The sequence below is a fragment of the Nyctibius grandis genome, chromosome 2 (assembly GCF_013368605.1).
Source record: "Nyctibius grandis isolate bNycGra1 chromosome 2, bNycGra1.pri, whole genome shotgun sequence".
NCBI lineage: Eukaryota > Metazoa > Chordata > Aves > Nyctibiiformes > Nyctibiidae > Nyctibius > Nyctibius grandis.
The window spans coordinates 121,710,985-121,783,073 of record NC_090659.1 but is presented as its reverse complement, the minus strand read 5'-3'; positions in this window follow the sequence as shown (position 1 = coordinate 121,783,073).

The window sequence follows — 72,089 nt, the reverse complement described above, 5'->3', positions numbered from 1 at the left end:
ATTAGTGACCTGCTACGCCATGTAGACACACACAAGTCTATGGGGCTGGATGGGATCCGCCCAACGGTACTGAGAGAGCTAACGGAAGTGATCACCAAGCCAGTTTCCATCATTTATCACCAGTCCTGGATAACAAGGAAGGTCCCAGGTGACTGGAAGTTAGCAAATGTGACACCCATCTACAAGAAGGGCTGGAAAAAGGATCCGGGGAACTATAGGCCTGTCTTTTTGATCACAGTGCTAGGGAAGGTTATGGAGCAGATCACCTTGAGTGCCATCACACGTCATGTACAGGACAACCAGGCGATTCGGCCCAGTCAGAAAGGGTTTAGGAAAGACAGGTCCTGCCTGACTAATCTGATCTCCTTCAATGACAAGATGACCCGCTTACTGGATGAGGGAAAGGCTGTGGACGTTGCCTACTTAGACTTTGGTAAAGCCTTTAACACTGTTTTCCACAGCATTCTCCTGGAGAAACTGACTGCTCATGACTTGGACAGATGTATGCTTCACTGAATGAAAAATGGGTCCAAAGAGCTGTGGTGAATAGAGTTAAATCTAGTTGGTGGCTGGTCACAAGTGGTGTTCCCCAGGGCTCTGTATATTGGGGACAGTTCTGTTCAATATATTTATCAATGATCTGGATGAGGGGATCAAGTGCACCCTCAGCAAGTTCGCAGATGATACCAACTTGTGCAGGAGTGTTGATCTGCTGGCGGGTAGGAAGGCTTTGCAGAGGGATCTGGACAGGCTGGATTAATGGGCCTAGGTCAATTGTATGATGTTGAACAAGGCCAAGTGCTGGGTCCTCCACTTGGGGCACAACAACCCCATGTAACGCTACAGGCTGGGGGAAGAGTAGCTGGAAAGTTGCTTGGTGGAAAAGGAGCTGTGGGTGTTGATCAATGGCCGGCTGAATATGAGCCAGCAGTGTGCCCAGGTGGCCAAGAAGGCCAACAGCATCCTGGCTTGTATCAGAAATAGTACGGCCAGTAGGACTAAGGAATTGATTGTCCCCCTGTACTTGGCCCTGGTGAGGCTGTACCTCGAATCCTGTATTCAGTTTTGGGCCCCTCACTACAAGAAAGACACTGAGGTGCTGGAGTGAGTCCAAAGAAAGGCAACGAAGATGGTGAAGGCTCTGGAGCACAAATCTGATGAGGAGCAGCTGAGGGAACTGAGGGTGTTTAGTCTGAAGAAAAGGAGGCTCAGGGAAGACCTTATATCTCTTTACAGCTACCTGAAAGGATGTTGTAGTGACATGGACATCGGTCTCTTCTCCCAAGTAATAAATAATGGCCTCAAGTTGTGCCAGGGGAGGTTTAGATTGGATATCAGGAAAACTTTCTTCACTTAAAGTGTTATCAAGCATTGGAACAGGCTGCCCAGGGAAGTGGTGGGGTCACCATCCCTGGAGGTATTTAAAAGACGAGTAGATCTGGTGCTGAGCGACATGGGTTAGTGGTGGCCTTGTCAGTGCTGGGTTAATAGTTGGACTTGATGATCCTAAAGGTCCTTTCCAACCAAAATGATTCTACGATTTAAGAGTGCTTTTGCTTTACATTGTCTAGCCTTCTAATATTCAGCCATGTGCACACCAAACCATCCCATCTACCATATTCTCATCTGAAAATGTATTAGAAGACTCCTTGGAATAAGATACTTAATCGAAAATAAGAGAATGTCAGCATTAGTTTTAATGGCTTAAGTTGGTATAACCTGTTAAAAGGATTAAACCAAAAGACCCTGCTACATCCAAATAAGGCAGAGGAACTCTTGCTGGAAATGTGTTAAAAAAAAAAAAAAATCTCAGTTTTGTACAAGTTTCCCCTCCCCCCACAGGAGTCTTCTGGCCAGACCACGGCGCTGCTTCTGCTACCTGGTATCATTTAGCAAAAAGCATTGAGGACAGAAGTACTGACTTGAAGAACTGTGTCTCTCTTTGAAGGAAGATTGCTTAGATTCACCCTATTAATTCCTTGTTACATTTGAGCTTCATTTAGAAGTAAGGATTATGAATACCCAGTTAGTACAAAGAATAATTCAAAACCATTACCATTCTGCAGTGAAATAATAATAAAAAAAAAATCCATGTTTGTTTCACAAAGTATGATTTTATTTTTTAAATGCAAAAAAATATCACTTTTGCTGGAGTTTATAGCACTTACTATGTATATGCTGTGGAAAAGCACCATTATCGGTTACAGCTCATGAAACACCCATGTGTAAAGGGTGTGAAGATAAGGACACCTAGGCTACATTTAGAGAGCATGGCAGGTGAATTCAGTGGTCTGCCTCCGTGTCCTACATGCCATTCACTCCCACTGGAGGAGCTGTTGGAGCATTTCAGGGCTCCTTTTTTCCCCCCCACACGTTGACCCTAGAAGACCTAGACTCAGCAGCTGGGAAGCACTTCATTTCAAAAACTTGGTCTTCCTTCCTTGTCATGAAGTTCAACATTTGATTCTGCTGCTGCAAGACTGGGTAAGACAGTTTATTACTCAAACTTAAAGCCTTGATTAAAACCAGGCTCTCTTACTTTAGAAAAGAGGAAAACCAGCATCAAACTGTGGTTAGACTTGGGGAAATTTTCCCTCCTGGATCTCTTGAGTTGTCACACAGCATCTTATTAACCAGTATGTCAAAATACCAATTTCTTGCTTGGAAGTAAAAAAGCAAATCAATATCTGGAAATGTCGCTCTTTCAATTAAATAGTTATAGTTGCTTACAGAGTATGGGAAAGAATTAATTACAACAATGAAATTAAGGGTTTCTTCATTGTGTTCAGAAAACAGATAATTTACTCCTTAAAATGTTCTACAATTGAGAAATAAAAAAAAAATAGAGGCTTCCTTTCTTTTCTAATTTCTTTTTTTAAACAAAAGTATCAGAGATGCTAATTTGTGTGTGGGGGGGGTTAAGTACTTTACTCAGCTCCAGTCAAAACAGTTAATGATAAAATAAAGTGTTCATTTATACCAGATTCCTGCCTTCACATGGAGAGCATTTTATGAGATACAATTTAAGAGGGTCGTCCCTCTGTGCAAGTGTCACAGAATTGATCTATATGCTGTTAAAAATCTCCTGGACAAGAGTATAAGAGATTTAAGGACAAATTAAAAAAAGCCAAGAAACTACCATGAAACTTCACCAGCATTCAGGAACATCCAGAAGGACACGAAATTTACCACACAGCAAAATGGGAAAAAAAAAACCAAAAAACACAACAGCAAATATTTGAAAATCATAAAATAGTATATCATGGAGGAATAACAGCTTGATTTTTGACGTGCCTAAGCACTCTCAAAACCACAAAGAAACTGCGCATGCGAAGTTAATAAATACAGAAAATATGTTTATACTTCATTATACCTTCCTGAAAATCATATATACTTATATATTTTCAGGCACATTTAAGTGTTTAATGTCAACTCTATTTGTTTCTTTGTGCTCACTGCTACATATCTTAGCACTTTAGGGCTCTGAGAAACAAGCCCTACATATTGATTCTGTGATTATTTCCTAATAACTAATTATGCATCATAAAACCATTGCTCACACAGAAGCAATATGATATAAATACAAGTTTCCAAGTCTGTTAGAGCTCATCAAGATTCTGAAAGATAATAAAGTTATATCCAGGAAAGTTTACCTGTATTTCAAAAAGCACTGACACAGATTTTTTCTTAAGTAAAAATGTCAGAAGCCTATCAAACTTTTAAGACTTATTGTGTATAAAGTCAGAGATGTCAATCACAAACTCCAGAAGACAATCCTTTTTTGTTCCAGTAAGACTTCCTACCCAGGAGCCAGGCTTCTTGTTACATCTTTCCCTTCATCTGTTACTTCTAAGCATGCAGTGTATTCCTAATTTCAGTGGCAAAGTTGTCAACACAGTCCCAAAGCTTCAACAGTGGTGTTTCTCCACAAGGAAGGGCAAAGCATGAGTGGTCAGTGACCACAACCCAGGCAGCAGTGAGAAACTGACCACTAAGGATGCAATCCCAGCATACCTGAGCAAAATGATCCAAGCCTGGCTCTGCAGAGATGCCAAGAGTTAGGTTCCACCAACAGCCTAACCATCATCACACAAATGGGAGGTAGCAAGTAAAGTCAACAAGTCAGAACTGGCAAAGGCCAGGGCTGAAGACAGGTACATCTGTAATATAGCTCAGGTCCCAGGGCTCAGCTTAAACGAGACTCCCAAACAATGGGCAGGTGGTGCCTGGGTGGGATTCCCAGGTGAGCCTGGTCAGGTCAATGAAGGTTCAGCAGTGCACTCAGGCCCCTTGAACACAGCACTTAGCTCAGATGCAAAAGGCTCAAATTAATATATGCAGAAGGCAGCTTGCTCTGTGGTATATCAGATGGATAACCTTAACTGAAGATCTATCTAGCTCTACATAAATGTATTTCCTATTATTATTTATTACCATTCCACAAAATCATGTATGTTGATTTCATAGATTCCAACTACCCACATGCTTATGGGCAGGAAAAGTTAGCACAACTTCACTCTCAAAATCTGTAAATAAATATACATAATGCAGCATTTTGGCATAATGATTCTAATAAACAAGGACAATGACATTTCCTTCCATTTTCTCAATCTAATTGCACAAAACCTCAGACACTTATTCTAAAATGCAAAACCACAGTAACTTACAGAATATTTAATAAAAATAAAACATATTTGGTTATTTATCACCCTACTGAAAACATCAGTACTTCATTTGCATAACTTTTTTAAATTTATCATGCCTTTGCCTCTTCTTAGGTTTTGAACCGTTTTTAAGAAGAGAGAAAATATATACTATTTTCATTTAAGCTACTCCAATCTCCTACTCTTTCATTACAGATATGTTTCCTGTTTTGTTCATATCCAGGAAAGCTGTGATTGATTGGAGGGTGCTATCTTTATTCTCAGCCCTTAGGATAATTAACCCTGCAACACACAATCAAGGCTTTCCCATTAGTATGTTATATCGTAACTCTATATTTCTGAAAATGCTGTACACATTACCCTACAGTCATCCTTGACATTTCATTAACGGTGGGCACAAATGAATACAGAGTGAGAAAGACTTTGCTATGGATTTTTTTTTACCAAAAGATCCCATTCTTTACATTTCACTCCAGCCCATTTTGAGAACTATTATTTGGTGTGTTTTGACTTGTCTACCTGAACAGCAGCAGACAGCCATGGGCTTGATACCTGCCTCTGAAGGGCACGGTTGTGAGCCAGCCTAGTTTGGAAGTCACACATCACTGAAGCAGAGTTTTGTGCATCTGATGCCCTTAAAAGAAAAAGGCACATAGGTTCACTAACGTGCATATGCAGCTCCCAGCTCACACCTGTCTTACATCTGGCCATAAGCCGTATCTCTGTGGTATGTATTACGCAGTAATCAGGCTCTGTTCTGGGATCCAGGGGTCTAACAGACTGGCCAATGGTGAACACCATAACTCCTTAGACTCAGGAGACTGAGATTTGGTTATTACCTTGCACTGTGTACCAAAGCACCGAGGACATCAGGCAAGCAAGAAAAGAGTTCATAACCTCTAGTAGAAATATTGATGCTTTACAGAAAGCAGCTGGTGATATTATGCTCTACAGGATAGCTTAACCATTGCGAAAAGGAGGAAGTTTGGGGTTTGGGGCTTGCTTTTTTTTTTTTATTTCAACCTACACTGTGATAACAGCAGGACTAATCACTGGATTAGTATGTTATTGCTTTGGAAATCTCAGTGTATACATTTGCAATTCTGAACAGCTTGCAATGGTCTAACTACGAAAGTCACAGAGATTCTGTCAGGTTTGATGAAGGTTAAAATGAAAAAAAAGTATAATAATGAGAAGCCTGTTTTTTCTGTCACTTCTGTGTGTTTCAGGCTTGTTCCATGCACACTAAAAGTGGACAGTCTACTTTATTCTTAAAACTGAAGCTATTTATTAATATGAATAGTTATTAAAAGACTATCTCTGGAATGAGGAACCCTGTTGTTAATGTTCTGAATCTCTTATTTTTATCAAACTTGCCAGAGAAAGATAGCATTAGAAACCAGTCATACACCATTAGCTTCTTGGTGTAGTGATTTCTCATAGGAAAATACTCTTATTAATGGGAATTAACATACTAGAATACAACATAAGTGAAAAACTTGTTTATACTGCAGAAGAATTCTGGTAGGTGTGAGAGTTCATCTTTTGTACATTTAAAGTTTGCATAATGAGTTGGCATGATGGGAGCCTGAAATGAAGAAGAGGAGATGAAGCAGAGTAGCTGGACAGGGAGCATGAAGGGAGATCAGACAGATACAGACAACCTGTAACCAACCAGAGCTCCATCCCTCTTTTTACTTTCGAAATGCATTTTAGAGAGCTTGGTAGGCTAAAATACCTTATCTATAACCACTCTACAACACCAATCTGCTCTTCTACTTCTTTCCAAATTTTTTTTTCAGATAGATCTGTATTTTTAGATATGCATGGACCATGAAATGACACTCTTCTCCATTAAATTTTTCTGTTTAACAAGCCATTTATTATATTTTTATGAAGATAATTCATATTTCCATTTATTTCGTGCTTCTCTAAAAGCTGAAGGTAACACATTCTTCACGGCTGTGAGGAATGAAGGCTCCCCTTGAAGTTCATGTTCTAAAGGACAGAAAGAGAAGACAAAAAAGAAGAAAAAAAAAAAAGAGGAGGGAGTGTGGAAAAACCATAAAATATAATTCTTATACCAACCATATTGACAGAGCTGAGGATCAAAAGGGGCTTTCATGAAACATAAGTGTGAATAGGGCAAGGAGCTGTGCAATGCTTAAGGGAGGTTAATAGGGGCCTTAGGAGTTGCTGCACATTGGGATGAAATGCTGGGAAAGAAGGAAGTTTCAAGAAGTAAGATAGTAAGCCAGTCAATGCTTTAATGGAATGACAAAAGACAGCATGGTAGTAGTAACTTCTGTTGTCAGACCAAAGCAAACTGGACTGACAAAACAGCAGGACAATTTTCAGGTGTCTTTACAGACCCAAAGTTATTTTGTTCATCAGTTCTCTAGACAAATAATTTTTTAATAGTAGAAGAAACTTACTTACTTACGTACTTACGCCTTTTAGAAGGCAGCCAACACAATAAATAAACTCTAGCTCTAATTTGTCATTTTCTGTTCATTTTCACGAGAAAGCCAGTATAATGGAAACTGGTAAGAAAGTCAAGTTACTAAAATATGAAAATCACAGAATTAGTATTTGTCCTGATTCCTTGGCTGAGATTGTCAAGACAAGAGCTTGTGCTGATCACAGAATGTTAGTTAGTTTAAGAGCTGCTGCAGTTTGTTAATTTTCATTAACTATCAAGGGTTAACTCTAAAAAAAAAGTTAAATGACACCAATTTTAGATTACCTGCTTTAATATTGTAGAAATTAGGCTGATATGCTTATCTTCAAAGATTCTTATAACAGAATTTTGCCCTGCTTTATACATTGCATGGTTATTTAACACTTAAGTCTCTTTGAATTTAAGGGTTAAAGGAATTTCATTCACACTTCCTCCTGAGGGAACAGTCACTATCATGGTGTTTAATACTTCTAATGTGTATTACACAACATCATGGCTTCTCTAGTACATTTGGTATTAACACATCCCAATTCATTTTTCGCCTTTCAAATTGTTTGTGTTTATATTGATTTTGCAAGTGATTTGCCAATAATTTCTCATCTGAAGACCTCAGGAGGTACTAAAAAATATTTCTGAGAGAACACCACAACTAGCTCATATTAAGTGATTTATTCATGTTTTTTCTGTGTTTGGAGGGATTCAGTGTTGTTTTATGGAAAAGCAGGTAATGCAGATTAACAGAAAATTTAAACCAAGCTAGCAAGTCATGCTGGGAACTACTGAAGTTGTTAGCATTTGAGAATATACTGAAAGATAAGATCCTTTCCACAAAAACTCTGTAAAGGTTTTTCAAAACCAGGTATTTAAATCTATGTTAATCACAGCAATATTTGAAATCTTGTTTTCTAAGGTTTGATAAGGCTTTGAAGATATTGAGAACAGTATATTTAACATTTGTTGAATTGCATGTGCATCATCTGGAAAAAATAGGAGAAAACTTTCTGTGGACTGAAAGCAATGATGTTTCAGACCTCAGCCAGCTTCAGAGGCACTCATCACTGGAGTTGCAGGGGTGATAAAAAGCAGAATGGAAACGAGACATACATAGAGTAAATGGAAAGAAAACAAGGTAGGGTAACAGAAGAGGAGGATAAAGGAAAGTGGGGTTGCAAATGCAGAAATTTGAAGAGTCCTTTGCATAATGCCTAGCAACAAAGAATGTCTCGGATATAAGAGATCCCTGGAGGATTTAATCACCTAAAGCATATATCTCGATCCCTGGTGTAGGATAACTCTAGGATTGAAGATATTGGACAGCATGTAACAGGGATATCTGAGGTCCTTTAAGGCAATCCAGACTAAGTCCAGAAGCACTCCGGGCAAGTCTGCATGTGACTAAATCCTACTAGTAAGCACGTGAATGTGACTTTAACACTTCTGGAATTAAGCTGCCCTCTGAGCTACAGTGCTTGGATGGACCAGCTCAGGTCTCTGCCATGTGCTCCTCTGTGCAGTGTGAGACATTCCTGTGATGCTGCTCTGCAGAGCTCCTCCCCAAATGCACAGTCATTGAACTCCTACCCTGCTTGCCCTGAAAAAAAATCTGGAGTAATACTGCTTTGTTACTTTAGCAGATTATTGCAAATCAGAACCAACAGAGGAAGGGAATGGAGATGGCTAGTATTTTTTTTTTCAAAATATGAATTGAACATATGAATTGAAATATGAGAAAATGCTTCAGGCATGGCTTCCTTCTGATTCCATCCTGATCACTTTATCTATCCCTTTGCATGCACTAAAAAACATCACATATGCTAAGAGTGCTCTGCTATGATGTCAGATGCCTCTGTCCTTCCACTGTGAGGATGCTGAACTGGCTGAAAGCTCATAGTAGAGGCATCTCCACACAAAATATTCCTTCTATCAGATAAAACCTTTGGTGGAAACCAATCCTCGTATTTCTACATCTCACTTCTATTTTTATTTGCTCATAGACATAAACTTCTGTTTGTAAAGCAGAATTCTGAAAATCCATCAATTATATAAAGGGTTCGTGTGGCCAGGAACAATTGTGTGACCAGCATGTTAATGCTTTGCATGCATTTAATAAAAATTCTTCAGTCACTATGGTCTTTTCTCAAAGCAAAGCATTTTAGAGTAAAATAATTAAGCTTGAAATTCATTGCATTGGAAACATGTGAGAGTAGTTCATTTATAACTCGGCTACAAGTAATTGGTGTATTGTTCTTCTTTATTAGTTTTTCTTATTTACCTCTTAAAACAGAATGTCATCTCATTAAAACTGTGCCATGGGTATCTACCGTCTTATCAGCATGTTAGCCTGTAATTTTATAATGTAAATGCAAAGCTTTTAATTTTCTATTCTTCACTGCATTTACTACTCTCACAGGATCATGCTGTGTCATCCTTTTCTACACAGAGTAGTAACTTACTCTGAAAATGTTTTTTTCTTATTCTTTTATTAAAGATCTCAGCAGAGCAAGCTACTGTTTTATAAGAGAAAGGATAGAAGAGTTCGGCCCACGTGTATGGAAATCAGTTTTTCTTTTTCAATAAGGACAATTTGCATTTTTCAGAGGGTTGGTTTTTGTTGTTTTTTTTTTTTTGTAGAGTTTTTTTGATATTTAAAAAAATGAGTTAGAAGTTGTTGAAAACTTTTCAGAAAAAAAGTTTTCAGTTAAAAAGACCACACAGGTTTGTCTGAATCAAAACATTTTATTTCGACATTTCAATGACATTTTCAATTTTGAGTGTCATTGTTTGCAGCCTGTGCTGACACAGTAAGATGGTTTATTTTAACTTCATAATTTCAATACCTTTTTGTTCTGACTTTTATAATATAAAATCTTTGATTGTTTCCTTGACCACTGTTTTGCCTTACAGAAGTCCTGCACCTACAAAAAGGAAAAGCAAAGCCAAGAATAAATAGTGACCCTCACTGCTAATAAAGCAAAGCATGTCAATGATGAGAAATGCTGAAAGAGAGAGAGCAAAGTAAGCTGAGATTGTCAGGGTCACGTCCCTGCCAAAGCTTAAAGCTATGATTGGAAGGTCATCTGTGATGTGAACAAATTTTGTGGAAACAGGATGCCTTTTAAAGGTCTGTGAAAGAAACCCTGATAGGTGTGATTGCTGTGACAGACTGGTAAAATGTTCTTGCTGATGAATGAATTAATAGTGACATACAACATTAAAAAGATGTCAGCATGATCTTACATGACAAGGTCAGAAGATGACTAGCTTTCTGCAACCCAGTCAAATCAATTACTACAGCCCACTTCAGAGGTCAACTTGTTGCCCTCACCATTATCCAGGTCTACACTGCAATGTTACACACAGGGGAACTGAGTGATCTGCGACTGGCATGAGTATTACCTAAAAAACACTATGAACAAAGACTTCAGTGTGTTACCAGGCAACACAACACCAGGGCTGGAGAGCACAAAATTAATGGGGAAGCACCAGAAATGAATGAGTGGAAAGGCTCTTCTTCTCCAGATCCTATATTGTGTGTGTGCATGATACAGTCATCAACCACAATCCTTAAATATTATTTTGTCCTCAGAAACTAATACTTCAGCACTTCAACTTCGTCACTTTTTTTATCAGGTTCCAGTCATCTCAAATACCTTTGAATTATTAAAGGTAGAAAACAGATAGATAGGAGTCTTGCAAAGCTATAGACGTCCTCCCATTACATTTCCAACTTAGAAATGGACCGAGCTTGATCGGCATGCTTGCTGGCAGGGCAAGCTGGTATTTTCCTAGCCAGATCTTTGATCCTTTCAAAGGAAAAGAGAACCTTGAATTTTAGCTGATGCTCATTTCTAAAGCTTTTGCTACTAAAGCAATGTCCATGCTAAAGTACTGCAAATGCTCAATAATATTGATGTAATCTGGAATTTCAGAAGCTGTTCCTGATTCATGCTTTATGAAAACTGTCAGTCAGGCATGGCTATTGCAATCAGGTTTAAAGCATAAAGAGCTGAAGAATACATGTGTGTGACCACTGTGTCTGCCAAGATTTAGAAGTGCCATGTTAAAAACCAACTACTCTCTCCCCCAAGGATGTATATGTTGAATTATTAATAACACAAATGATTCCTTGCGCTATTATTTTATTTCAGTACTTCTGCACAATAATCAGAGCTCTTTCAGGGCACTGTTAGTTTTTTAAAGCTCAGTCATGCTGCATTATAAGCAAACAAAACATTATAAATGTAGCCTTTGTGAATATAAATTGTGAGCAGTGTGTATTCGCTGACACACAGCTGAAAAATCTCTGTCTAGATGTGATAGCACTGATAGATAAAAGCTACCATGCAATGAAATAAGATGATCCCAATCTTCAGTTCTTTAATAAAAATATGTACTAAGGCATATTTATGTACAGATTTTAAAATGCAGTATTTATTCATGTATTATGAATATTCATGTATTAATGTATAAAACGTAAGGTTTAACTCCTGTAAAGCACTTTTAAAGTACACACAATGTATTTACTGGATAATAAAGCTATCCATAGTTATGGGATGATCTGTAAACCTGCATTGATTTTTCTCCCTTCTCTTAACTACCTTCTCCTCCATTTACCATGACAATATAAACAGCATTTAAACTAGACGGAACTTCTCTGGGTCACTCAGTTTATCTCTCAGCTTAGAGTATTTAATATTTTCTTTCTTTACTTAAACTGAGATTTCAGTTGACTGCTGATTTCAGCAGATGACATGACTACAAGAACAAGAACAAATGTTAAAAAAGACTGAAATGGCACAGAAGAAGCCTGTGATGACTTGCTTAGCAGGGACACACTAGTCATCCACATTGCACAGTAGCATTAAATCAAGGTATCAGGTATCATCTTCCCTTTGCGCCAAGCACAGCATCAGCTGTTACCCTCTTGCTTCTTTCTGGGTCAGGCAGCTCATTTGTTCATTAACATGGCCACATTTCATATAATCTACATTTTTCACTATCTTCTTTAAATAAGATGCAAAAATAACAATGATACACTAAGCACTTGGATTATATAGGTTTTTGTACCTTCGCAACCACAAATAATCAATATATCCTTAAAGTAACTTGGTGGCTTAAGTATCATTCCTTGGATGAAAAGAAAACTAAACCACTGAGAAAAGACATGAATTCCCTTGCACAAAGTTTGTCAGCTTCAGCTAGGTCACAACGAGCTGAGTGCACCCAGCCCTTCCTCAGCTTCAATGCTGTTGATACAGGCTGGTCCTGCAAATGTCATCTTCCTCCCAGAGCTGTAGCTCCAAGAGAACCATGGGAAGGAGTACAGTCAGGGTATGCAGAATGCACATAAGTGGATGAACCATTTTGATATTTTAACTATGCCATTTACAATTTCCACCCTCAGTTCCAAATCATCCATCAGACACAGTTTTTTCATTTCTTTCAGGCACTCAGTTTCTGGAAATACAAATACCACTGGGACAGGAACAAAATGATGGAATAATGGGTACATTTTAATTTTGTTTTCTGTGCATTACAAGAATCGTAGCTGAGTGGCACTCTAGTGAAAGTGATATGCATCTAAACACAGTGTCTGTGGAATACAAATTAAAAACTAAATAAGACACAGACTGAAACAGAAATCAAACAGATTTAGAAAGCAGAAAGGAACGTTGATGAATTACATTCAGCTTTTCCCTCATAAAACCAAACATTCTGTTTGAATGCTGGCCAAACACACTCTTTATATTTCAGTTTACCCTCATACCTTAAGATCACGTGTTATTTTTAAAAACTTTAAAGTTGTATCTGTCTAGCAATACACTTTCCTCAGTACAAAAAAAGGACAGGTATGGAGATGCTCCCAGTAACTTAAAGACCAGTAAGATTTTTCTCTCTGCTCCTTGAATACAAAATGTAGTTGAATAAATACAAATCCTGAGTATGTATTCAGATGATTATTACTTATTTCCTCAGAGTATTTAAAAACATACATTTCAGCTAATATAAAATGTGTAAGGGGAATATCCGTGTCACAGAGATTTAAAAACTTGATCTGTTGTAGCACTTTCATGATACAAATCACAGAATCACAGAATCAATCAGGTTGGAAGAGACTTCAGGGATCATCGAGTCCGACCATTGCCCTGACACCACCATGTCAACAAGACCATGGCACTAAGTGCCATGTCCAGTCTTTTCTTAAACACATCCAGAGATGGTGACTCCACCACCTCCCTGGACAGCCCGTTCCAGTGTCTAATGACCCTTTCTGAGAAGAAATTCTTCCTAATGTCCAACCTGAACCTCCCCTGGTGAAGCTTGAGGCTATGTCCTCTTGTCCTATCACTAGTTGCCTGGGAGAAGTGGCCAACTCCCACTTCACTACAACCTCCCTTCAGGTAGTTGTAGACTGCAATAAGGTCACCTCTGAGCCTCCTCTTCTCCAGGCTAAACAACCCCAGCTCCCTCAGCCGTTCCTCGTAGGTCAGACCCTCCAGACCCTTCACCAGCTTGGTCACCCTCCTCTGGACTCTCTCCAGCACCTCAATATCTTTCTTGAAGTGCAGGGCCCAGAACTGCACAGTGTTCAAGGTGCGACCTCACCAGTGCTGAGTACACATACCCTTCCACATATGGGATGAGGCAGAAGAAAATGTAATCCTAAAAAATAATACATGTGTGGAGCAGACATGTTAGAGCACTGGGATGCTCTTGTACTCCTTAACCTTTCCACCTCCTCCTTGAGTCATGCCACCAAGGAGATCAGGTCGTGGACCTGTTCACACCTCACACAGGTGAGGTCTCCGTTACCCTCGAGTGCCAGGGCCAGGCTCTGTCACTCCCTGCAGCCTGACACCTGCACCTCCGCATGCTTCCACGGCAGATCTCCTCTTCTCTAAGCTAAAGAGACCCAGCTCCCTCAGTTTCTCCTCATAATGGAGATGTTCCACTCCCTTAATCATCTTCGTGGCTCTGCGCTGGACTCTCTCTAGCAGCTCCCTGTCCTTCTTGAACTGAGGGGCCCAGAACTGGACACAATATTCCAGATGCGGCCTCACCAGGGCAGAGTAGAGGGGGAGGAGAACCTCTCTCGACCTGCTGACCACACCCCTTCTAATCCACCCCAGGATGCCATTGGCCTTCTTGGCCACAAGGGCACACTGCTGGCTCATGGTCATCCTGTTGTCCACTAGGACCCCTAGGTCCTTTTCCCCTACGCTGCTCTCCAACAGGTCTGTCCCCAACTTGTACTGGTACATGGGGTTGTTCTTGCCCAGATGCAGGACTCTACACTTGCCCTTCTTATATTTCATTCAATTTCTCCCCGCCCAACTCTCCAGCCTGTCCAGGTCTCTCTGAATGGCTGCGCAGCCTTCCGTTGTATCAGCCACTCCTCCCAGTTTTGTGTCATCAGCGAACTTGCTGACAGTGCACTCTATTCCCTCATCCAAGTCATTAATGAATATATTGAATAGAACTGGTCCCAGTACCGACCCTTGAGGGACTCCGCTAGACACAGGCCTCCAACTGGACTCTGTCCCATTGACCACCACTCTCTGGCTTCTTTCCTTCAGCCAGTTCACAATCCACCTCACTACCCGATCATCCAGACCACACTTCCTCAGTTTAGCTGCGAGGATGCTGTGGGAGACCGTGTCAAACGCTTTACTGAAATTGAGATAGACCACATCCACAGATTTACCATCATCTATCCACCGGGTTACGTCCTCATAAAAGGCTATCAAGCTGGTTAAGCATGACTTCCCCTTGGTGAAGCCATGCTGAGTGCCCCTAATGATCCCTCTATCCTTGATGTGCCTAGAGACAGCACCAAAGACAAGTTGTTCCATCACCTTTCCGGGGATGGAGGTGAGGCTGACCGGTCTATAGTTACCCGGGTCCTCCTTCTTGCCCTTTTTGAAGGCTGGAGTGACATTCGCTTTCCTCCAGTCCTCAGGCACCTCTCCTGTTGCCCACGACTTAGCAAAGATGATGGAGAGTGGCCTAGCAATGACTTGCGCCAGCTCCCTCAGCACCCGCGGGTGCATCCCATCAGGGCCCATGGATTTATGGATGTCCAGATTGCTTAATTGGTCCCTGACCCAGCCCTCATCAACCAAGACAGATTCCTCCTCTATCCTGACTTCTGGGGCCTCAGGGGTCCGGGGCTCCTCAGGACAGCCTCCAACAGTATAGACAGAGGCAAAGAAGGCATTCAGTAACTCCGCCTTCTTTTTATCCTCTGTCTCCAGGGCCCCCACCTCATTCATCAGTGGGCCTACATTGCCTCTAGTGTTGGCTTTACCTGCAATGTATTTGAAGAAGCCCTTTCTGTTGTCCTTGACATATAATATTAATAATAATTAATATTAATTTTTAATACAATTTAAGAGAAAAACTGTGAAAAAGGACAGTTTCAATTGCTCTCATTACAACTTTTTATCACACCATTATAATAATTTTGGTTCTGATTTGATGTGAAATGGAATCAAAACTCTTGCTCTACTACAGTAGAAATTCCAATTTTTAAAAAGTTTGAGTTCATGATGGTGTTTAAAATAAAAAAAGAAAAAGTTCAGGTCTCTGTGGTCTCTCTGTATTTCTAGACTAGTAATTGATTGACTTGGTTTCATTCTCAATCTGTAAAATGGGGTAGATCGCAGTAAGCTGATACAACAGATGCTCACAAATACCACAGTGAAGGAAATCATCTAAGTACACAAATTGCTGGGTACACTGCGCTCACCAAAGCATTTAACGGGAAACTTAAATCTGATCTAAGAAATTGGACTTCTTCTGAGTTCAAAAAGCTAATTAATCTTTGTATTCATAACTGTTCAGAGGCCTCATGGGGCTGATGTATTTTTAAGAGTGCTGGGGGATGGCAGGTTGTAGTTTACACCACTGTTACCAGCTGTGATCTTGAATATTGACAGGAGGTTTCTGTAGGTTATTTTTCCCATTTTCATAATTACTCAGGCTTTGTGAAGTGGCCTTTTTCTTTAAGCAATCAAGGGGTATTTTTTAGAGAAAACAGACATACATTGGTATAGGCTGCAAGAAAAAAAAAACACAACACAAAACGGTTTTTAATATATCACATAGAACCGTTCTCAGAAATTTTTAAGAACTAAAAAAAAAAAAAAAAAAAAAAGATGGAGAACAAAGAGAACAAGGAGATAGGAAAAGTTTAGCAGGGGCAGGATGTCCTTCTAGGGAGATAAAATATATCCTTATCTATCAACCCTCCAATCAGCCTTATTTTTCCTCCTCTTCTCCCTGGAGGGAAGTAGGAGATTTGCTCTGCTAAAGCCAGTGTGTTTTCACTGATAAGCAATGCTTACCTTGCCAGTGTCTCTCCGCTTACTGCTCTTGCTGCTTTAATGGTGCAGCTATTTATTCTGCTTCCACGGCAGGGAAACAAAGGCTTTGGCTAAATTTCCTTTGATGTTCTGATTTAATCACCTTGCATTAAACTGTTACATTTAGTAAGCAAAAGAGAAATCACCAGTGAAGTGCATTTTCTCCTTACCATGTCAATGCACAAGTAGGAAATATCTTTGTAAATCAGATATTTCTTTCGCAGTTAGAAAGAATCTCACCTATTCTCTGGTAGACTTATCAGCAGAGTAAGCAGTATATTTAATGTTACATATGGGAACAACTTTTTAATTTCCTTCTAGCACAACCTATGAGTGTCAGAGAGAACAGAGAGGGTATTTTCTGATACTTTGAATGATTTCTTTCTTATAATACACAAATTACAGAATGTGAATACACTTTCCAAACCTCTGTAAAAAGTCAAACTTTTCCAAGGCTGAGATATTTTGTTCTAATTTTACTTTTAATTGTGTTTTTTGTCTAATAGTTATACATATGGTTTTGCCATTCAAAAGGAAATACTTAACGATCAACTCTTTATTCTTCTTTATGAAATCTGCATCCCGTCGATGGCAGCACACAGCACTTGTCACTATACATATTTGCAGTTTTTTGCCATTCAAAGACACAGGTTTCTCACGTCTGGTTTTCAAATTTACTGTAACATCATTATGCTTTACCATGGGCAAAGACTACAAATCATGTTGAAGTATGAAATAAGTTTTTATGTGACTTTTATTGAACAGGATAATGGATAATAATTAAAGTGCCGCAAACTTGTGCTGCTTTTCAGCATCCTCAGCTCCCTGAGAAAGATTCAAAGGTTATTCCAAATGAAAGTGGATTCCCTGAACCTACGTATGGTCCTCTGTAAGCCGGTCTTATGTTTTATTTTTTTTCACCTCCTTAGGCTCTGGCCAAGAGGCTCCTTATATGCAAAGGAGACAAAACATATTCCTCTAAAAAAAAGAGTTTAGAAAGTGAAGCAGTACAAAGACTCAATCTGACTTTTTTTTTTTTTTAACAAGGGCCCCATCCTGACTCTTCGCTATTACATGGTTACTGAGTTGTAAATGTGTGGGGTTAAGAAATGTATGTATTTGTTGAAAAAAAAAGAAGAATATTAAGAAAAAAAAGTTTTAAGGAGGATAATTTATCTATAGATGTAGAAAGAAAAACTAAATTCAGTGGAAAAAAGCTAGCAAGTGAATATAAAAGTATTTCAAGAGGAAATAATTTGACAAGAGCTCTTTATTTTAATTAAAGATCTTCCTTGCTATAAAGACTGGTGTAAACCCCAAGATTCTTGATTTTTGCCTATTTGTGAGGAATAAGACAAAATCTTAAACATGTTGAATTTTGACTTTTTCTTCCAATAAGTACTCAACTAACAAGGTATTTGTTTTATTATATGGGGAATTACTCAAACTAGTTAAATTCCTTGGAATGGTGCAGTTGAGCAAAGACTTTGTAGGAACAGTCTGTCTTTCAACACTTCTTTTCATGGCTTGTAAAACCATACAAAAACTGCAAATAATGACAAGGGTAGTTGTTTCAGTCTTTTAACATTAACACACAAGTTTTTTTGTATACAGATTCAGAATGTCCTTCAGACTACATGTGCACCAACATAACTGTCCCTATACAAACATGATGGAAGATAATCCCAGCCCTCAAGAGATTTCAGAACAAATTAAACTGTTATAACTCAGATGACAGGGGGTAATGTGTGAGACTAAAGGTAAATACTATTGGTAAAGAAGTGGCTTTTGGATGATAGCATGACTTTTACTGTTAGAAACTGCATTTTTAATTACAGAATCATAGAACAGCCAAGGTTGGAAGTGACCTCGAAGGATCATCTGGCCGTGCTGCTCTTGGGAAAGGCAGCCTAGATGAGATTAACTAGCACATATTTGTTTCATCCAAACCAGTTTCTTTCTTTCTAGGAGGGCTAAAATCATTCAATGAAAAGTCCGAGACAGATCAACAGATGCTCTGGAATAATTTAGTACTCTGGATATTTTCTTATACATCTTAAGCAATAAGCATGAAACCAGAAAACTTTAAAACAAAAGGCCGCAGGGAGTCTAATAAAGTCTACTTTATTCCAGCCATCATCATGATACTGCCTTACAAACACTGGCTTTATTATTTGCAAAAAGGACAGAGTTTTGATTTCAACAATAAAAAAAATTCCCAGAACTCATATTCAGGTATTTTGGGGGAAGAAGTTTATTAAATTTTAAATCACAATTTTTGTGTCATGATATTGTATTAATTATTCTTTTAACTGTTGTGCTTCTTAGAGCTCTACAGGACTGTCATATCTTTCATTAAAGCTGCAGCTTAATTGCCCTTAAAATATTTAATATTAATAAAAACATCCTTGGCAATGAAAACGATTGAAAATGAAAAATTAATTTAAATGCCTTGGATATGAACAGTACATCACATGGAGTGAAGACTGGAAAAAGGACAAAAAACAATCTGTGCTTAAATGGCACTATTACTTCTCAAAAGTTTGTGTGTCAGTGTATCACATCAGTATAAATGATAAATGTATTACATTTGTCCCATCATGAGACAGATGCTCTACACGACAGGAGTGGCTCACCCACTGCAGGGGTTTATGTCCCTCTGTTGATTTGAGTGGAAATATCTAGTACATGGCAGCATGCTGTGCTTAATAATAGGTATATTTGTTATTACTCAAAAGCAAATAATGTGCGTTTAGCTATTTAATAAGTATACCTAGAGGTACTTTCTATTTATATAGCACATTTCTCAAAGGAGAAAGGAGGGGTGTCTAATTTAAATAAGCAACCACTGAAGATGTTTCTCCTAAATTACTTCCATGCTTTCAAAATTAAAAAAAAAAAAAAAAGACACAAAACACATCTCTGACTAATATTCTGGCTTGATGTTTTTGCCTTATTACTCAAAGGAAATGCGTTTTGTTTTTGTAGCCAGAGGATAAAGTCTGACTCAGGTTTGCAGGACAAATTCTCCCATGTTCAGTCCAGTCCTGAAAAAATTATATTTCTTTATTTTAAAAAGATTGGTCCTTTTATTATTATTATTTTTTCCTTAATAATGAAAAGGGGATGCATGGGTTCAAGGAGAAAGAAGAAAAAAATGAATATATTATTTTTTAGTTTGGTGGGTCACTTAGGAGAAAGAAACAAAACAAGACAAGATCCTTTATTTAAGGATGTTTACGAATTTTATCCACTAATCATTTAATGGAAAATGCATAAACATTCCTTGAAGCTCTTACAGTTATTTTGGAGTTTTCTACTCTAACGCCTAAGTCAGGAAGGCACTATCCACTTGCCTGTTTCAGACTTGAGTATGTATTGTAACCATTGGGTATGCACACAACAAAAAATGTGAATAGCTGCTCAGACTCTATCTAAATTTTTTGACAGTCAGGCAATGAATGAGCATCAACTAAATTCAGAGCCACAGTATAACAGTACTGTCATTGGAGATGGAGGAAAAAGGAAACAGCTCACTGACTGAGGCACCAAACCCAGAGCACTTCCCTGCCCAAGAGGATGTATCTTGAGGATATATCAGGTATTAAATTGCTCATTCGATTCCCTCCAGGTTTCAGCTTTGTTTGTCTCACAATATATTCAGGCAAACCTTTGCTGAACTGTTTACCCTTCTCAAGGTAAATCACCCTTGGAGCAACAAAGTCTGTCCCTGCTGAGGCGAAATGAAGATTTTTTTCCTCATGTAAGACAAACTGCAGCAACATCTGCAGCCTGTCCTCCCCATTCTGGGAAACAAAGCAATCATTTTTGCTATTACACTTGTTATCAGCATAGCACAAGTCTGCCAGCTTCCCCTTTTCACCTCTCCCAGCTTTCTAGTTTCTTGTCTGAATGCACTTCATCATTTTCAAATTTTCCTTTTGGCGGATTCAATACTCAAATAACTATTACTTTGCAATGCACACACAGTAACCCCAATTTTCTATTCACTGGATTTTCTTCATTTTCTGAGGAAAAAATAGCACTTCATTACATATCTATTCATCTGTGTCCTTGGTGAAATCCAACATTATTCTGTGCAGAATCTGTGCTCTTTATTTATTTGTTTGTTTGTTGGAGAGAAAAAGATGAGATGGACGGGTGATTAGAATGGTATTAAAGCACAGGATTTTTGGAAGGAGTGCTTAATGTGTCATTATTAGTGTCTATTAAATGGACACCTTATATCTCCAATGTAAAATTTATATAATATGATGACAGCAATATATTATATGATTAACAGCAATTCAGGGTTATATTAAAAATAATAGTTTATTAATGTTTAAAAGTGTTTAGGGGAAAAGCTAACTCAAAGTTCCAAACTCCAAGATGATGCTTGGCTTTTTTAATCCCATAAACTCCCTTCCTCAACATTAAAGGCTTTCATGTTGTAAAACTGGTAATATAAAGTAATGTAAGGTTTTACACTAATTTTTCTTCTTTTTTTGTTGTTCTTTTTCAGAAAGAATAAAGCAAAGTTTTCTGACACCAGGAAAAATATTACCTCTGCTCTGGTGTCAGAGTTCACACTTTCGTCTAAGGCAGCCTCACCACCAGTTGATAGCAGAAATGAGGAGTGAGGGTAACAGGAGAGAGGACCTATTTTTGGTCAGGACACATTTAGAATCACTGTCATTGAGGGCAAGAGGAGGTCACAGACATTTTGAAGGACACATTTGCATTCAGGAATTCTTTGTAGTAGATATTACTCTACCACTGATACTGAAATAAAACCCCCAACTGCTTCCTGCAAAAAGTTGATTCAGCATCAAGGCTAATGTCCTGACGTACAGGGTGTAAATTGTAGGAGCCGCTGGAGATCATAGAATCATAGAATAGTTTGGCTTGGAAGGGACCTTGAAAGGTCATCTAGTCCAACCCCCTGCTGCAATGAGCAGGGACATCTTCAAGTAGGTCAGGTTGCTCAGAGCTCCATCCAACCTGACCTTGAATGTTTCCAGGTATGTGGCATCTACCACCTCTCTGGGAAACCTCTTCCAGTCCTTCCACTCCTTGCTGATTTTGGTTCATAATTATTCATTGCATCGTGCTGGTCTGGAGTACAGTGGTCAAACCCCAGCAGTGATTTCCTGATTTCCAATCACTGTGGAAAACAAACGCTGGGATGTGTGAACAGGAAGAAGAAAGAACCAGGCTATGCCTGAAATAAGTAAAAAACCATCAGAATTGGCTAGTTTCCTCTAAGGATGCCTTGTGGTTTTGTAGAACAACTACAATAAATAATAAAGTTGATTACATACATAAATAAATAATAAAGGTAGAAAAAAAGAGACAATATATTCTTAACATATCTTCAAGTCTTTGGAAGCATCCTGTTGTAACTTCAGCTGTCTTTGGTTTAGTGTAGTATTAATACTTATTATATTTAGATAAGGTTTAAAATACACAGCCCTGATGATGAATCCATTGGTAATAAAGGAATAAAGTTATGTTCTTATAGGTAATTAAAGCATCACTATAGGATGCAGCAATTTTGTCAAAAAATGTTTCTGAAGATGAAAGATAATTTCCAAGGTTTCTGATGAAAGGAGATTTTCAATGTTGTTTTTTGAAGTTTCTTTACAGAAGGCATTTTACGTTCACTTTAGAATAAAATACTAGTTCCAAAATCTTACTTTTTAGTTTCACACTACACTTCTGTTGTGCTATTTCATAAAATGTAAGAGAATAAAAAAAAACCCCACAACCTCATACTAATTTAAATAATGTTTCTAGATGTTGAAAAAAATGTATATTACACTGTGGAAGAGCAGTGATTAACCAAGATGCTTTTTTTAGCTTACACATTTTCATCACAAGAGTGCATCCTTGTTTTGGAGTTGAGAGCACAGCTGCATGGCCAATTATGCATTGTAGGATTACAAGCATGTGTTCCAGTTTGGGAGGATGGGTAAGGGCTCTAATAAAAGGGATCATGAGTCAAGAGGGAGATTCATACCTCTCTTTTCAAGATACACATCTCATTTTCTCAGATTGTTGTTGTCTTCCCTCCCCTTCCTGCCCCATAGGCACCCAGGGAAAACAGTCCATATTTATTTATGTCAGTATACATGAATAATAATAATGTTACAAAGGGTAGGCAGAGATTATTTCCAATACAGTAAGTTGGCTGCACTATGGTATTAATACTCACACACACAGACAAGGAAAAACAAAAGAAAATGAAATGGTATTTATGGGAGAAGGGAATGAGAAAAAGATCAGGGAAACTACAAAAGACGAATATTTATCAAAAATCTGTTGCTTACTGTATGAAATAATTGCAATCATAATCTTACATTCTAATATGTTGAATTTATATGTTGTACAAAAATTTAGTTGATGTAGTCATGTAATTAAAGATAAACTTTTCATAGTATTATTAGTGAAATTAAAGCTAATATGACACAATGGCAAATTACTGTTAAAATAAAATGTTCTTCATATTAACATGATAATGACATTTCTGAATACACTGAACATCGTGAAATGTTGCATATAGAAACAGAATCTTTAAGTCTTTCCAGGTTCACTTTTGTGTGTGTCTACACAAAATAGAAGAATTTTCCCATCATTTCCACATTTTCACTTGGAAGTTTCTGACTCTGTGTCTGACCCTTTCAAAAAGATATTCCAACATGCATTAAAAAAAAAAAAAAAAAGGAAGAAAAGAAAGTCTAATTTCAATAAATGGACTTACTCCTCCCATATAAAGCCAAGAACTTTTAAAGTCTTTCTGCAGCTGGGATCTTATGGTCAGCATTGGTGTGAGACCTGAGAGACAAAAGACGGGCTTGCATCTGTGGATGGGTATCCCTACCCCTCATTACTGTTCTTATTCCTTCCAACTTTCTTTTCTCATTTCCATTTTTTCCCTTTTGTCTTTTTTTCTTTTTTTCTTTTACTTTATTTTTCTTTTTTTTTGTTTTTTTAATTAGGCAGGACTAAATGGTTATATTTGAAACAACCACTGGAGCTCAGAGCTGGAGTCTTTCAAGGGAGTCCTAACTCCTTTCCCTGTAATTCCCTTTTCCCCTCTGTGCTCGGGCAGAGGGTAAGCATATGTTCCCAGGATAGCAATACGCTGGCACTGTGGCAGGGTCCCTAACATTGAGCAATCCTGGGGTTCCCTCTTGGAGTACTTGAATTTGAATAGTTTTAACATCTACGGTTATTATAAAATGCTATAGCAAAACTTGAATAGCACTTGCTTGTTGGCCCTCAGGTTCTGCTGCAAAGTTGGAGTACAAGTCTGTTCACTCCAAAAGTAAAGAGATGCAAGAAATTTAGTCTGCCAAGGCCACTCATTTCTACACAGAAGATCCCAGTGACAATTTTGCTTCTTTCCTCCATCTCTATTTTCCATGTAGTCTTTGAAATAGGTGAAATCTCCTTAGATGCAGATATCTCTCAATTTCAAAAATATTTTCCAAGATGTATCTAAAACTTTTTGGCTACTCAGAATTTTTCTTAAATAATTCATACAGCTGGAATATCTGAACCTCTGTCTTTCATTTGTAAGAGGATGCAGATACTTTTATATCCTAAGCATCCTGTTTACACCTAAATGCGTGTACAGTATTTCGTCACAGAGACTACTCTCTATACAGAGGTGAACGGAGCAAGCTGAATTTCTTTATGAGAATCATGTAATAGTCAGTGACAGAATAATTCATTTCCTACATTTAGGATTGTGGCTTTCACTTATTATCTCAAACAACATCTAAGGAGAAGAAATTAACCTAAACCATAGCCGCTGATGTTTCATTGTTAGTCACTTATTACTTTTTTCTCCACAAACATCAGAAATGTGGAAACACTGATTTTTCCATAACAGAATGACAATAAAATCCTCTTGTCCTGAGTTTGTCACAGGTATAAAATTTCTGCTGAGCAACGTTATGTGGCTCAATTTGCCTCTGGGTTTTGCTTATGTGCATTTCATTTCTGGAAGTCTGGGCTGATGCATGAAGAACAGTGGTTCCCCTTCATCTAAGTTAATTGAGTAAGATCTAGTAAATTAAATTTGCTTAAAAAAACAATGTTATAATAGTTATCTGGGTGAGCTAATGGATGCTGCGTATATATGGTAAAGATATGAAAGAGGAAGCAAATTAAGGTTGATACAGAAACTCAATATCTTTAATGTAAAATGGTCTAAGAAGATTGCTTTTACTGTACTTTCATCAAGTCTTTCAGGAGAGATTACAAAATTTAACAGAGACTTACAAAAGGTGCCACTTTATCTGATGGCATCCAAAAATTAATCCTCATAAGCAGCCCTCTTTCAGGACATTTGTTTCCTTTGAAAATGCTGTAACATTTCAGTCAGATACATTTGGATTTACTAAAGGCCTATTAAACCAGGCTGGCCTTGTGCCTTTCTTGGATACAGTGCTTTACTATAGTTTTAGGTTAAAGGACCTAAGTAATATTTCATCTGCCTAGAATTTATGACAGCATCTGAAAGACTGCCAAACAGAAAACTAATTAAAATGGCAAAGATAGGATTAACACAAATGTTATAAGATGGAGAAGGAATTAAAGAGAAGGGAAAATGGAAGTTACTGGGTTGGAAAGAACTTATTGGAATACCTCAAGGACCAGTCTGGAAATAACCTAATTTAATATTTGTAATCATGGCATGACCTAAAGTAGTTTATTAGTCGTATTTGCAAATGATGCAAAGTGGAAAGGCATCATCAGTCCAGAGAAGGCGGAACACTGTGCAAGATGAATTAAATTGTAAAGCCTGGAATAAGAGAAGTGGGGTGAAATTTAGCAGTATAAATAACAAGGTCATGCTTTTGAATAGAAGATGAGACAGACAACACAACAATGAGGGAAAACCATGAGATCCTGAATACTGTGTAGTATTCTGATTGCTCACATTTAGGAACAGTTAATTCAAACCAGAATAAATACAGGAAGACACTACTAGGATAGGTAGGGGAAAAATGAAAATTTATAAAACGAAACAAAGAGCCGTGAAATAGAAGCTTCTGAGAGGACATGATGCTTTGTCTTATAAATAAATGTCAGGGGAATAAACGCCAGAGATGTAAAATAAATGTTTCCCTTAAAGGCCAAGAACAAGATTTGGCAGAGAAAAAAAGATGCATATAAACAGTCTGAATAAATTTAGGACAGAAATAAGAATAAAGCTTCAGCTTATCAAAGGAGCAAAATTCTGGGAGAGATTTCCAATAGTACAAGTGGAGAGAAAAAAACCTAATCAACAACAAATATTTCACAATGCAGATAATCAGTTTATGACTGCATGATGTGATCATCTGACACAATACAGGACTGGACTTGTAGTCCTATTGCTTGTGTCACTGATTGCTGGAGTTCTCGTGTTTGTAGCAACATCATATTTATTATCATTCCATAGTTATTCTTGAGTAACTACAGGTATTAGCAAAGAAGGGATAAGATAATTATTTGAATACTTTCTTACAGAAAATGTTCTCTGTACTCATGTAAGCATCCATGTTAAAAATGTCCCATTATTTCACATAAATAATTTTAAAACTAGAAAATTACTAAACTACTGAAAACTACCTATGAAAGAGTATAGCTTCAAACAATGTATGGGAATAAATTTGTGTGGCTTCTATGGGTTTAAGGGATTCATATTGAGCTAGCTTTCACTCCAGTCTCTTCATATCTATCTCCAAAATAACTAAGTTAAGAATATTCTTAAAAAGTTAAACCAACAACAAAATCTGCTTCAAGGACTGAACTATAATTCACAAATTTTCATCTTCTTCCTGGAGAGTCAGACTTCCACTGAAGCCAATGGAAACTTCTCATTCACTATGTTTGTCATTTTCTGCATATTAAATTTATAGGACTGACCCCAAAAGCAAATGCTACAAAATAAGAAGTAACTGCAACAGTTTTTTTATCAAAGCTAGTAAGGGCTAGAACTCCACTGTAAGGAAAGCACATCCTGACAAAAGTCTCAAAATAGACAAATGACCACAACAGACATTGAACAAAGGATTTAGCATAAACTGCTGAAAAACTACAGTTAAATACCCAAATCCCACTGTTGTTACATGTCTCCGCTGAGTTCTTCTCAGATATGCTAGACTTTGACAAGTTACCTGTTGTGAGATGGGTGCTGTTTCTCAAGAAAGAGCACTGTCGAATGTGTCAACAGTGCATGGAACCAGAGACGTTGTTAAGACAGGGTTTCCATTGAACAGTGGAGCCAACATGCCCCCTCCCAAAAATCAGAGTCATAATTGACCGATTATTACAGATGGAGTAAGACTCGGTTCCAAGTCCAAATAATTTATCCTTTTTAAAAAACACATGCATGGTTACACTGAACTTCCATGACAGCTATGAGCTGCTATCAGCTGGTTCTGGTTTTGGGAAGCGGGTGAGTTTGGCTTTCCTCTTGTCTCTTGTGGTCCTTTTTACCCCTGTATTTGTTTCTTCCATCATGAGAGCACAAGCACTCAAGTCAGTGTGTAGTTAAATCCGTTGTTGAACCAACTTGGACTAAAATTAGCCAGATCTGAGTATGTTTGTGTGTAACTGGGATCAGTTCCCCAGAAGAACACTATACTGCCTAAGTATTCAAGTGTTTGCCAACTTCTGGCAAATGAAATTGTTTGTAGAGCTACTGATCTAGATTATATTTGTAGTTCTGTTGTCCAATTTCTTCCAAAAGTGGTTAATTTACCAAAAATAATTTCAGATTAATATAGGTTGCTTTACACTGTATCTAACCAACTCAATTTATTTCACACAAAACCTTTCTTGAGAAGTGCCTGAAAATCAGAATGTCATTATATTTGGAAATGAACTGCCAACTGCTCTAACCCAGTGTTTTCAGTTCTGAGTCTCAAGAGCTTGCAGCACTTGAGGTTGAGAAATGTTGTCAACACGGTCAACAATGAATAAATGAATGAAGAAAAATGGTATTTTAATGTTATGGCATGATAATACTTACTGAGAGTGACCAGCCAGGACCTTGTTAAAATTGTACTGAGCTCGATCAATGAAATCAAATGTTTTATCAGCAAACTCTGCAATGTGGTTGGTGGGCAAGCCCAACTGGACCAACTGTATGTCAGCTATTTTTCAAAATGACAGAAATAGTAATGGATCATCTGGAATGCTATTATTTAGTGCTAATGAATGATTGTTTGGTGATGGAAGAAAAATCAATTATGACAGCTGTGAGAGATGCTGCCCTCTTTCCATTATTCCAAAAATAAATAGCAAAGCTGCCTGCTAAGGTAGGAAACACGCTAGCGTTCCCTGTGAGAGACAAAAGTTACAGGCAAAGAAGCAACTGGAACTTGTATTTACTGCATGTAAAGGATGAAGGGGCCCCAAGGTAGAAGCAGAAGTCCTTGAACTAGTGAAAAAACCCACAACTTTTCCCTACTTATATTGCAAGAGATCAACATGCTTTCTTTCTCTCCAGATGGCTGAACAACTTTTTCTTGAGCACCAAACCCTGTTTTTTTGGGGGAAACCTTCATGCCTGATCGAAGACAAACAGTGACTGAGAGGAGATGATGGACGAGACACCATTATATTTGGACTGCTAAGAATTTAAGGAACAACAAGGGTTTAAAAAACAAGAACCATCATTTAAAATAAAAAAGTCATTTTATTAAAAAACTAGCAGAAACTCACATGTTGTCCAGCTTCAACAGAACCCAAACAGGACAGTTCTCACTCTGAGACTAGGTAATGTGTTGCTTGGGGCAGAAACTCTGTGCAACTAAACGAAGCTAAAAGCCAAATGAGAAACACAACTTCAGCAAAGATAGTATGAAACATGTCGCTACCTTCTAAAAAGGCTACAGTTAATGCAAACTACTTAAGACTCCTAGGGATTTTTATACATATCAATATGCATACAAATAAATACACATAGATATGTAGACATGGGTATATAGATACCAGAGTCATCTGACAACATGTCAGTTGAATATTGCCATCCCATTACAAAACTGATCTCCAAGGAAGATCTCAAATTTCCATCTGCTTCCCAGGAATGAGGGACCTGTGGAGTTGGATTACTGCAAAGCTCACAGCTGCAGGCTGAGAGCTGTTTACCTCCTCATTGCCTCCTCAGCCTGTGGTGGTGCAGACCCCCCCTCAGGCCACGTTACGATGTCAGCACCAGCCAACATTGTGTTCTTGTTTTAATCACAGGTGCAGTGGCTGAGACAATCTGTCACTTTCTGATCTTGCCTACCGGTCCAGTGAGTTGAGGCAATCTGTACCTTCTTGTCCTGGGGGCAAGTACAGTGAGTTAGGATGATTGGGCACCCCCTAACAGCCCCTAAAACTGTTGCCTGGGAAATGTACCCAAAACCCCTCCTGCCTGGATCATAGCCCACTCTGAAGGGTGCCAAGACTACCTGACAAGAATAATGGCCTTAATGAAAAAGTACTGACCAAAGTCAATCATCTTGCCATCCTATAAATGCCGATCCTAACTGAGGCCCTTTGAGCTCTCCAGTATCACAGCAGGCTGTGACCTAGCACCTCCCCCTGAGCTGGGATGTCTCTCAGGGTAGATTTCGCAACATTCAAGGTAGATTTCATGACGTTCAAGGTAAATTCATGAGGTAATTCAGATTATTCACCAATAGATGCCAACAAAGGAAAAGAGTGAGTAATTCACTATAATTAGATTTTATGACTTTCAAAGATGAAGAGTGAGTAATTAACTATATTTCGATTTTGCAAGGTTTTCAAAGATTATTGGGTCCCAAAATTTACTATAATCTACAGAGAAAGAAACATCTTAACATAGGTTAACCTCTCTTATCTGTGTGTGTATGTATGTGTGTTTGTGTGTATGCAGTTTGATTTAGAAAACTTTGTTAAATCTTTAACTAAGTCACTGTGTTGATTATAATAGATTGTTGATTATTGATTGATTAAGTATTGCTAGAATATCATATAATCTAATCTTGTGATTTACCGTAATAGTGTTTAATCTTAAATTGCTGCTAACCCGAAGTTGTATAAAATCTGTAATAGCATGTTGAATCAATACCACTGAAATCCCTGTATCCATTTCCCTTAGACATAAACCGTTGACCAAGTCTGGGACTAGGGTTGGATCCAGACACACCTAGACTCCTCTCTGAGGAGTTTAGAAAGCAAGGTGGTCCATTCTGAGTTTTGTGACTCAGCAGTAGGGTCTCCTTTACCCTTTTCTCCTTTACTCTGTCCATCCCTGACCTCTGTGTAAATCGTACTAGCCCAGTTACAACTCAATTTTCCTTTTGTATGTTTCTTCCATGTAGTAAGTAATAGAGTGAAACTTGCCATTCAAACGTTGCTAAGTCACGCTTTTACAAATTCATATTAAAATCACTTTTGCTGATATCTTTGATGGTGATTCTTTAAGCAACCTAAACCTTAATCACTCTCCTCCATGACACAGTCCCAGTTCTTACGGACCAGACCCATGGGTCTATTGTCTTCTTCAATAGTATGCTGTTGCCTGTGGTTCACTCCTCTTCTTCTTTCCTACTAGTGCAGAGGAAGAGGATGAAGAGGAGGCAGCATGAAAGGGATTGATTGAATGTGCAGGTCACAAGGCAACGTCCACTTATGCACAGCAGTCCACAGCTACAAGCAGCTGTCTTCTGTGTGCAATGCCAGCCATGCACTGGTTTGTTTGAAGAGCAGAACCTATATGTACGATCAGAACCTCGACAGACCGATCTAGTACTCACTGATTCAGCTGAAACCTTCTTCTGAATATCAATAGATTTTGACCAGAGTCCAAACATATTGTGCAGACATGAGAAAGCAAATTGCAGCAGAAGTCTCATCTTTAGGATACCTAGCCTGACAGGTGTCCACTAATAAATAGCAAATAAGTAGGACAGGGAAGAGAGAGTATGCTAAAAATAATAAGTTTATAAAATTTCATGAAATTAAACAAGTTTAATTTGTGAATTCATTACACTAGTGACAAGCTGCTAAAACATCAGTTGTATTAATGTGTCACAAAACTAGAAACAAATTGAAGGAAACTAAACTTTCCATTATCTGAAACTCCCTTGGTAATGGAACGTGATTATTAAAGACTGTTGCTAATATGTCTTACTGTGAATTCGTCTGGGAAATAATTCCTTTGATTATCAATCGAAATTAGCATTTTAGTTATTGTAGCTCAATTCTACATGACAACACAGCCAAAGGGAGATTTGCCACTAAAGTCAAGGGCAGCAGGAGAAGGATATTGGTTTAGCTGTGGGACTTTTTGAGGGAGCTATTACAAACTTCAATGAGCATAATGCATAAGCTAATGCTGGGAAAAGAATTCTGGAAGGATACAAAAACTCATGGTGCAGTTATCATAGCAATCTCAACAGAAAAAGATGAAACACTGCTGGGGACTGACCGTTCAACGTCAGCCAAATCTGAAACTACCTATGTGTTTTTGTGAAACTGTGTTGATGAGGGACAGATTATTTGGGGAGCAGACAGGTGTAATCTAGCCTCATCACTCTCAGGCACAGCAGGAAGTGATAACTAGCACAGTATATGCAACTGAAGTTATTATGAAATATGAAAGTTGGGGGTATTCCCTGACATCAGTCATGGAAATCATAAAGAAATTTTCCATGGTATTTTCCATGGGTATTTTCCATGGTATAAAACTATGTAATGTTGTTGTGAGATGGCAAGAGAAAAGTTAGAGTGTTTTATTTCTTCAGCAGGAGACTCACATGGATTATGGTATCCAAAGTAAAACAAAATAATTTTCTCATTGATCTTGGATCCTTTTGGTGGCCCTTAGCTCTAAGAGCCCTATGACAAAGCCCTGTGACAGTTTACCACAGAAGCTCGATGACAGTGCAGACAGAAGAATTTGACAAAGAATATGGAGGAATATGCAATAAAGCTTCATAGCCAGAAAAAAATATTTTGCAGGCCTGCTGAAGATACCTTTGGACAACTTTGAAGTTATAAAATTAATAACCAAGGACAACTGCAGGTCTTTTGCAAGCTTTCAGTTCCAGATGGGATGAAAGATCAAGCTCCTTCTTCAATATAATTTTGTTGCTGCTAACATTCTTTGAAGTCATTTGTCATGCTGTGGCAAGCTATAGATAGGTTTCTGAGGACTTACGATTTTCTCAGATAAATATAATTATGGTAAGTATAATCCAGGTTTTCTTAGAGCAAATATAAGCTAATTGTCTTCTGGCTTGGCTATTGCTTAAAATGGATTTTTTTTTAATCTCCTAATTGAACCAATGACAATTGAAAATAATCTATTTGGGATTAATTCACTGTATTTTCCATTTTCAGTCAAATCAAAAGGTTTACTCAACACAAAGCAGCCTGCCTTACTTTTGGTGTTTTACTATTTCCATTAAAAATACCTATTGGGCTAGATTCAGAAAAGAAATCATATTTAAGCTATAACAAATGGAAACGTTGAAAATGTTGAACTGCAGCAACATTGTAAAATCACAGAATCACAGAATCACAGAATCAATCAGGTTGGAAGAGACTTCAGGGATCATCGAGTCCGACCATTGCCCTTACACCACCCTGTCAACTAGATCATGGCACTATGTGCCATGTCCAGTCTTTTCTTAAACACATCCAGAGATGGTGACTCCACCACCTCCCTGGGCAGCCCATTCCAATGTCTAATAACCCTTTCTGTAAAGAAATTCTTCCTAATGTCCAACCTGAACCTCCCCTGGCGAAGCTTGAGGCTGTGCCCTCTTGTCCTATCGCTAGTTGCCCGGGAGAAGAGGCCAACTCCCACTTCACTACAACTTCACTTCAGGTAGTTGTAGACTGCAATAAGGTCACCTCGGAGCCTCCTCTTCTCCAGGCTAAACAACCCCAGCTCCCTCAGCCGTTCCTCGTAGGTCAGACCCTCCAGACCCTTCACCAGCTTGGTCGCCCTCCTCTGGACTCGCTCCAACACCTCAACATCTTTCTTGAAGTGCGGGGCCCAGAACTGAACACAGTACTCAAGATGCGGCCTCACCAGTGCCCAGTACAGAGGGACGATCACTTCCCTAGACCGGCTGGCTACACTATTCCTAAGAGAGGCCAGGATGCCATTGGCCTTCTTGGTCACCTGGGCACACTGCTGGCTCATGTTTAGCCGGCTGTCGATCAGCACCTCCAGGTCTCTTTCCACCGGGCCGCTTTCTAACCACTCTTCCCTCAGGCTGTAGAGCTGCATGGGGTTGTTGTGGCCGAAGTGTAAGACCTGGCACTTTTTCTTGTTGAACCTCATGCCGTTGGCCTCGGCCCATCTATCTAACCTGTCCAGATCCCTCTGTAGGGCCTTCCTACCCTCCAGCAGATCGACACTCCCACCCAGCTTGGTGTCATCTGCAAATTTGCTGAGGGTGCACTCAATCCCTACGTCTAGATCATCTATAAAGATATTGAACAGCACCGGCCCCAGAACTGAGCCCTGGGGAACACCGCTAGTGACCGGCCGCCAGCTGGACTTTGCCCCATTCACCACCACTCTCTGGGCTCGGCCATCCAGCCAGTTTTTAACCCATTGAAGAGTCCACCCATCCAAGCCCCAGGCAGCCAGTTTGTCTAGGAGGATGCTGTGTGAGACAGTGTCGAATGCCTTACTGAAGTCTAGATAGACTACATCCACAGCCCTGCCCTCATCTACTAAGCGGGTCACTCTGTCATAGAAGGAGACTAGGTTGGTCGAGCAGGACCTGCCTTTCATGAATCCATGTTGGCTGGCCCCGATGCCCCGATTGTCCTGCATGTGCTGTGTAATGGCACTCAGGATGATCTGTTCCATCACCTTGCCTGGCACCGAGGTCAGGCTGACAGGCCTATAGTTCCCTGGATCGTCCTTCCGACCCTTGTTCTGCAATGAAGCAGCCTTCCCCCTTGTTCAAGCGTTCATTGGAATTAGCGCACGGTTGCAAATAATTCAGTGATTTTTTTCAGTGAATAGAATAAGTAGACAAAAATATTGAGGTATTTATAAATTCTGTACGCATTACCCATGTCTATAATGTAGTTTATTAGTACTGTGTGTCTCAGTGGTCTAGTCAGAAACAGATTTAAAGTTATTGCATTTCAGTGCAGTTCCTATTCCTAGCTCCTCATCTAGGGAGCTTTTGGGATGAGATTAATCGCATCCAACTTTAGAGACCTGATTGATTTACTATCATAGAGACACATTCATCTCATCTACATAATGCAACAGAAGTACACAGGAATGTCCTGAAGACTGGATCTCAACCAGACTATCTGGGCTCAAAACAAGAACGTGCAGGTAGAACACAGGATCTAGAACACAAGCCAAAGGTCTTGGCAGAAAAAAAGTTTTGGGGAAGGGCAAAAAAATGGCCTAAAAAAGTAAGCGTCATTAGTTCTCATATTGAGTTTTATGTTATCATCTGGAGCATTTTAATATCTGCAGTTTCTGTGAGGAAATGGTTACAAGACAATCTTCTCATTACATTCAAAATAAATTTAAAAAAAAATCCAAACAAAACAGAAAGAGCTCTGGTCTGTTTGTTGGGGAAGAAAAATCTGGAAATTAATCTTAAAGGATTAACATCCAGAAGGAAATTAAAGAATCGGATGTCTACATTTAGAAACAGCAACAGCGATAAACTGCTACCAATTGAAGAACTGATACAGCTATGAAATATGGAAAAGAGTATGCAAAATTAGAGGCACCATTTGCAAACAATGGTCTAAAAGGAAATTTTAATGACAAGAAAAATGCCCTAAATCAGCTGTTGATAAAGGTGCATTCATGGAACACTTTTCTTGAGTCTGCCCCTCTAAACAACACATGGAATTTGTGATAAATACCATACAAGATGTTGCATATTTGCATAATAAACTTAAATAAGATCTAAAGCTTCAGCCTCCTTTTTGCTAAAGTCAGACAAGCATTCCTCGAACAAAGCAAAACCTTGAACGATTTCTCATGCTCAAAATCCCTTGGGCTGGCAGAAACAAGTTGTTAGGAAAACAATTTCAAAACATACATATTCATTTATGGATATACATACAGAATATGTTAGAACATCATATTCTACTGGGTAAGTATTATATTTGCGTCACATCAGCATTAACGAGGGTTTGAGGGTTACCAAAGTATCATTATCAGAGCTTGGCCTTGCGAGTATCTAAAAATGTTTGGTGTCAGCACAGCTTGATTTCGTAGCTGTCTTATAAGAATACTTGATGCTAAGACATCCTTATTACGCACTCTGTGCACATTTCTAATCGAACAAATCAACACTTTAAAGGGCTTATTGCCTTATTACCCATTTACAAAATCATGATCCTTCTCCTATGTTCAAGGTAAACTCTGACATGATATCTTACATGTAATTATGGTATATAAATGATAAAACTCTTAATCAGCTAGGTGTCTCAAGAGCCTGATTGCTTCTGCCTACTAAATGAGAAGCTTTAATATAGGCAACAGAGCAGTGTGTCTAAATATACACCCATAGGGAAGAATATTTTTTCATATGTTTTCAGTGCAGATGTCCTAAGGGTTTTGACCACAGTTTATCTCTGACAGGTTTTCAGTGGCTGTAGACAGGATGGAGAAAGGTAGGTTTGTTTCAGGAATTAATTTGGAACTTGGACATTTGATTCCTCATCTAGTTTGAATCGAGGGGAGCCTGGGAATGAGCCAGGGGTTTGGAGTTACCACTGTCTGTTCCGTTGCTCAGTCACTTGTCGTACATGGAGTGGATGGAGTTACACTGTCTGTACAAACCTGCACACTATGCTGCACTGCTGGAGCAAACTCACGTTGCTCGCTGGCAGTCTTTGCAGAGAAAACTGAAAGTTAGCCTGGTTTATCTGCAATGCAGTTTCTTCTGCAATTTAATGTTTGGATAACCTGTACGAATGATTTGTGCAAATAATCTTTTTTTTTTGTCTTTCCACTATCCAGAAACAGGTAAAATTCACTCAACTAATCTCTCTAATGTGAAGACCGGGCCATATTAGTTTAATAATAAAAGGACAAGGTTTTGAAAGCAGCTTTGGAAAGCTCCTGTTGTTGCCATCTGTGCTTCTTTTTGCTTTTTTGGTATTTGAGATGTTTCAATCTAGATATTTTGTTTGTTTCCATTTCTGAGTTCTGACCTTACTTGGGATTGTTTTGCTGATACACTGTGAAAACCCATATCCATTAAAGCTGTTTTATCTACCTTAGGAGAAGGAGTGGGAGAAAGGGAGAAAGAACAACAAAGAAAGAAAAATGAGTCAGGTCACAATCTACATCAAGAACTCTTTATTTTTTTCTCCTTAAAAAAGAGCAGAAGGATCAAACATCACAAGCTTCCAAGAATAATCTCATGATTGATAGGGGTATAAGTTGATGGTTGTCAATCTTAATGAGGAGGTTGCTGTGTTTCATAGCCAGATTTTCTGTCTCTGTAGGAAATCAACACCGTCTTAAGGATGCTTTCAAATGTATATATGAGAAAAGAAAAAATCCGTAAAACCGCATTTCTTTCAGGATTAATACTAGAAGCCTCAATGCCATTACTGTGCCACTAGAATACTGAATGCCACTAGAATGCAGATGTAAACCTTCCCTTCTCTCTATACTCTGGCTGCAGCCAGAGAGCTCCAGGCATTTTAAAACAGAGAAGCTGTGGACAAGCCTATGGTCTTTTCATTGTGTTTTTACTGGAGGAATGGGGAGTCTGCAGTGAAGCTTCACCCTTGTCTTCTGCTGGTTTAACCCTGTTGTGGTTTAACCCTGGTCAGCAGTACAAACCCACAGACATATCAGTTAGGAGGTTCTACTTCCCAATCGGATTTGCTAACAACTTATTTCATCGTATAAATCTTCCCATTTCCAGTGGGGTATTGTTTCAAACATTGTTCACTCTAGTTTGAAACATTTTACAAGAATGAGAATTCCCCAGAAGGAAGATTTCACAGGCTAATAATTTTCCTGGTGTGTACAATTCACCAGGTGTACCAACTCCATTTTCTTTTCTCAGTTCCACATCTCTTAAACTATGTCTAATAGGCTGTGCTGTTCTGATGTGCAATACTTCCCATCATGGGATGGCGAAGAGCTGAAACAAACATTAACTAGTTTGCAAGACCTCAGTGGAGCTGGAACCTAAATATAGTAAATGAGATGAATGAATGAATAAGAGAGTTTTAAGGGAGGCTAGCCAGAAAATACTGCTGGAAAAAAAATGCTGGAAAGCATGAACAAACATCCATTTTCTTGTTAAAAATGTTTCCCTAGGGAGTTTTGATGAGAATATCCACAGTGTGTGCAAATAGTGGATGCTTGGAGTTGGGAGAATTTCACATAAGTGTTTTTCCACAGAGAAAAAAATAGATTTAATATAATTTTGATACAAAATTTTAACATGAAAGAGTCCCAGTGTCCTCATTTTAGTTAACACTGGGTTAAGCTCTTCCCCAGAGTCGCAGTAGAAGGTTTGAGGAAGGAAAGAAATTTCCTTCTGTGTTTGGAAATGGTGATGTTGATAGCTTGGATATTACAGCAGTCAATAGAGATGTGTTGGAAGACTGTTAAATATCCTTTTTTCCTTCCATTACTTCTGGAATGGTGTCTCCAGTATTCGTACCTCCAGAAGATAATATTCCAAGCTCTCTGCAGACTAAGCAAAATGTCACTACATGGGGGTAAAATTCCCCAAGTTACCTTCTTAAATTTGTATAGAAGTTCTGTCTTGTTAAAATCGAAACTGAAGTTTGGAGGTCACATCTCTGCTGCAGAACTGGGGACTCCTGACATGGGGTTTAGCTCTCAATACAGCTCCTTTACAGATGATCTTCCTTTACAGCAGCTGATTGCTCCCAAGCGCTCCAAGCAAAGGCTCAGCTCTTTGATGAGCTATCTAATCCCTGAGATTACCTGTTTAGGCTTCAGGACGTAAAACTGTTAGCACTACTACTGACCATAAATGTCATTAGCTTTAATTAAAAAAAAAAAAATTCTGAGTAATGAACCATAGTGCTTCAGTTAATAACATAGATTATATCTTTCTCTGTACTGCTGCTTCCTTGAAGTAATTTCATTTCTATTTAAAGCATAGATTACAGATTAGAAAAGAAGATAAGGAAACTATTTTGCTTCTACAGATAAAGTTCACGTGTCACCCATCTTTTCTGCTTTACTTCTCCTAGATGTCCGAATAAAGAATAAGGTAGAGTATTCAGCAGCAGATGACGCATTGCAGATAATTTCCCTCTCATCAAATTACACTTCACAGGATATTAAAATTCCACATAATTAGACTTGTTTCTCAGAGATTATGGTTCTACACATTATTTCTATCTCTTCACCTGTTGTTATACTTCAGACTAGTGCTGATCGTTCCAGGCATCTTGTAAACTCACCTATGCCATAATAATACAGAGATATTTTTTCTTTTTCTGGAGTCCACACATGCCAACAAGAGTGTTTCCATTGACCTCTGTAAACTCCAAATCAGTGTTCATGATCAAATGCTAGGTTTTTAATCATTTTAATCTGAATGCCATTAATTAAAACAGGTACAGTAAATAGAGACTTAATCAGATGTTCATTACTCTTCCTACAGCAAATGTTCAAACTTTCACACACATTTCAGAGTGAGTAATAAAAAAAATTTCTAAGGAAAAACATGTCTGTCAACATGATTTTTAAATGCAGCCTTAAAGAGGAGCAGAGTATATGTTTCTTACTGAAAAAGAAATATTTCTTCTCCACTAATAATCAGGGTAGCTATTAAAAAGAAACTGCTAAACATTTTTAAATTAAGTAATACAAATATCTCAATTCAACAATCATAAAATTTACGACAAACGACATTCAGCAGAACTCTCTGAATCTGTACTGCTGATTTTTAACAGGTAGTGGAACAATACTGAAAGATCTAAGAAGAACAGAAATAAACTGGTATTATGGCAGTAACTAAGAAAAGATAAATAAGGATTAATTAGGCCACTTTTAGTTTCAATTCAATCTCAAGCACAATTATATAAAACATTGTGGGATGCCAATCACAATGGTCACACAAATGGTTTATGGATGTTACATACTGTCACAAAATATTATTGTTTTTTATGAGGTCAAAAGTTTGGTTTATACAGAAATGCTGAGTACAATCCCAAATGATGTTCAAATAAAGCTCAATATAAAATAAAATAATATCAATGACAAAATATAAAATCAAGTGGAACGCATCATTAGATTTCAGAATGTCACCTAAAATGGAGAACCATCAGCTAGTGAGAGTGTTTTAAGAGGGATATCTCACAGGTTTTGTCTCAGTTTAGTGTTATTCAATAAATTTAGAAATTATGTATAATGAAATATAAAATAACTGTTAGTAAAATTTGTACATGAACAAATAATTAAAGCTTGACAAGTGGGACTTACTTCTACATAGTGCACTTCCGAGGCATACGAAAAATTGATCCTTTAAGAACTATTAATCTTAGCCACATTCTCAAGCTAAGCAAGATCCCATCATTGTTGTATGTAGTGACTTCAAAAGGTCACTAGACTTCAAAAAAGATTGTAGACCCTGGTATATAATCTGTTAAATTCTGCTATGTACACTTGAAAGAGAGAGATAAATGTTCAAAAAAGGTTGAGAGAAAAAAGAAAAACACAAAGCAAAAGACACACCACCCCGCCATGGGCTGACGGACACACCTAATAATGACTAACTAAAAAACCTCTGTCTATTCAATAGTTAAATTCCGTCTAGTAGTCTGTGATCTGCTAACAAATATGTGTACAGTGAAGAGATTTCTGACAGCTGATTATTCTTTAATTCAGGAGAAAAAAAAATGTTAAAATCTACTAATTGATAACTGAAGGTAAACACACGCATATGAGAGGTAGGGTGCACGTTTTCTAACGAGTAAATAGCACCTGAGACTCCCTATTGAATAATGTCAATGCCTGGATCTTTCAAGAAGATATAATCTACCTCAAATAAATGTACAGGCTTACTTCAGAAGAGCTTGGGTAAGACATTTAGGCACATTAATGAAAAAATCAGATCAGATATTTGTGAGAGTCCTTCTCAGCCTTAGCTTTACTAGTCTATATACACAGGGTAGTTTGACTGATGTCCTGAGTGCTCGCAAATTCAACATGAAGGTTTAGGGGGGAAAAAAAACATATGAGATTTTGTGACAAAGTTATCTGCTCTAAGGTAGATCTCTCTCTGAACTGGTCATCCTGCATCTTCTCAAAGGAAATAAAAGAAACAGGCACATCAAGACCTGATTCATCTCAGTGTCTCCATGGACAATGGAAGAAAGCTGAAGCATCTAGGCTAGCTGTAGAGGTCTGCACTGTAAATACATGCAAATTTGTTAAATGCAGCAACCTTTATGATCAGAGGGATTAACCTCTATGATGGAAAGTCAAATGGGATAAAGACAGGACTCAGGACCAAAATTTCTGGAAGAAACTATTCGCTGCATGAACATGAACATATGATGTCTTCCAACTGTTGTGATGTCAGTTCTCAAACTTTTCACCATGGGGACAGTGTCCCAGCAAATATTTTAGTGCCTTCCAAATCTGTTGCTTTATGTTAGTTTGAAGCATCAAGATGCTAACCCTAAAGTTATGCTTGCTCGTTGTTTTCAAGGTTATCTCATTAACTTTCAGTGCAGAAAACTGTTTTAAAGGACCTTCAGCTCCTGCAGCATAATTTTGCAACACAAAGTAAAATCTACCCAACCTCGATCATGATGTCAGTTCATAAAAGGAATTTAAGACTTGAAATGACAGGGTTTCAAAATGCACAAAGAAACGGTACTCTCAGGGACTGCTCCTATCTTCTGAAAGAGATGTTTATTTACGTGAGGTTTTTGACTTTCATGAGTGATAGATCCTCTCATTCTAGTCTCTCAAGAAGGTGATATTTACACAGACTAATTGGCAAAGCCACAGAAGTAAAATTATGTCAGTCTAATGTTCTCACGCAGATCCATAGTTGGCCTTTCTATTATGACAAGTTGCCATGCTTAAGGATAATGAGAATTCATTTCAAGTGGCATATCAAGCACTTGGAAAAGCTGAAGTTACTGTAACTTAACATTTACATGTCACACCTATCGTACAGCTCTCTGTCTTTATCATTGTGAGCTAGAAAAGTTATATAAAGTAATTCAGTTGTGAAATATAGTAATCTTTTCTGAGGTTTCCCTAAGGAGTCTATGTGGTCTATGCAGATCTGGTAGCTTGATAATTTGCTGGATTAGTAATTATGCAAATCCCATTACAGACAGAGAAAACGTCTAAACACACATAAAATGCCACTCTATGCATCAAATCACGTATATTTTCACTCAGTCACCGCAAAATTATTTTAAAAGGGAAAAATTCTCAATTTTGAATAAATGTGTATATTATAACTTATTAAATTATAATTTAAAGTATAAAATTATACTCAGATGGAGTTGCAGTTTGTCATTCAGTTTGTGTCACGGTTTAAAGCTGGGCTGGCGATTAAACCTGCAGCAGACGCTCTCTGTTAACCCTCCCCCCCACCCGAAGGGAAAGGGAAAGGGAAAAGGGAGAGAGACTTACGGGTTGGAAAGTTAAAACAGTTTTAATAAACCTATAATAATGAAAAAGAGTATAATAATAATATTGGAATAATCAAATATATGCAAATATATATACAAAACCAAGATCGAGCTCCCCCGATGTCGGCAACGTCACCACCGGCACTGCAGGGCAGGCTCCGGGAAGGCCCAGGCTGGGCCTAGCGACGGTCGAGAGCTGGATTCAGGGATGCACGGATCGGGATCGGGGGCAGCAGGAAAACAGTCGGAGTCCTCCTTGGACACCAGCCATAGCAGAAAGAGCAAGAGCGAGCAAGAGGGCCGAGACCCTCGTGATCCCCCCGCTTTATACCGAGAATGACGTGTATGGGATGGAATACCCTCGTTGGTCAATTTTGGGTCACCTGCCCTGTCTGCTCCCCCCTGCAGCTGCGACGCCCCTTCGGCTTTTCACTTGTAAGCAGTGAGGAATTCAGCGGTGACCTTGGTTTCTCTAAGAAAAAAGTACAGCAAGAGCCTTACTGCACAACATCCCTACCGGTGCCTCAGCGATAACTACAAACTTCGAGCGTTATCAGTCCTGGAAGCAGACACTGTCTGCAAAAACATGCAGTTAGTTTCAGAAAGTGCAGTTATTTAGAGGAGACTTAGCTGAAAGTAAAAATCACTGAAAGGAAAATCGGCCTGGTTTAGGCCAAACCAGGACAGTTTGTCATTGGATTTTTAATTTAGATTGAAAATAAGAATAAAAACATTGGGGTAGAAATGTACCCACATGGGTGCCGTCATTGGAAACGTTTCTGTTTGTTCCACATGCATACATTTATGTGTGGGCTTTGTTATTGTGACACATTTATTCATTAATTTATTCTTTTTATTCCTATTACTTTATTTATTAAATTGTTCTTGTGGTGCTTCATCTCTGAAGTGTCAAAATCACATTGGAAAGCAAACTTTAGGCTACAAGTCTCTGGCAATTTTTTTATTTTACTTCAGACATATGAAGGGAAATACAGTGTACCAGTAATTAAAAGAAGGTAGTGTTTTCATTAACTTTGAGAAGTTTATAATTAACTAATCAGACATAAAGTCTGAAAGACTCTGTTTTCTGAAAGTTCTGAAAGAACTCTCTTTCTTTGTACTTAAATCATACAACTTGTTAAGGTCAGGTGCTAATTTTCAAGCTTTTGGATCACCTTCTGTGCTTTATCTCCTAGTACACTGAGGCAGCATGGAGACAAAGTGGAATCATAGAATCAGGGAGTAATTTAGGTTGGAAAAGAACTTTGAAGGTCACTTGGTCCAGTCTCTTTACTGTACTGAAAATCCCCAAACTGGACATATTTTTTGAGACGCACTCACAAGTGTTGATTAGTAGGAAACAGCCACTTCCTCTGCCCTGCTCGATATGCTCTTACTAATGCAGCCCATGGTTTTGTTGGCCTTCAGTGCTGTAAGGGCACACTGACGGCTGATGGATTCTTCCACTATGGCTGTCCAGTCCTCTTCTGCAAAGCTCTCTTTTCTCCAGTTGGTTCCTAACCAGTATGGGTGTATGGAGATACTCAGTCTCAGGTGCATGACCCTGCATTTACCTATGTTGAATTTCATGAGGTTTCTGCCAGCCCATCTCTCCAGTCTGTTGGGGTTCCTCCTCATGGCAGCCCTCCAGCATATCGGTTGCTCCCTTCAGCTCAGTGCAAGCTTTTGCCTCATCCAAGTTGTTAACAAAGACAAGAATAAGTTCACAAGCACTCCCAGAAACTTTGCAGCACCCTCGAAAGTCATCTGGACACCCTAAACTCCAGCTGCCTTTTGGAGGGCCACAAAGGAACACCTACCCCACAGATCCACAGTCCAGAGCCAGGACACTTGAGGCTTGTCCATACTCTTCAGAGATAACTCTATAGCATTGGAAAGATAACCAATTGCTTAGCACATTGTATAGAACAATGTTAATACTAGCTATTATAGGAAAAATTATTAGGAAGAAAGAAGGAGAGAAAGAGAGAAGTGAAGAGACATACCTCACTTTCAGAATGTCTGAGAACATTGCTTTTGGGAAAGGTCAACCTTGTTTTTAAAAAAAAAAGTAAGTCACAAATGGTGCATTAAGAAATGAGGAAGAGCAAGGATGACTGGAATAAAGAAAGGTTTTGGGAATAGTGCCCCAAAACACGGAAAAGCACAAGGTTCCTAAATGACAGAAGGTACAAGAAGGAAAAAATCCTGAAAGCCACACTAACCCAGAGGCCATAAACCAAAGGGGTCATCGATAAAAGTAAATGGCTCAAAACAGAGACAATGTTAAGAATATGATTAAGAACATCACTGAAAAGCCCTGGTAGCATGGTAGCATGGTTTTACAGGACAGAAATTTGTCACACATACTTGAAATAGTCCATTGGGTTGAAGAAGTTAGCATCTGGAAACTAGGAGCCTTTTTTAGACTTTCTTCTAAGGTTAGGGAGAACAGGAAATTCCTTCAGATAAGGACTGAAAAGTTGCCCTCTAGAGGCAAGTCAAAGACAACTATACTCTTAACGTGAATGTCTCAATCAAATTAGTCCTGGGATCATCTCACCTAAACACCTAAATCACCTTTTCACAATTTTTCAGCTATTTCCACTCATAGCCTCCTATGTGGGTTCATGCCCTAAAGGTGAAGTACGCTCTTTACAACTGTTTTAAAAGAACTGAATTTTAAAACTCACTCCAGGTAGCAGCCACAGATATAACAAAAGTGCAGCTTCAACCAACATAAAAGATATAGGAGCTAGCATCTCCATTCTTCTTCTGAAATCCTGCTATGAAAATTAAGTTCCTGTATTTTTTAATAGGAATTTCTACTTTATTTAAGAATAAGTGGTAATATTTATAAAATTGGGCAATCAAGGTTTTAAGTGGTGTTTATATATTATTATTTTTTAGCCTGGGTGCAATCTTTAAAACTAAATTTTTAACAAACTTTCAGACTTATAGCCTTAGGGAAATAATTTCTTTAACAATAGTTCAAAGGTTTAATGTCATAGTAAAAGCTTTGAAATGTGATGTGATCCCTTTTATTCTAGAAAATTAGCTTTAAAAAATAATAATATATCAAAGTAAAAATACTAATGAGGAAAAGATATGGAGCCCAACTCCAAAAGAAGACAGGAGACTGGGGAAATAAATTTGGTTATGATAATGTTTTGTGAGATTTCCTCCTGTGTTTTCTAAACTATCACAGTTCCAAAATATTCACAATCAGGCTGCAAAAATGTACGATTTAGGCATGTGAGAGGGGACAATGTCTCTGAACTTCACCTCCAAGTGAAGGCTAGACAAACCTTTGACCTTGGGAGCATTCTCCCCCCCTCCATTCCATGACTGATGTCCAACCTAGATCTGTTATGGTGGAAGTCCTTCAGTGAATATGGAAATAAACTCACTGATGAAATACAGTAGGACTTTTGGAAGGTTACATCTCATTCAAAATAATATAGATGGTCTGACTCTAAGCCTCTGCCTAACACTAAGGAACTACAACTTTTTTCAGAGGTTTCTTATTTGATTAAATTTCAGCAGATACTCAGTTATCAATGGTAGCTCTGGATTTCAAATGCTGCTTTTATTTCTCAGGATAAAGTCACTCTTATTTATGAAACCAGGAGAATTATTTTATATTTCAAACCCCTCTCTAGAAAATTACTGAACCATTTGGATTGAAATTGTCTATAGGACTATGCATTCTTTGTCAGTTTTTTATGTCTGTCTTTTTTTCTGAGAGAGAAATATAGTCCCACTTATTAAAGTTTACTTGTGTTGTAAATAAATGAAATCAGACTTTTAAAAGATTTATCTATCTGGCAACTTCTTTAATAGCTTTCATCTGACGTACAAGCATTTACAAAGTCCCCTCCAGAGCAGATCTGCATTCCTGAATGACACGAAATAGACTAAAGTTATCATGATACTGCTCACATTCTTGTGAAGCAGGTTGGATGATAGTATATTGCCCAAATAACAACAATGATATAAAAATGATAACACCAAAAAAATCAGCCACTTGCTTCAAGCAAGAGTTGAATGCTGAAATATTAAATGTATGCTCAACAACAAAACAGAAAACATGAATTATCCTTCTTATTTTCCTGTCTCTCATATAGACTATTGCATAATTTTAAGTAATAATTCTGTCACAAACCGTGATGTCAACAGAAATTTCACAGCATTCTTGCCACTGGTAGTGGGCATACACCAAAAGCCAGCATACTGATATTTAGTTTCAAAGTTTATGTATTGTTTCTTTTTTTTTCTTCCCCTCTTCACTTTCCACGTTGCAAATAACTGACTCTCTAATATGGATTATCCACAAATCTGTTATCACAAGAACAGCAGGAATTGCTGAAAAATAAGTGTAAATTCTGGAGAGACTACCACCTGTCTTCTTTATTTGAACTGCCAGGAAAAGCTATGTAAATAGCACTAAAAAATGAAAGATTTCAATGTTTATTCAGAACTAAAACCAATAGACAAACAGATGGTTAAAGACAGAAAGGGGAGTTCAAGGAAAAAAATGAAAACATATTGGTCAGTTGGATTAATACTGCCCACACAAAAGGACTGCATAACCAAATATCAACAAAAATAATACTAAAAAATATTAATACCACGTTAATTTATTGCTTAATATATGAGATTATTATATTTTCTGATTTGCTGTCTAATTTTTTGCACATTAAACAGAAGTCATTGTTTTCAGTGGAGTTGGGCTACTCCATCTACCAAGGTATAAATAAAAGCCTCTGGGCCAAATGGGAGGAAAACAAGTGTAATCTACAGACAAACTAACAAGATTCTTCTTTTTCATTGTGCTGAATGTTGATGAGAATATCACAAAAGAAAGAGGAAAAATGTTTGCAGTTTTATTATCCAAATTGAAATATTTAAGTCCTGTGAGGTTCCCTTAGAACAGTTTAAATTATTTTTTCTTTTTTTTTTTTTTTTTTTTATTTTTTATTTTTTTTTTTTCTCCCCTTCCCCAGGTATAAAATAACCAAGGGGAGGAGGGGACAAAGAGGAAGAAAAAGGGATAAAAAAAGAGAGTACAAGAACAAGAGAGGTAGAGATGGACTCATTCAATCTATTTCAGAATGAGAAGGAACAATCTGTGTTTCTATTCATAAGTCAGCAAACTTCCTGTATAAAATCCCATATTATTTCTGTGGACAAATTTTTTCCATAGAAAAATAATGTTAAAAAAAAAAATCTTTTTTTTCTTTTCTTTTCACAATGTTTCCTGTTTTTTTTCTGAGCAAGTTATTACACCTGCTAGAAACAATGAAATACTTAAACCTCCTTTTATTTTTCAGCATGTTTATAATCACAACAAAAATCAAAAGCAACTAAATATTTGGTTTGCTAACAAAAACAAAGTGAAAATATATTTTCAATGCAAACTTTTCTTGATGGAAAATTGTCAACATTTTTTTCTGCTTTCTGTTAACAGACCTTTTTATCCTGTTTACCCCCCTGGGTCTCTTCCAGATGGAAACGAGTGGTATAATCAATAAATGAAACTGCTCAGCATGGTTGCCAGATTTTAAAAATTAAAATCCAGGCCCAGAGAGGGAAATCATACATGCACATGTAAGTGTGCATGAATAAGTAAATCCAGTGTCTCAGACTCATTGCCCAGGCCATCTAGTGCTACTTTATGTCTGCACATTACCCAGCACACCTGTCATTGGACCTAGCGCATACTAGTGATTTATTTGCTTTTTTCTTATAGCTACTTTTGTGGTTGACATCATCCTCTATAGATCTAAATTTACTTTTCGTGATTGCAACCAGTTGCTGCAAAAAAATTTTGGAGAAAGAAGTTATGTAGGGAAAGCATAGCTAGTATGGGGTCTGCCCGTATAAAGCAGGATAGTCCAGATTACATTAAGAGTTTTGGCAGCTGTCCCATTCAGCTTTCTGCTAGTGAGCATCATCTGGTATGGGAGCCGTAAGCAACTGTTTAAGAGCTTGCCTGCTCATACCAATCTTCCACTAAAAATATCTATGAGTATCTATTTTATGTTGAAGGAGAAATTCCAAGATAACTTGTGTAAGTCAATGAAATTCATTGCAGTAATTTTGGAGTAGGAAAAAAAAGTAACCGAAGACAAACCAAATTATGATCTCTGAAGGCTCTATGTAAAGCTTAATGGCTTCTCTGGAACAACCTCAAGTTTATGCAAGTGTCACATAGATCAGAATTTCATATTAGATCTGACATTTTTCAACACAAAATCATCCACAAAGAAAAAGAAATTATTTATTTGGATGATTCCCACACAAACACAAACTAGACTACTATTTTACAAGCCCATCTAAACTCTACATCCTCTTTTGCAAGGCCATAGGAGAGGAAGGGTTACATAATTTGCTCCAGCATCGAATGGCCTGAGTGTGCAAAGCGAAATGGGATACAAGCACTTCTTCCTAGACCTCTCCCATATTGCTTCACATGACTATGTTTAAAGAATGAAGAAAATAAAGTGCAAAAGATGTGTTTCTGGCTCACTGAGTTTAACCAAATTCAATTATTCTGCCCACAATATTTTAGGGAATGCGATAAAAACAACAGCATGAAATAGACACACCTCACCAAGGCTATGACATATAGTCACTCAGCATCTGAGTCATTCTAACTACAAGTAATCTACCAGCACAGATTGCAATAAAGAGGTAATTTTTTACTATCTTTTTCCCAGTACAGAAGTTCATGCTTCTCTGATCATCTTATAAAAGGGCAAGATTGTCTGCAAAGAAGGTCAAGTCTGTCTCCTTTTTAAGCATGGGTACTGTAATGCTTTGACCATTCAGCACAGAATTTAAACTAAATCATCAGATTTAAAGATAAGCATGAGTCTTTACTCCTCCACTGTGGCATTCATAATGCATTCAATGTACTCAGGATCACAGCATGTTCACCATTTAACCTCGTTACTTTCTAAAGCATTTTGGGAAATGCTCTGAGCTCAGTATGGTGCTATATAAAACTGTTCCCCCACTCTAAGGGTAGCTGGCAATTTCAGCAGTATACAACGAGTGTTGTATATTGAAAAGAAAGATAAACCAGTGGTTAGAAGGAGAAGTCAGCAGAGGGGATTGTGCGGTCTCTTCTCTTATTTCCTTCTACCTTGGTGGCTAACTGCAAGGAATTTGTATGTAGATTGGATGGAAAAAATTAGTTGTGGTTTCAACAGTGAAAGAATTCAAAATATGTCCCTTCACTTTGGCTTGTATCACCTAAAGAGTTCATTGGATTTTTCTGAATCGTTAGAGCAAAGGGGACAAATATAGTTCTTCTCCCCAGCGAAAGCATCAATTAGTAGACATCGCTCCCATTCCTCACTGTGTCATGGTACCTCCCCATGGTACCATGGCCCTCATCCTCCCTCACTGCTCAGATATTCTGCACTGGAAATCTGTGTCCCTGGAGGTTCACCTTGAGGATCACCATAAAATAATCAACAGATTTATTTCCATGCTTATTTTCCTGGTCCACGTAATCTCTGTAAGGTAAAAGGCAAATCTGAATCCACTTTTATATTGTCCTTCATCCCCCTATTGCTCCCCCCATGTCTCCTTTGGACTGTCAAGAATGAAGATGATATGCAACAGATTCCCTCAGTAACGTCTTAGATCATGGAATACAAAGGTGAAATTAGAGGATTATGGTAATGCCATGTATTCTGCACTGCTGTTCTGCAAAGGAATGCATCTCTCTCATTATGTAAAATAAAGCAAGTCCTTATTAAATGAAAAAAAAATGCAACCCATTTCCATGGAGGAAGAAAGGATTAAAGATGTAAGAACAGAACCACAACTTTAACTGAGATGTAGCAAACCCACAGAGCAAAACCAAAAAACAAGAAACACAAAACACCAGAGAAAAATCTCCACTGTAAGAGATATATTTTTTTCCCCCAACAGCAGAGGAGATTGTGTGTGCTGGAGAGAGAGGCAGTTTCAGCTTTGCTTCAGTAGCTGTAACCTCATCTTTGACAAATTCAAGAAACATAAACCAACAGTGGTGACATTGTAAGGGTGAAATTACAGAGCATAAAACAGAGCAATGACATTGGAATGAATATTGTTCCTGACTTGCATCAGAGTAGTGAAGGTGCAAAAAAAAGGTTACAGTTTGCCTAGTGCCTGACATTTTTCTCCCTTTGGGACATCCTCATCACCAGTGACAGCGCGATGCCCTTGTATGAGAATTTTTAGTAGAATGGTGGAGTCAAATGATAGAGTGTTCTAAAGCTATTATAAATCAGTTACATATGCATGTGTTCACCTAGCTTGCTTCATCAATGTTCACATTAATTGTGTTCACATGCTGCCTTCCTTATTTTTTTTACCTACTTGAAAAAATCAGAAGTCTTCTTGACATATGAGTCACCACTATGCACTGTCAGCTCTCAAAAGACAAGGAAAGAAAAAAAGAAGGAAAAGAAAAAGTAATGAAATCTTGCTTCTCTTCAGCTCTGGATTAGTTCCAGACCTCCCAATTAACACCATCGTCATTTAAGTAAATGCCAGCTTCTACGAAGATTTTTATTCATTAGCCTTTTGCTCAATTCAATATTCATTTATAACTTAACACATAAAGTGTGACAGTCACATAATAGAGTATATGGCAAAGCATAGCACCAACACGAAAATTATTTCAAAAAATTAAGCTGCAGGAAATTGAACATTAACCTCCTTCACAAATATTGTGTATAATAACATGGATTTCTCTAGCAAGTTGGATCTGATTTAAGGCATTCAGCTTCAGCTGTTGTCTTAGAAGCATGAAACATCCATTGGTGAACCTGCTAAGATAATTTTGTTGAGTTTCTAGAAATAAAAAACATCCACAAATCACAAGCCATGTTTGTAAGTCTTGGCCAGGGCAGCTACCCCTTTACAAACATGCCTATAATATTGCTCCCTTTTGCCTTGACTTCACGTAGCGTCTCTCCTCGCTCTTCCAGCTCCTTATTTTCAGCCCTGTATTCTCATTATATCTCTAACTATGGTCATTTATTTAGTGATTGCTGTAATCTAACCTTAGTATATTGAATATAGTCACTGAATCAAAGACTTTTCTCCTGAGGGAACATCTCTTAATAAGAGGACTGCTTGCCCTTCTGGATAATCTGGGTACTTTCACAGCGTGTCACCTTTTATTTACTCTCATTTTTTTAATCCGTGGTGATGATGACATAGAAGTCTGTGCCTTTACTTTGAAAATTCTTCAGCAGTCCTGTGTTATAACTTTATTATTGTAACACATTATATTTTATAGTTACAAACCCAGTGAAAACTAAGAATAAATTAGGATAATCCCAGAAGGTCAATTAGGAACTGAGCTAAAAAGTTTGTTGTGGTGTTTTGGATTTTTTTTTTATGGACTAATCTTTAATTTAGCATGGTACTTTGTTTTAATATGTTTATATCGTGGTTTAACCCTAGCTGGCAACTAAGCCCCACACAACCACTTGCTCACTCCATCCTGGTGGGATGGGGGAGAGAATCAGAAGGGTAAAAGTGAGAAAACTCATGGGTTGAGATAAAGACAATTTAATAGGTAAAGCAAAAGCCGCGCACGCAAGCAAAGCAAGACAAGAAATTAACTCACTGCTTCCCATGGGCAGGCAGGTGTTCAGCCATCTCCAGGAAAGCAGGGCTCCACCATGCATTACGGTTACTTGGGAAGACAAACGCCATCACTGCGAACATCCCCCCACTTCCTTCTTCCCCCAGATCCATATGCTAAGCATGACACCATATGGTATGGAATATCCCTTTGGTCAGTTGGGGTCAGCTGTCCCAGCTGTGTCCCCTCCCACCTTCTTGTGCACCCCCAGCCTACTTGGTGGGGGGTGTTGTGAGAAGTAGAAAAGGCCTTGATGGTGTGTAGCAGTGCTCATCAATAATGAAAACATCTCTGCATTATCAATACTGTTTTCAGCACAAATCCAAAACATAACCCCATCCTAGCTACTGTGAAGAAAATTACCTCCATCCCAGCCAAAACCAGCACAGTTTAATTGGTATTAAAAGTGTTTGACTGAATCAACATGTAGTGCACAAATTAACACTGACTAGTTTTCTTCTATTTGCAACTAAGAAAATCTTACCCATCCTTGATATAAGAAACTAGTTAGAAGTCCAGGCACTGCATTTTGCCATAGGTATTTAATTATTAGTACAACTAAATGTTCCTTTTTATCATACAACACAGAATCTCAATATGGTTTTAATCTCAAATCCAAGCTTCTGTCTATAGTAGCACCTCCTTTTTTGTCAGTGGTCCAGAAGAATGATTATAGTCCTCAAAAATATATTGACAAGTCCAATACAAATGGCTAAAAAGCAAAGGATGATCAATACTGAGTTCCTGAGGATTCACAATACTTTGGATCTTGCTTCCAGCATAGGTCTTGCTCCTAAGAAAAGTCTCTTGATCACAACCCTTTTACCAAGGAAAGCACCAAAATACCTCGTAAGAAGATGTCACTCACTGTGCAAACAGAATTTATCTAGGAACTGTTGGTCTCTGCGGAAATAGTAAAGTTTTTAACAGGAGAAGTTGTCATTTTTCTTGCATTACTTTTCCAGGATCCACATTCTTTTCCAGATTTGTGTACCATGAGATACTGGTGATTACAGTGACTAATCAGTAAATAGAAGCCCAGTTATAAGCATGAGCACACTACTAGACAGAGGTAACGAGCATGGAAGGATGACCCATCTATAACTACTTGTAAGATCTTTCCATACTAGGAACAACATGATGCCAACAACTAAGAATTATTACTACATTGATACCGCTCCTTTTGCACATATATATAAAGAGGAGCACTGGGGTGTGTTTGTCATGTTCTGTTTAGGACAAAGATATGATGTGACAATGTAAGAAGTAACTTATCTGACATCTTTTAATTCATAAATTCACTCCCACTTGGAGTAATTTTCTATGTTTTCCTCAAGGCAAGGTCCTAGATCACATTAGGATAAACATTCCTTATTCGTTAAGTTCTCTAGTTAGAAATATTTTCTTTAACTACAGATAAAAGCTTTAAAGTACTAAAAGCAGGAGTTGTACTGATCAGTGGCTTCATTAGGAATGACTAACTTCTCTGGCTGTCAAAATGTCAAGTTACTTGCATTAGAGGAACTAATAGTTTTCTGCTTGCCATGTCGTTAACAGAGACATGAGCTAATTTGAAGAATAAACATTTCCTTTGCGCATTTTACTTGTTAATCTTTCAAGTTCATTTCAGGTAATTATCCTGTTGCTCATTTTCCATATTGAAGCTGGAATGGAGTTAAGTGAGTCATTTCTGCCCAGTTTTAGTATTTTGTTTCTTTTGAATATGAAAAGCTGAGAAATATTATTTCTAAAAACATATAAAAGCATTAGAAATTCTAAATTCTCATTTCACAACTAACATGGTCCTAGAACAGAATGAATTTTACAGTGTAAACTAATTATGGTGCATTTAAATTATAACTTCAAAAAAATCTACAAAATAGAGAACATATTTTATTTTCCACTTCAGGGAAAAAAAAAACAAAACACAAAAGCAGAAAAAGCAAAATAGTTAACAATTTGCTTCTTCCTTCCCTTTGAAGATACTACTAATTCAAAATTGATCTTATTTTGAGTGGTTCAGATCAAATTAAATCTGTGAGTACCTTCTAACCAAATCCTCTCCAAGATTCTATGATTTATGTGTTCTAAGTATGAAGTCTACATTTCACTATTAATTCACCAGAAACTAAGATGGATTGATGGTTTTTTTCATATTTCAGCAGAAGAAATAACTGAATTTTTCCACCAAAGGAGAAGCATTTATAAACCTCCACACATAATTTATAAACAAGAACCTACCTTTATTAACTGATAGTATACACAAAATGCTTGAGTAAATGAAAAATAAACTTATAACACACAAGGTGATATCTGAAGGTGTATGTTCATGAACCTGAGGTAATATCCTGAAAGTCATTAAAACTATTGTCTAGTATTTGTCTGATTTAAAAGGCAGAGAATTATTTCAATGGTTTTATTTCAATGATAAAAATTAATAATTTAAATATTGGGTAGAAAATTACAATGTTAGTTAGATAACTCTCTTTACATCATATTTATCATCTTGGTCTAAATCTTGGAAGATACTTACATTTTCTATGTCAACATAGTTTTACTTTCTCAGAAGAGAAACAGAGGTGAATTCCAAACTCTTTGCTTTAGCTCAGAGAAAGAGAGAAGTTGCAAGAAGCTTGAAGAAAGTTAACTGGAAACTGAATTTGTCCTCATTCCCAAAACAGTCATACTGGAAAAATCTTGAATACTACCTCTCCAGCCCACGAGTGCCTCTGATTTTCCTTCTCATGGTGATGCTACCAAGGACTTGTCTTCACATAGCAGAGAAAGGGTTGAGAATGCACACAGGACACTTAACCTGAGCTTCAAAGCTCAAGCAAAGAAAATTATACAAAATGTCCTGTCTACAAGTACCTGAAAGGAGGTTGTAGCAAGGAGGGTGCTGGTCTCTTCTCCTAGGTAACAAGCGATAGGATGAGAGGAAACAGCCTCAAGTTGTGCTGGGGGAGTTTTAGATTGGATATCAGGAAAAATTTCTTCACCAAAAGGGTTGTCAAGCACTGGAACAGGCTGCCCAGGGAAGTGGTGGAGTCACCATTGCTGGAGGTATTTAAAAGACTTGTAGATGTGGTGCACAGGGATATTGTTTAGTGGTTAACTTGGTAGTGTTAGGGTAATGGTTGGACTCAATGATCTTAAAGGTCTTTTCCAACCAAAACGATTCTGTGATATTTGTGCTAAGGAATGAGAAAAAGTCATCAGCAAAAGCCAAAATCTCAGCAACAGGTCCAGGGCTCAAACACTCAGTTTCCCAGCTGTTAATGCACTTTTGAGAAAACAGATTATGCTGCACAGTCTGCAAGAAGCAAGTCACTTCTGATAAGGTTCCCTCTCCAAGGACCAGAGCATAACATACTCAGGCAAAGCAGCGCAAATATTGCCAAATATCTACTACAAAATTCTTCTGTAAGTGAGAGGTTCTTGATCCCTCGAGGACTGCTAGTGGCAACACTGCATTTTCTAGGAGGAATTTATAGGTCAAGACTGCAGCATTTTGTATTATGCTGGAATCTGTGTCTCGTGCAGCTGCACATGCAATGTGCAGTCGTTAACATACTCCTTCATAAAAAGGTACTGATACATCAGGAAGTCTGAAAATGCAGTTATAATCTTCTAGACTTTGCCACATTGTATAGCCACAATTTGCAATGCAAAAGTCATCATTATGGCTCAAGTACTCTACGCCTGATTTTTATTTGCATGTCTAATGCATGGAAATTAGCAGAAAGAAAAACCCCAACAGACAAAGGGGTGAGAAAGGAGATAGTCACAAAGGTTCATTTTAGCTCAGGGAAGCTGAACAGCCCTAAGTTTAATTGTGGTCAATGGAGAAAGATCAACATCTCTAAAGGGCAATGGTTAAAATTAGGCTTCTGCTCTGAAACTTTCCTCATTTCACAGAGGAATCTCCCTCCATCCACTGAATAGAGCAGGACTTATGTGAGTCTGGCTTCATCACTTCTGGGGAATATCACTGAAAGAGGTAATTCAGAATTCAATAAATATACAACTGCAATGATTATGCAGACAGATGTGTCTCCACCTTTAAGGAGGTTCTCCTTTCTTTTGATTGAGTGGGTTTTCTGTTTGTTGGGTTTTTTTAGATCACTTTTGAGAACTATTGATATATAACAGCAGCATTTACGCTGACAATATTTCTGCATACACCAGAGACTGAAGACATTAGTAACTTCAATATAGGATAAACTATTCCACTGGATGCAGTAGTGGCATAACTGGAGCCATATAATTATATGACAGATTAGGATCCCAACAAGGCAGTGGAAAGGAGAATGAGATCATTATGCAGTTACACATTTTACCTTAGCTTGTGGGATGTCTTTCAAACTGTTTTCCTCAGTAGTGTTAATTTGTAAATACAACTTGTCTTCTCTCTGTACTTACTTAACCCTTCTGACACGAGCCTTGCATGCCAATAATTTTTTCCTGTTCCCTGTCTTTTCTTTTAGTGCTGTGCCCATAATTTTATGATCACTCCATCTGTACTACTTACAGAGGTGTGTTCCTATGCTGTCAGTTAATTAGGTCATGTTTTGGCCAGGCAAAAATTATTTTTTCTCTATTACATTGTTGAATAAGTTAAAATCTCAGTGCAATCAAATCATATAAAGTGTTTCTTTTAACTTTTGATATAGTGTCTTTGAAGAGTCTTGAAATACAGAACCAGATCGCATCATGACAATTATAGACTAAATATATCCCTTTGGTTTTACATTTATCTTTTTTTTACTTCCATCTGCAAAACTCAATTAAGAAGTGCTTATCTTCCTGTTCCAATTACTTCAGTACTTAAGTGGAGGATATAGCGGATATTTTTCTAGGAGGAATTGTGTAAAAGTTTATTAGTGACCCCAACAGTATTTTAGAGGTGGAAACACACTACTTCAGAATTTCAAAGCTAAGACTTATTTATGTCTTTAAACCTGTAAATGTCACTCCCACTGCTGGTTTTAGAACAAGAGAAGACAATCACTTCATTGGTACCTTTCTGAAAATTCTATGCAACAACAGAAGAGAATTCAGTATAAAATCCTTGAGACAAGTGGAAGGAGACATGCTGCTATCCATTTCAGTATGAAATATAAGAGAAATCAACCCATGGTGGATTTGAGATAAGAACCCAACATTTGTTAAAAATTATTTAGTAAAAGTTCTCAAACCAGATATTTTTGCTTAATTAAAAAGTATTTTTTTAAAAGCTAAAAAAGAGGGAGGCTTATCTAAAAAATAAAAAAGGAAAATCCGTCAAAACGAATGACTGTCTCAATGAACATTGTATCCCATGCCTCAGAAGTTAGAACTGCTTTGTGGTCCCGCTCTAGGTACAGCTATGCATTTCAGCAAGAAAGGTTTGGAGAGAAAAGTAGAGCTTACCTGTGTCACCAATTTCCGCAACTTCATCAATCACGTCTCTTCACTTCAGAGTCATCGATAGATTAATGTTATCTGGAGGACTACAGTGTCCTGTAATGACAAGTTATAAATCATATGAAAGAGGAATCTATCATGTTGAGACAATAATAGCATAGAATAACCCGAACTGGGATCCAGAACATTGTGTTCATCTACCATTTCTACACAGATGCCTACAAGACATATATTATATTGCATGTGGTATCTTTACAACTAAGAAGTGGAAAGAAAATTTACATTGTAATATGGGTAAAACATATTCAAAAGTGAAGTTTTGACCTTGACATTAAATTTCTGTAGGTTTTTTGTTGTTGTTGTTTTTGTTTTTGTTTTTACGGGAGTTAAAGGAAGAAGAATAATTGAATTAACACATTGTAGCATCCCTAATTATCTACAATATATTTTTACATGCCATGTCATAATTTGATGTCAAATATCTTGAAGTCTTACCCCTGCTAGGGTAGTGTATATAGATAATTCCTCACTTTTAATATTAAGAGGTAACAAACATAGTTAGGAGAGGACTGGTTTAAAAAAATAATAGTAATCCAGTTTTACTAGTGGAAAAAAATAGCATGAGCCTGGAGAGAAAAAAGAAAATGGGAATAGATCTCTGCAATGGTTAAACTGATATATGGAACTCAAGTTCTCTTCTTTTTAATTCACATCTGAGACTTCAACATTGTTCTTTGACATTTATGTTAAGTGTTCCAACAGTGAGTTGATTAAATATTTTGGGTTGAAATTCAGCAGTTCATCTGTCTGTCTCTTACACACGTACATGGAAATTCAATTCTGGACTGAAGAAACTTTCCAGGATAAAAGTTTTGTTAGAATTAACATATTTCAATAGAAAAAAATTGTTTAGTGGAAATGGATTTTCTTCAATGGGAAAATATTTTGTCAGAAAATTTACAACCAACATTAAAAATGAAGCTTCGACTTCTACTGATCCTAAACCACAAGGCATTCTAATTAAACTTCAAATCACTGTAATTAAGATTTGTCAAGAACTCTACATTCATGACAAGTGTAAGCAAAGTACTTCTTTTTGGATTTCCAGAATGATCATGGGGATACGGAACCCCCTGTACTTTGTGGAATGATTAATTGACATTTTCAAATCTCCACTGCTTTTAATGTCTTGTTGTCTACCTAGGAGTCTTTAATTTTCTCAGACTAACCCTGCTAGTCCAGAATTACAGAGTTGTTGACTGTTTTAGTTTGGAGGGGACCTTTGGAGGTGGTCCAAACAAGGACAGAAGGTCATCGAGTCCAACCTCAGATCAGGTCCAGCTTCGAAATTCTTTCAAACCCAGTTTCTTTTATGGTACACTACTCTACAAATTTCATGAACGGTTCATTTACATTGCACACACAATTACATGACAGAACACACATACTATTTTATTATTTTGCAGGTATACTGCGTCATAGGATAAAGAAGAAAATGAGATCAGGTACTGAAGCACAGAACAGAATATTAGAAACCAAGGGAGAGAACTATTTTAGTCTTTAAAAGATGAATCAAAATTTTCTTGGGACTCATGAAGAACTTGCCAAGTCCAAAGAAAATTTCCCAAAGAAGATTCTTTTTCAAAATAAAGTATGTTTTCCCTGTGTTTCCACAAAGTGATTTATGTCATTTGTTGGCTTCCTGTTGATACCTGCCTCTTGGTTTTGAATATATAGAAATCCTAGGGCTGCTACGCACCTAGACATCCTCAGCACCTTCAAAAGGTGCTTTTAATTAGAAAAGATAAACATGGGACTGTCTTCATGAACACTAGTATTCCTTTTTGTTTCATGCATTAATAAAGCTGGATATGTTTCACACAAACAATTTTTTTTCTTCCAGGTATTTATCCTGAGGTACAGTTTTGGAATACTCCCAGCTATGCAGTTTTGCAGTGTATGTTCGTATGTTATGTAGCTGCCAGTTATTAAATATGTATATTTTTATCAAACAATAAATTAAACCAGCATTCTATTTGAAATAAAAAAAACCTCAACCCTGTAAAGTATCAGCTTCCGAAGGAAGTATTGGAATACATTGATTAGCAAGATGAGAAGTGAGTTTGGGCAACACCAATAAGTGGAAACTACCTGTTGCATTATTTTCCACTGAATAATGTGGAAATGCAAAATTCCACTCAATAATGAGGACATGCAAAATAAAAGCTAGAAAAATTGGTTTGTACTATTCTAGAAATTAGAATAGTGTTTCTTCTCCAGTGTTCTGACATTTTGGAAATAAGCTTATTTTCCTTCTTTCCATGATAACTGAAATAACTCTAAACAAACTGCTGTACATCATATCACTCACTTTAGTAATTTGCAGGCATTTACAAGGACTAAAACCAGTGCCACCCACAGAGAGGACTGCTGTTGAATTATGCAAGAACAAGCCACATATTTCAGCCTGAATGAGGGAAGTAGACATGTTGCATATTAAGAAAACATATCAGGTTCAGAGGTCTGTAATTAATCTTGTCAGTGCATGAAGCAGGTTAACCTGTGTGCAGGAACACAACATCTTGTCACATTTCTCTTCTGTGAATGCAGAGCCAACCATGGACATCTGGGATTTGAATCCATTAAAGTGATTGGACATAGTCTTGGTCAAGTTCTTGAATATTATACTGCATTATGGTCTAGGCAATCCTGCTCAGGCAGGGGGATTGGACTAGATGATCTTTCGAGGTCCCTTCCAATCCCTAACATTCTGTGATTCTGTGATTCTGTGATTCTCAGAAGTATTAAATATTTACATCATCGGTTCATAAATGTTGTACAGAAAACAGACAAATGGAATGTATTTTTATTAGCTAGCCTACAAGGAATAATACAGATATTTCTAGAAGAGAGTTCCATCCTTCTATCAGTGGAAGCAGAGAAATTTGCTCTGCGATTGATCACAGTGTGTCTGATTGATTAATAGAAAAGTCAGTATAGTGCCCATAAATACATTTTTAAAAGAACATTGTCCTTGTTTTATACCACCAGTGCAACAGCAAAATTGAATACATTTACTTCTAGAACCTACTATACTTCTGTTAACACTCAAGATACACGTAGCGAAGCTGACTGAAAATAAATTAGATTAGTTTCTTTTATTGACCTTGACAAACGTACAAATGCCAGACATTATGATGATGATCTTTATACAAAGAAAAAACTAAAGCCAACCGTGCTGCAAAGTCCACTGCGATTAGCAGTGCTCTCTCCAGTGGTGCATGGACCCTTCACTGAGAAGTTCAACTGTAAGTATTTTTTAAGGAAATTGACTGTAGTGATTAAAGAGATCTGAATTTCCCTTTGATTTTTCACAAAATAAACAGTCTGATTGCAAATATAAGCATCGAAGTTAAGTTCCTTGATGGGAACAAATAGGTTCCTCAAGAGGACCATTCATACTTATTTTTTTTATTGACTTAAGTGGTCTACATCAGAGGGAACCCAAAAGATAAGGTTAGGGAAGGCATTTAATTCTTGGTGACTGAAAGGAGATGTGAGAAATGCTACCTGTGTTACTTATGCTTGACATGAAGGGAGATTTTTGGTTTTAGAAAGCTCTTTCAGTAAAGAGTATTATTTAAAAAAAATAAAGAAACTGTACACAAAACCGAAGTACTGTGGCAGTGTACAGCACTGTGCAGTTTCATAGGAAAAAATGAACTGTACCCCTGTTACATTCACAAATAGAGAATTGTACTGATTTTTCTATAAAGGTAAGTTTAAAATTATACAGCTTGCATGTATCAGTATGTTGTTTGTTTGTTTGTTTTTCCTGGAGCAGAATAAAATACAAAAAAGGAAAGAAAGGAATGATCCTGGAGATAATTAACCTGGAAGTCAAGTTTGTACAAAAAAAATCTCCAAAAGTCCTAAATATTTCCATCAAATGTTGTACTTCTAATAGAAAGCAAAACTAATTTAGAAAAAAAAAGACCAAGAAAAATTTTTAAAAACATATTTGGAAATTAATATTCTGCTTCTCACATTCTTTAAAACTTTACATTGTAGTATAAAATAAACTAACACAACGATATATGGAAATTTTGTCAGATTATAATGTTTTGCTTGAGTCTTTTGTTTTCCTTTTGAAATCAAATACAGTTTACAAAGCTGAAATCATTGCCAAAGCTCTAACTTTTTCAGTACATCAGGATATCATGTGATGATGTTCTGGACACGGCTGGAAGGTGGACTTCTCAGTGTTGTGTCATTTTGCAGTGTCTCATCACTTAAATAACTGATTATCTTAAGACATTCAACTTCCCACATGACAATTTACATGGTACATTTGAATTTTTACCCGTACATGGATCCAGTGAACCAGCATAAGCACTTATTCAGACATTCAAGAGCTGTGTAAAGTAGCAAAGTAATTTTATTGTTTTTTAAATTAGTTACCAAGATGGTAGAATCAGACTTTCCCAATCCACTAAAATTTCATGCGAAGTTAACATTTGTAACCGATCCTGCTGATAACTGTAGCTTTTGAGCACCTAATAAGTTATCTGAGACAAAATCAATCTTTTTACAAAAGTCTCCTGTGAGCTCCATCCTTCAGGATTGCCCACCTTGTAGAACAGAATTCTTTTTAAATTTCTCCTCTGCTTTCAAAAAACTGAGTACGAACAAGATCAGAAACATAAGTTCTCAGACACCAATTTCTCCGGCTCCAACAGAGATAATAAAGTGAAAAGTGAAAAAGATAAAGTAATTGCCACTACCTTTTCTTAGGTTTTAGAGCAGGTTATGGAAGTGTGATTTACTGCCTGTTCCAATTATTAGATTAATTCTCAGTTACAAGAAGATGTCTAAGTTGCTTGCACATACAAATATTTAGATTAATTTCATAATTTTGGGAAGCAATGATACACTTCATATGCAATGATACATTTCTACTTTAAGATTAGAACTGGACCTTGAGCTGACTCTCTTGTTTGCTCCCAGTGATTTCAGTGGGACTGCAGTTTGTTTCCTTGACACATTGGTCTGGACAGCCCCCCCTTGCTCAGTAAGAGCAAAGGAAAGCTAAGAATACGAGTAAGAAAAATCTCATTTTTTAAAATCAGACATTTTCAGTTCTCAGAAAGTGGGATTAGTGCATTTTGGACAATAAAAGGAACAAGGAAAGAGGGAGATGGGACAGTTACGGAACAACCCATATCCTGTGTTAGAAGAAGCATGGAAGATGTAGTAAAGCTTTTGTTCAGCAAAACTATCAGTTTGCCGATTACTTCTGCACATAGTTAGTAGTGCTCTTGAGTTCAAAAAGGAAAACCTGCATATAGAAAGTCATCCATGTATTAAAGTGATGTCAGAGACCCCGCATTTGTTTGAGCTCTAAGCTGCCCAAACATCGTATCAAAAACTCTCCAAGCCTTGAAACCACTTTTCTGCTTTGTGGGAAAGATTTTAATGGCCCAATTTCTTGCTTCCACAAACATGTTTAATAGCTTCTGACTTTCTGAACACAGAAAAATATACTTAATGACCTAAGACATCAATTTAAATAACAGTTTTAAACTTTAGCCTGCTCTCTAATGTTTCTTAGTAATTTAATTGAAGTTTTTGTAGCTCATTAATTATTAAATGAATATATTTTCCTTATAACTTGGAGTTTTACTGACCCAGTCTACATGAAATCTAAAAGTTACAGCTACCTTACATACAGTAATAAAAAGAAAGTATGAAGTGGAGAGCTGAGGAGTTGTTTTAAAGTACAAGCATTTCCAGGTGAGATTGCGTGGTCATCTCTGGTGATCAAGAAACTCCAATAGTATGGATGGGGTGAGTCTTGATTTAAAGAACTGCAGTTCTTTAACCAGTACATGAAATAGACTCTCAGTAGAGGCAAGAGGAAAAGCTAAGTATGTGTTAGAGTAAGAATTCAAAGCTAAATATATGAAACAATTTCTGAGGCTGACAATAATCGTTTGCATTATATTCGCTACAGTGCAGGAGTATTGCAGAGAAGGACCTCAAAGTCATCATATGCAGAACTAATTTTTGAACAAAATAACTGTAAAAAGTATATAGGCACAGTTTAGTAGAGCTGTCCCATGTTGTTACAGAGTGAACTTGTTTCTCTGCTTAGTGTTATAGTTTTGAGCACTTTCACTGAAGTTGGGTAAGCTGCTGAAACAAAATTGTAGAACCAGCTCTTTAGATTCCAGTTTTTTTATTTACATGATATGTTTTTTCTAGTAAACAAGTAACTGGGGAAACAAAAAAAATCTCTGCAGATAACATTCTTCACAATTTTTCCACTTACTCATGTGAATGACTGTCTGTTTTAGGCATAGGTTTGCTAGGAAAAGAGAATAAAAGAGAAGCTGGACTAAAAGGATGTGGTTTCTCCATCAGCTTCTACAGTCCTGGTGCGACTATGCTAGTTTAGAGACACTGTGAAAATTTGGAGTTGGACACCTCTGTAAGAACTGTATATTCAGCAGAGTGTTATACACTGAACCTGTCCTTTTCTTTAAGGAATAGTTCTTTAGACAAAATGAAGGATAAAGATTGGAGCAAAAACACAGGAAAAAAAAGTGATACGGTATGCAGACAATGTCCTCTCCTGGCAACTGATCTTCCCTTCCCCAGCTCCTCATTTAGCAAAATGGAATAAAAAAACCTCAAAACCTAGGAATCAAAGCGGGAAAAAAAATCTGAATTTCCTTAACAGTGCTTAACTATTATATTTCCTTCTCATAACAGACTTAGGAATTCCCAGGCCACTGTATACAGCTTTGCCTAAGAGGCATGAACTAACTTTTATACTTTAATAATATCCTAAGCACCCTTTGAGATCACAGCTCCATTCTACCAAACATTGAACAAATACACAGCGGGAGATACTTCCTAACGCAGAAACTGTATACTCCAAAGAGAAGGAGAAATAAGAGCAATAATACATAATATTATGATTATTGTCATACAGTAAAACTCAGCTGTGGAATTGGAACAAAACCCAATTGTATCAGATCAGAACAAAAGATATATACCCTACCATAGGACATGTAATAGAGGACATATACTAGAGAACAGTCTAAACTAGTGCAGCTATATAGCAATACTTTTCTACAGTCATCCACTCTCCTATGCATCAAGGACTTCCTGAGCCACAGGTGGTTTCTTTGGGTGTTATATCCCCGAATTAATTTTTTTCTTCAATAAATTAGTCCAAATGAATTATATTAAAGCCTATGTAAACTTTAGAATTGTATGTTCCCAATACTTGGATGAGTACTGCGTAAGCTAGCCGACAATGCTATAGATGAGTGCTATCTCATCCTGGCATTTCAGTAACTTGAAGACTGAGGAACAAGACTCTGCCTGCTGGGAACTGATGATTTTTTCCTTTCTCTCAAGTGTCTGAATTGCTTATCGCTGTGTTATGCAAAGCGCCTCCTTGGTAGTACTTGATGTGATGATACAGTCAAGGATCACACTTTTACTGTGGCTGGTGTTGAACCTTTTGATATTTAAAGAGTATCTGGAATACTTCTCAGTCTATACATCTGCCCATCTAATTTAGATTTCAGTGAATAAGGTTTTACTGGGATGCTACAAGGATGATTAAGAACCTTAGTACCAATACTACAGCGCTTTCACTCTCTGTCAAACCACCATGGGCCGTACTTTAAAGAAAATCAGGCAGATGGCTGGACGGTCAACTAATATACGATGTAACACTTCTTCTAGATATTTGCAGTTTAACATGTGCTAGTGTTTATCCATCTGTAGAACAAGCCACCTGCCAGTTGTTTGAGTGACATGACTGGCTAAGCATTGCTAAGCACTCTGTAATAACAACAAGTAATACTGCCAAAAAAAAAAATGTATACAAGGTATGCACACTGATGGCTTTTGTACACAAAAAGGGCAAATTAAGACTCAGAAGAAAGCAGTCTTATGTTGCCAAAATATTTATTCATAGCATGCATTATCCACACAATTCAGAAACCTGTACACCACTACTATATTAGCAAATTTGCTGACAAGATGTAGAAAAGGCTATAACACTATAGCATCTATGCACTTTCTTCGTTACTATGCTGAGGCAGAAGTGCACGCATACATTTTCAAGACTAGTTATATAGCTGATTGTCAGCAATTCATTCTCTAGCATTTCTGCTGCACATCCTTCATTCAATTAACCCCAGAGTCATCAACATTTGGAGGCAAATGTGAAAATAAAATCTTTGCAGCATGCAACGGAAGCAGACTTCATTTACTAATACATGTTTCTAGGGTAGTAATGATACCTCACTAGAAAGATCAACTCAAATCATAAATGCTCTTGTGACATTAGGTAATTCTTCTTGTTCTATTACAGATTAAGTGTCTGCACAGGGCTTTAAAAATCCTCCCAGTTCCTGTTTTGGAGAGAACTCAGCAAATTCCCTCCATGGTCAGTTTGAATGTACTTTGAAACTTTCAACATGAGAACCATTTCTATTTGCATTAAAAAAATTCTGTATGTACATCCATAAAAGAAGCAACATTTTTATTTCCAGACATTTTTCCTCAACCTTTCAGTATTACCAGTGATTTTACTGGATCCTAGGTGTTATGCAATACCTAAGTGATGTGTAAACGAGGAATTGGAGTAGGTGGTGTATAGTGGCATTAACAGCTTGCTTTACAAGTGTAAGCAAGGTATACTAGACTGAGTGGGTAAAGCACCAATGTTTTCTGAGATCTTAAACCATTTCAATGTCCCTTCTGGGATGTTATGTCCCATAGCATGATCTGAGATCCCTTTTGCTAGAGTACACAAAAATTAAATATTCTTTTGTATAGGCATTTTTGGCACACACATTTACAGTACATGTAAATATTTATGGGCTGATGCTCAGTGACAAACTCAGGACACTGCTCCCTATTTCTTTTCAGATTAAATTGAAGACAAAATCACAGAATCACAGAATGTTAGGGATTGGAAGGGACCTCGAAAGATCATCCAGTCCAATCGCCCTGCCGGAGCAGGATTCCCTAGTTCATGTCACACAGGAACACGTCCAGGCGGGTTTTGAATGTCTCCAGAGAAGGAGACTCCACAACCTCTCTGGGCAGCCTGTTCCAGTGTTCAGTTACCCTCACTGTAAAGAAGGTTTTCCTCATATTTATGTGGAACCTCCTGTGTTCTAGCTTGCACCCGTTGCCCCTTGTCCTGTCAACGGATGAACACTGCCCATCTCCATCTACTTTTTCCTTAGAATAAGGAAGATTGCAGACAGAAAAATGCCTAAGAGACGTGCACTGCTAAATGCGGAATTCTTCCATAGCAGTCTGCAAAACAGATGTTAAAGTTTCTCCAGCAACATCAAATCAAACACAGTACATACAGGTTCATTTGAATCTGCATTCCCATATTCTTTGTTTGATACAAATGCCCTGTGCCAAGAATGCAAACTCTTCAACTGCCAAAAGCAAGCATCCACAACACGTTCAAATGAAAACTTGAGAAGCACAGGAAAAACAAAAAGTTATGTCCAGGCATGCAGAAGCCTCATTATTATTATAAGCTCTGCCCACTCTTGCAGAGAGCCTTCTTAGCTATAAATGTCTACCAATAGTTTCTGTTCTGAACCCTGTTATATGTTATTCATTACTAGACTCAAAGTCCCCAATCAGGATGTTGTTATGCTTTAGAACTCTCAGAATTCAGAGGTACAGGGGAAAAAGACTTGTTTGCATTGCCAAGTTTATTGCAGTGTAGAGTGCTGTGAGGCACAGAAAGGATACAGATGCTTTATTTCTTTTCCTCACAGTTTTGGACCTTTCCTGCCAAACTGTGAGAGCAGGGTTACACAGCTGCTAGAGCTTCCCAGTCAGAGGGAAGGCTCTCTGCATTTTCATTCTGCATGTTCCTGTTAGCAGATGCTCAGCTTGGTACATATTAAGCTATGCAGATCAAACCACAGCAAACAGGTCTTGAATAGAACTACCAGTTTTACAACTCCACTGGAGAGGTCAATTTCCATATCTATTAGCTCTACCCAGTCAAAACAGACTCCAAATAAAGAGAGGATTACCCAATATTGATCTGTTGCTTGCCAAACTCTGGCCCAGGTCAGTCTGAAATAGCAAAGATGTAGTTCTTTGAAATGGAGGTCTTAAAATGAAATTGCGATAATACTAATTTGCTAAAGTACTATTATACTTCATTAGAAACAGAGCAACAATCTGAAAAATTAACATAAATACTGAAGCCTGGTACAGCACAAGAGCACAGTGATGAAGGGCTGAAAATCTCTACACTTTCAATTTTTGCATTAAAGATGTTGGGATAAACCTTCAATTTTTGCAAGGTCTTGCCCAGCTCTAAGAAATTAATATTCAAGTGAGATCCTTCAATATAACTACCTCATACATAATGAAGATGAAAGCATCTCAATGAACATCTGAATTCTACTTTACTATCATTTTCTGCTGCTGCAAAAAAGGGAATTTAATTTGCTTTGATGATGGGTGTCCTTTGTTTGGGCTGGTGCTAGACCTTATGGATTCTAGGGTGGCTCTTTTATCTCACTGTCTGCAAGACATGAACAAAACGTGATTGTGCTCTGAAGTTTGTTTAACTCTAGGAAAGTGTGGGGTCTGAGAGCAAGGCATATAATGAACTGAAAATTTGCAAGAAGGGAAGAGTGTTGGGAGTGAAAGGTGAAGAAGAGGACTGCATTTGCAGAACACGATATGTCCACCTGTACAGGGTCTGGGGCAGGGTAGACATGTGTTGTGCTATCTGAGCCCAAACAAACTATTTTGTGTAAGGAAAATTTCACCTATATCTCCTTTGTGGAAGTTTCCAAAATAAGCTATTTCACAATCGAGGTTTAGGGAGATAGGGAAGAAACAATTATTGTACCTTGTAAGCTTCTTTCTACAAGTTGCAGTCATGTTGTTTATGTTGAGATATGGGCTTGGGAAAAAAAGAAAAAAACAAGCAAACAAATAAAAAACTACCCCAACCCCCTTTCCTCCAAATATTTAAAGTCAAAGAAAAAAAAATAAAAAATCCTTTGCTAATGTTTATGTTGAATGAAGGAAAAGGAAGCCTCAGAAAGATTTCTGAGACTTGCAGTGTCTGTTTTTTGCAATAAAGAAGCTGGCAAAATACAATAGAGGACACAACTCAATACATTTTTACTAACAGATATTCTGTTTTCAGTGTGGTGTAGGTATAACGGAAACATCAAAGGCAAAAAAAAGGAAGCACACTGGAAAATAAGAGGTTTTGAACCAGAAGGAAATTTAGCAGAAGGAGCAGTAGTATGGCTCCTTCACTGGTACAAGAAGACTCTCTGAAAAATGAACTGGTGGCAATAATGTAGTGACTAATAAGGAAGCATACATAAGGAGCAGGAGTTTAGTTTAATTTGAGAAAATAAGAAGATTACCATGAGAGTGGCTGCAGCATTTGCATTAGGTGTTTTAAAACAGACAGTGTTGCTGTGATAGAAGCATGGAGGGACATAAGTGAACCAGGAAGGAAGAGATGAAGAATTTGTTCACATGTCTAAAGACACTCTGGGAACCAACACCAAGAATAACAACAAATCTGATTTTTATTATGGAAAAGCCAATGACAGCTGAAAGTTATTAGGAAAAGGCTGTCTGGTGAAATCATTATGGATATGGGTATCCAGGTGTGTCCATTTGGGGCCTTGGTGGATAAATCTATACACCTAAACCAAATAAAATAAAGGCAAAGGCTTTGTAATGGTCCTACATCACCCATGCCATCAAACTGTTAAACATAGTTCCTGCAGTTTTAGCCCAAGTAAAATAGCAGTCTTCCAAACAGTGTCTCGGATTGTGCGAGGTTGGCCCAGGCTAGGGACATTCAGAGATATCCAACAGAGCCAACAGAGGTGCCCCCCTTCAGTACAGACCCCCCCAGGAGCTGGCCTTGGACACACAGTCCTCTAAAGACACCTACATACACACACTCCCTCACACACACACAAATGCACTTTGATGGGTGTCACACCTGGACAGTGTTCATCCTCCTGTTATCTAATGCAGTACAATTTGTTAAGTAAATGTGAAAAGAATATGTTTTGTGCATATACAGAATCACAGGATCACAGAATCACAGAATGTTAGGGATTGGAAGGGACCTCGAAAGATCATCTAGTCCAATCCCCCTGCCGCAGCAGGATTGCCTAGACCATATCACACAGGAACGCGTCCAGGTGGGTTTTGAATGTCTCCAGAGAAGGAGACTCCACAACCTCTCTGGGCAGCCTGTTCCAGTGTTCGGTCACCCTCACCATAAAGAAGTTTTTCCTCATATTTAAGTGAAATATATTCTTCAAGAAAGCGAAGTATTTAAAATAATGTATTTAAAATAATGAAAAACATACTGCAAATGTTCCTAGTTTCATTTGTTTACTGATTTCACAAACTACTCCAAAGAACACGTTAATAGAAACTAATTGGAACACGTTCCGTGTCCATGTCCAGTTTCTTTTATAATTGCTGAAGTCACTGAATTGGCATGAAACAGCTCCTATTTAATCTGTCTGATTAAAAAGGGCACTTTCTCTTGCTATACTCATCGGAGTGGAAATGAATTGTTCTCTGTCATACACCAGGCTGTTGCCTTCATTTGATAAACCAAAGGATTAGGCAAATGTAGTCAAGGAGTCTTGAGGACTCTTCACTCTCTCTATTCCCTTCATACCATGAGGTGAAACGCTGTACTAATTATGAGATGTCCTTTTAATTTTTTGATTACATGAATTAATTGGGCTGTCAGGCTGGACTGAATTTATTCTAGTCAATTCTTGAGTAAATTATTTTCACATAAGTATGTTCTTTTTTCGAAAGGAGGATGCAAATTCCTTTGTCTTAAAGAAAAGCTCAATACAAAATGCAAGAAAGTGTTTCATTCATGGATATCCTTTCTTTCATGATGAAAATGAAAAGTGTGAGGCTGGAGAGCCCTGGTTTGCTACTGTTTGACAAATGATCTAAATGTTAACAACTGTGTGAAGTGGGTTTATTCCGCAGTGCACTGTACCAATGGTACTGGCTGCAAAACTGGGAGGGAGCATGGAGACATCAGGGCTATTCAGACAATCTACAACACAGTGAACAAGCAAACTCAGGCTTCAGGTGTGCTATTTATACACAAAGCTCATGCGTTGCAAAGCACTTAGGGGAAGAAAAACCTTTCATACAAAGTTCTCCAGCAGGATGTACCAGAGACTTTATAATAAACTGGTTTCTTGTACCTGTGCACTTTGGGGATGTTCTTGGGACTCTGAAGTCCTCTGCAGCCAGCTTGTCTCCCTGTCCTCACAGCTCTGCCCTGTACCATTCTCCTACATCCTGCACTGTTTCCACCTTGGGAACACAAATCGCAAGGCTGAGGCTGCACAGCAGCTTTCAGCATGACTCAAAATCGAGCAGATAAACCTACAAAAAGGTCAAAATCACTACCATTAACATTAACATGAGTGAGTAAATGTACGGCATTACATCACAGCGATCACTGCTTTTGCACATCATGTCTGAAATATGGACCAGGTGATTAGGCAGTGCTGAGAGAAAAAGAAAAAGAAGAAAAAGGAAAAAATTCATCTTTTTTTCCCCCCCAAAGACTAAAGGAAATAACATTTTTTTTTTCTTGTTTGTTTGCTATTCCCCACTAAAGATCCACAAAAGATCTCCCTGCTGGTAAATTACAAGGTGTTTTTTTTCTAGGAAACAGCCACAAACTACATTCTCTGGAATGGAAAACCTCCCCCTCATTTTTTCCACTTCCCAAGAAAAAAACAAGTAATGACCTCCATGCCTAAAAATCAGAGCAATTGCAGGTCCAAGAAGTGTGGACACTTGCAGAAGCAGCTAGAAGTTCACACAAAAGAAGCATCATGTAATTTCAAGAGGTGAGTTCCCTGTTGCAGAGATTTGGGACCTACCAGTTAACATGCCAAGTGTGAATTAGAAAGCAGTTAAAGTTATTTTTGGCAGAATGCCTTAGCCTCAGTGTGATTTGATAAATCACCTGTTCCTCTTAAAATAAAAGGCCTTATCTTAACTTTAAAACTCAGTTTACTCCAGTGTGTCAAATGTACTTGGAATATCACCTCTCCTCTTTCAAGCAGCTTATCAGTATCCCAGACACTGACTCCTGGAGACAAGAAGTCTGCAATATTCATGCTGACTTGTTTCTGAACAGGACTAAAATTCAAGCTTTCTAGGAATTGCCAGTGCTTTTGTTTCCTTGGAGATAGAGTGACCACTGGACCACCAAGCTGAGCTCCTGTGACCCCAGTCTAAACAGCTATCACATTTTCCAGTAAAAAGGGGCTGGAAGCAGAGAGAAAGATGTAGTAAAGAAACTCCATTCCTTCCAAACACTTGTGACATTTTTCATCCTTTTGTAGGAAATTTGGTCAAAAAAATGCTCTGATGCTTTGTGTTTCATTCTGCATTATTTGCAGAATAACTTGATTGTATACAGAAATCCTGACAATCAGGGACTGTTTCATTAGATGTGTTTGAATACTGTTACCTGCCTTCATTCCCTTGGGAAGCCATCTTAAGTGTGACCATGCTCCTCCTTGTAAAGTGATTTGCATAAATGCATCTTTCATGACTTTAGACAATCACCGTTTATTTGTAGGGTTAGATTAAAAAGAGAGGACCTTATCTCTTATACTGTCCCAAAGAAATGGCTTTTCTCCTTGCCCTAAAAGTATGAACGGAACCTAGACCGTAATCAGTTTTCCTGTTCAACATTTGGAGGTACCAATTCTGCGATGCATCATCTGCTAGTGAGATTCTTTCTGAGCACACCATTAACTGTTTTCTGTCCCTGTCCTTGTTTCTCCCCATCCTGCCAAATTCTCTCATGAACAATTCTCTTATTTGTGCTCTTTGGATCCCTAGGGAAGCAGCGAGCAGAATCCCAACAGCGTGTCGGGCCATGCATGAAGGTCATGCTTGGTATTTCCAGCTGGATGTTTGTAGGTACCTCTGGGCAGCTACAGCTCTTCCTCATGTGAGAGAGAATAGCTACAGCTTTTAGATGGTTTGGATACTTCTATTCCAAATCAGGGAGAAGAAGGAAACCTTGAACCTCCGAAAAGAAGCCATGCTTCGATGCAATCACAAGCCAAACTTCACAACATTAACAACAAGCTGTGATATTGTGTAACTTAAAGTGCACTGGTTCTATCTTATTCCTTAGTTGCAGGAGGGACTTTTCCTAATAGGGCCCTCCCTTCACACCCTTGCAGGCAATAAAACTGAGTGAGTCTCTGGTAATAAGCCAGAGGGGCTATAGTTTGTGTCACACTGAACATCTCTTGTATTTTTTATCTGTTCTTAGGGCAATTTTGACTCTTAGAACTTCTGTAATTCCACTGAAATCAATTGGGCTGCCTGATGAGCAATTCAGAGCTGAATTTAAACCTCAGAGACACAAGTGATCCCTAACTAATTAACCTACAAACATTATTGTGAATTGACAATTTGCCAAGGTATAGTCTGTACATTTACAGACAAATCAACATTTACAAAGTTTTCTCTTTCTTGGTTAAAACTGTATTCTCAGATACAAGCCTTCTCCCAAAATCAGTGCTGAGGACAACCAGCATGCACCACTGAATAGCAAGAATTTGTCCCATGAAATATCCAATGGCAGAACAACAACTGCCAAAGCAGTTAATAAACAACACCATTGTGGTTTCATTTTCCTTGGCACAGTTCATAGTATTTAATAATGGCAAATCTGAGAGGGTTACTATTCTGAAAATAGCACTTAGTGGGAGGGGTTCTGTGTTCATGGCATTGCAATGCTTTACAGCATA